The sequence below is a fragment of the Entelurus aequoreus genome, linkage group LG25, assembly GCF_033978785.1.
Source record: "Entelurus aequoreus isolate RoL-2023_Sb linkage group LG25, RoL_Eaeq_v1.1, whole genome shotgun sequence".
Taxonomy (NCBI): Eukaryota; Metazoa; Chordata; class Actinopteri; order Syngnathiformes; family Syngnathidae; genus Entelurus; species Entelurus aequoreus.
Genome location: NC_084755.1, coordinates 15,728,327 through 15,799,076, shown reverse-complemented (window position 1 = coordinate 15,799,076; position 70,750 = coordinate 15,728,327). Strand labels below are relative to the sequence as shown.

The 70,750-nt window shown below is 37.6% G+C and overlaps 6 protein-coding genes across 6 annotated transcripts; all 6 read left to right on the top strand.

The window, feature by feature from the left end:
• Positions 1–8,597: 8,597 nt before the first annotated feature.
• On the top strand, positions 8,598–15,773 carry LOC133642239 (metalloproteinase inhibitor 2-like). The gene is made up of 5 exons (XM_062036330.1): positions 8,598–8,836; positions 11,162–11,241; positions 11,323–11,425; positions 14,593–14,714; positions 14,807–15,773. The coding sequence occupies exons 1-5, from the start codon at positions 8,707–8,709 to the stop codon at positions 14,993–14,995; spliced, it is 624 nt and encodes a 207-aa protein (XP_061892314.1). The 5' UTR covers positions 8,598–8,706; the 3' UTR covers positions 14,996–15,773.
• Positions 15,774–28,872: 13,099 nt separating this feature from the next.
• LOC133642260 (metalloproteinase inhibitor 2-like) lies at positions 28,873–31,763 on the top strand. The gene is made up of 5 exons (XM_062036358.1): positions 28,873–29,083; positions 30,961–31,043; positions 31,105–31,207; positions 31,342–31,454; positions 31,521–31,763. The coding sequence occupies exons 1-5, from the start codon at positions 28,954–28,956 to the stop codon at positions 31,695–31,697; spliced, it is 606 nt and encodes a 201-aa protein (XP_061892342.1). The 5' UTR covers positions 28,873–28,953; the 3' UTR covers positions 31,698–31,763.
• Positions 31,764–33,220: 1,457 nt separating this feature from the next.
• Positions 33,221–34,847, top strand: LOC133642313 (metalloproteinase inhibitor 2-like). Its single transcript, XM_062036433.1, has 5 exons — positions 33,221–33,436; positions 34,029–34,111; positions 34,171–34,273; positions 34,413–34,525; positions 34,605–34,847. Exons 1-5 carry the CDS (start codon positions 33,307–33,309, stop codon positions 34,779–34,781), a joined length of 606 nt encoding a protein of 201 aa, XP_061892417.1. The 5' UTR covers positions 33,221–33,306; the 3' UTR covers positions 34,782–34,847.
• A 5,659-nt stretch (positions 34,848–40,506) lies between these two features.
• LOC133642251 (metalloproteinase inhibitor 2-like) lies at positions 40,507–43,023 on the top strand. The gene is made up of 5 exons (XM_062036343.1): positions 40,507–40,636; positions 42,250–42,332; positions 42,412–42,514; positions 42,611–42,723; positions 42,786–43,023. Exons 1-5 carry the CDS (start codon positions 40,555–40,557, stop codon positions 42,792–42,794), a joined length of 390 nt encoding a protein of 129 aa, XP_061892327.1. The 5' UTR covers positions 40,507–40,554; the 3' UTR covers positions 42,795–43,023.
• Positions 43,024–51,009: 7,986 nt separating this feature from the next.
• Positions 51,010–54,479, top strand: LOC133642400 (metalloproteinase inhibitor 2-like). Its single transcript, XM_062036562.1, has 5 exons — positions 51,010–51,246; positions 53,662–53,744; positions 53,811–53,913; positions 54,005–54,117; positions 54,184–54,479. The coding sequence occupies exons 1-5, from the start codon at positions 51,117–51,119 to the stop codon at positions 54,331–54,333; spliced, it is 579 nt and encodes a 192-aa protein (XP_061892546.1). The 5' UTR covers positions 51,010–51,116; the 3' UTR covers positions 54,334–54,479.
• A 7,636-nt stretch (positions 54,480–62,115) lies between these two features.
• On the top strand, positions 62,116–65,838 carry LOC133642294 (metalloproteinase inhibitor 2-like). Its single transcript, XM_062036412.1, has 5 exons — positions 62,116–62,321; positions 65,108–65,187; positions 65,253–65,355; positions 65,460–65,572; positions 65,630–65,838. Exons 1-5 carry the CDS (start codon positions 62,240–62,242, stop codon positions 65,780–65,782), a joined length of 531 nt encoding a protein of 176 aa, XP_061892396.1. The 5' UTR covers positions 62,116–62,239; the 3' UTR covers positions 65,783–65,838.
• The last annotated feature ends 4,912 nt before the right edge of the window (positions 65,839–70,750 follow it).

Genomic DNA, 70,750 nt, shown 5'->3' with positions numbered 1-70,750 from the left:
ACACCGTATTTGCGTATGATGTCACCTAGCGGCAGCATGTAAATACTAAAGAGTGCAGGGCCAAGAACCGAACCCTGGGGAACTCCGCACGTTACCTTAACATAGTCCGAGGTCACATTGTTATGGGAGACACACTGCATCCTGTCAGTAAGATAAGAGTTAAACCAAGACAAGGCTAAGTCTGTCATCCCAATACGCGTTTTGATACGCTCTAATAAAATATTATGATCAACAGTATCGAAAGCGGCGCTAAGATCAAGAAGCAGCAACATAGATGAAGCATCAGAATCCATCGTTAGCAATAGATCATTAGTCATTTTTGCGAGGGCTGTCTCCGTAGAGTGATTTGCCCTGAAACCGGATTGAAAAGGTTCACAGAGATTGTTAGACGCTAAGTGTTCATTTAGCTGCTGTGCTACAATTTTTTCGAGGATTTTCGAGATAAACGGAAGGTGGGACATGCTACATTCCGGTAGTTTACCAGGAGATCAGGATCGAGGTTAGGTCTTTTGAGTAGAGGATGAATAACCGCTTTTTTGAATGCTAGGGGAACAGTGCCAGAGGAAAGTGATAAGTTTATAATATTTAACACTGATGGACCTAGTAATACAAAAAGCTCCTTGATAAGTTTCCCAGGAATTGGGTCAAGTAAACATGTTGTTTGTTTTGTCCCATTTACACATTTTGACAATTCCTCCAATGTTATTTCATCAAAGAGAGAGAAACTATTTTGGAGGGCGGTATCCGTCGTATATACAGTCGTATCTGTGTTAATAGAACCCAGTTGTAGCTGAGATGCATTGTCTTTAATCTCTTTTCTAATGACTTCAATTTTCTTATTAAAGAAATTCATAAAGTCATCTGCTGAGTGGGTGGAGCTACTGGGAGAAGTCCCTTGTTGGGTTAGCGATGCTACTGTACTAAACAGAAATTTAGGATCATTTTTGTTGAGGTGGATGAGATTTGAGTAATATTTAGCTTTAGCTGAGGTAAGCATGCGTTTATAAGTTATTAAACTATCACACCATGCTTGATGGAAAACCTCAAGTTTAGTCGCACGCCATTTGCGTTCCAGCTTTCTACATGATAATTTCTGGGCTTTAGTTTCTTCTGTAAACCATGGGGTACGCCTTTTAGGGACCCTTTTTTAGCTTTAGCGGTGCTACAGGGCGTCATTAAAGTTGTTAGTGAGGTTATCAATAGAGCCCACATAATTTGGGAATGGTGCCATTACCGAAGGCAGTAGGTCAGTAAGAGTCGTCGTTGTGGCAGCATTAATGTTGCGGCTGCTATAGTAGTTATTATTATTATTATTAGTTTGTTGACAATGAGTCAGAACTTCGAATTTTATAAGGTAATGATTGGACATTACTTTAGTGTACGGGAGTATCGTAACTTTAGAGGTGGTGACACCCCTGACAAGCACTAGATCTAACGTATTACCGTTGCGATGCGTGGGTTCATTTATTATTTGTGTAAGACCACAGCTATCAATTATAGTCTGGAGCGCCACGCATGGAGGGTCCGATGGGGTATTCATATGGATATTAAAGTCCCCCATTATGATTATATTGTCGGCGTGCGTCACTAGACCAGCAACAAACTCTGAGAATTCACTGATGAAGTCTGAATAGGGCCCAGGGGGGCGGTAGATAACAGCCAGGTGGAGAGGCAGCGGTGTGACAAACCTTAAAGTGAGCACCTCAAACGAGTTATGTTTATTATGTAGGTTAGGTGTAAGATTATAGTTTTCATTGTATATTAGTGCGACACCCCCTCCCCTTTTAAGAGGTCGGGCAACATGTGTATTGGTATAGCCAGGAGGAGATGCTTCATTTAGCGCAAAAAAATCGTCTGGTTTGAGCCAGGTCTCGGCGAGACCAACGACGTCAAGTTTGTTGTCTCTAATGACTTCATTAACTAATAGCGTTTTGGAAGATAATGATCTTATGTTTAAAAAGCCCATATTATAGGTAGTGGGCTGTTTTGAGGATTGTTTGTTAAAATTATCCGAAGTAGCAATATTAATAATGTTGCGTTTATTATGCGTATTGCACTTTAAATAGTTTCGACCATATCTAGGAATTGATACGACGGGGATATTCAGATTGTTTGCTTGATGTTGCGATAAACTGAACGTATCATAGTTAGCTACCTCAGTACAATGTATGTCTGCCTCTGACATGGTCACAAAAGAAAAAACATTATGTGAGTTGTGTTTTATTCTAAGAGAATTGCTATGTGTGCAGGGATTATCCAGCCTGACGCCGGCTAGTTCTAGTTTAAATGGCTTCTTACCCGGAGACTCCACGCTTCTTTGGTTAGCTTTTCTCTTTGTTGTTAGCCCAGCTTGGCATCCCCGCTTCTGCTTCCGCTCGCACCGCTTATGTCGTCTCCATTGGCGGTCACCGCTAGCACTTGACTCCGCTGCTACAAAGGCCGCTCGATGTAGCCCACGAAGTATTCCCATGCTAGCGAGGAGGTCCACCGTACATGCATCTTTCAGTCTATAACGACCCGATCCATCCACATCCAGAATTGTCTGTCGGTCGTATGTGATCACAGAGTGTTCACGCTTTGAGCCAGCCATGAAATTGACAGAAATGACGGGTGTTTTTTGCCAAATCGCTCTACACTCCCAAGAGCGTTAGCATAGCCGCTGCATTCCCATGCGCCGCCCTTTTGCCATAAATGGTGTACATGTATCCATGAACATGTGGAGAAGCTGCTGATTGTGTTAGACGGAGAAGCAGCGGTAAGGATATAATTAATATTGTACATTATTATTACATTACTTTATAAAACTATAGTAGTTGTTAGTAGTTCATTATAGTGTATTGTCTATATACAATATTTATTATCTTAACTTAGTTAGTTTTTTCTTTTTAAAAGTCATGTTACATGTTAAAATAGTGCTGTTTTTGTGGCCCAAACACCAATTAAATTTGTTTTTTTAAGGGTGAGGTTGAGTTCAGATACAAGTGTTTTGAGCTAAGAGCTCCGACACAGAACCAAATAAGCTTGTAATTTGAGGTACTACTTGTTTTTTTTGTTGATTTTGTGGAAAATTTCAAGTCAATGTGGTTTAAATGGTCAAACTTTAGAGTTTCATAGGAGTCAGAAAAATAATAGGGGTGGGCTTACACAAACAAATACAACTGCAATATCGGGCCGCAGTGTAAAGTTCAAATTGAGCAGTTTTACTTCCGAATAGCAAGAGAACACAATTTTCATTTGTTTTAGTCAGAAATGCTCTTGTGTGAACTGGCCCTAAAAATCAAAAGACCGATTGGTCTGCGTCAGTATAGGTACCGAATTCGGTACTTTTATAGGTATCGACCGAATTCCTTCGGTACTACTGTGTATCAATTCACGTGAAATCAAACGGTGCCATATTTCAAATACCTTTGTTGCAAATGACGTCACTTCCAGTTGCTAACTCTTCCGGCCAAACTACTTGGCGGGGAAAAAAAATCACTCAAGCAGCACTCAGAGAAAACTATGAGTGCTAGGTAATGTTGCAATTTTCCATGCCAACAGAGCAAACTTGCCTGGTCGAAAGTACAGTAAGGCTCCACTTTTCAAAATGCGCTACCTTGATGCTAATTACGTTTGCATTTCTATAAACATGCTACTAATTAGCATCTGCAATTTTACATGGCAAATTTGCTAATGAAAATTATAACTAAGATGTACAATCAAACATCTGGTGTGTAATACAGTAAGTACAATACTTATTGTATAAACACGTCGTCAGGTTTAAAAAAAGATTCGATTTTACGTCAAAACCTACTTCCTGACTCTGCAACACTGTAGTCTACACACTACTGCCATCTAATGTCTTGGAATTGCAAATGCATGCAAAGTCTACTTTATTATACTTTCAAATGAGACTCGGAAGTGTAAGAAAACAAAAAATAGCAACTGGACACCACATTTATTATCAGTTCACTGATAATTGTTAAATATCCATCCATCCATCCATTTTCTACCGATTATTCCCTTCGGGGTCGCGGGGGGCACTGGAGCCTATCTCAGCTACAATCGGGCGGAAGGCGGGGTACACCCTGGACAAGTCGCCACCTCATCGCAGGGCCAACACAGATAGACAGACAACATTCACACTCACATTCACACACTAGGGCCAATTTAGTGTTGCCAATCAACCTATCCCTAGGTGCATGTAAATAAAAAAATATAATTTATTAGATTAATTAACATTTATTAAAATAAACACACAAAAGTATAAAAAATTGTTTGAGGTGCGGTTCAAAAGTGAAATGTCTAGGCGTCAATCATGGCAGAGGACAAATTATTGCACCATGATCCTCGTCTTACGTAGTATTTTCATGTGTTGATGACTGAGCGTGCTCAGAGTATGATCACATGATTACCTGCAGCGTGTCACCTCCATGTTTATGTAACACATTGCTTCATCTGAGTTTTTACGAACCTTTGTTATGGCATTGATTTATTGCTATTGACGACCGCCTCATTACTACTACATCACTTGTTGTCCTGTTGAAATTGTTTACATTCAAACGCTGACCTGTTAAATCAATAAGGTATATTGATTATTGATTTATTTTAATTGAGAGATTACATTTTTTTTAATTTAGTGAAGTGTCTTTTTTTTTTTTTTTAAACAAGCATTACAACTTTTATTACATTGATGTCATCACAAAGCATGGAACAGTTTATGGATTTTTGTCACTGACGTAATTATGCTTCTTGGCATGATATTACTTAATTCTTGGACATGGTTCTAAACAGCCTACCTAACACCTACCGAAGACCAGAAAATATTATTTTTATTTTAATAATTTTACGGTAATGGTCGGTGGAACACCCCTAACATTTCCGCGGAAAGCCAACATTAGCTGGCCAGCTAACTCTAACCAGTTACTGTAAATATATGTTTTTATTTTCTGTGTGGTTAAGTACACAGTGCAAATCACACATAGGGTCCCACAGTTCGTGCGGGGCCCCGTTTTGCGTGAATAATCACATATAAAATGTTAATTCATGAATGACATAAGAAATTTTACCACAAGGCTGAAATAGCCTCCAATTCAAATGGTGGACAATACTGATAGTCGATACTTTTACTTGAAATGTCATGATCATTAAATCATTTTGTCACTAGTGCAAAATAACGGCAAGGGAACAAAAATATAAATACATGTGTAAATAATCATAGTATCATTTATAGATTGTGAAACCTTTAATTTATTTGAGAATAATGTGGTGTACGTGCCTAAAAAATGGTTAAATGTGTCTTTATTTTTCACTTATAGAAAAAAGGTTTCACAGATCTTATGACACTTCAGGATCTGGACCTGGACTGATGTGGTCTACGTGGTGAAAAGAGGGTTAAATGTGTATTTATTGAATTTTCACAAATTGAATAAAAGTTTCACAAATCACAACTTGTATTTTCATGAATGTTCAGGATCCATAGATTCATCCGGTTCAGATGTAAGAACTCTAGGTGGAGTGTTTTTTTATGTGGACCTGGGCTGTGGTCTACATGGTGAACAAAAAAAAAGGTTGAATGTGCCTTTATTGCATTTTCACAAATGAAATAAAAGCTTCATAAATCACTAACTGTGTTTTTATGAACATTCAGGGTCCAGTTTTGAGAACTTTAAATACAGTGTTTTTAATTTGGACCTTGACTAATGGGGTCTGCATGCTTAAATGTTTTTAAATGTGTCATTATCAAAGCTTCCCAAAAAGAACAAAGGTTTTCCAAACCCTAATGTTTGTCATAATGATTATTTACACAATATTTATTTATATTTTGGTTATATTGTTGTTGTTTTTGTCATCTTTGTGCAGTAGTGACAAAATGATTCAACCACCGTAACATTACAAGTGAAAGGTATCCGCTATCAGTATCGCCCACCTGTTTTGGAAAAGTTTCATTATTATACCAAATAAATTGCGAGAGTCGGTTTAAATCAGGAGTGGATTCTGAATCGAATAGTCACCCCAGAAATCTGAATCGGATCAAATCATTAGGTTCCCACCCCGAATGCTTTCATAGTTCCTGGTGGTGAACAATGTTGGTAGTGGGCTGGTAAACAACTGTACTAGGATAAAGTCCCAGTGTCAGGAAGATATGCAAATGTATGTTTTAATTATATTAAAAGTCTGCTTACAATGGAGCCAATCAGAGGTCCTCTATTCCGCCCTTATTTCCCTCTAAAAAACCACCCTAAAACCGCCAACAATACTCCATTTAGATTTTATGACTTGAATATTACCAAAGTATTTGTGATATTGTTATTATAAGCGCATACGCAGACAAACTATTTATAGCGGCACCGTGATCACAGACTAACTAGCTTGTGTGGCAATGTTGAAATCATCGACTGGTGAGCTGCCTTCTCGCCTAGGGGCTAGTGAAAGTTGATTTTATATCTCAAATAATGCTTCTTACTTTGATAGTAGAAGGATGAGGACATACTCCAATGAGCTGGTCAACTTTGGTGAGAAAGACACGAAAAGTTGCTTGGTCTGCGCTTGGGTGCACACTATTATTTATTTGCAAGGATTATGAGTCAGCAGACATTGTACAGTAAGTGATGTTTTATTATGTTTGATGGAGTAGGAGTCAGTGATATCGAAGGAAGAAGCGAACGGCGTGGTGCGTTTAGAAATTATTGCACCACCGTATGCTTAAAATGAGCAAAATATGTAAATATTACATGTTATTATGAATATGCCTGTTATTACATTACATATATACTTACATCATGTATATAAAACCTTGATGGAGGTGTTTGGATGCTTTTAAGTGCTTTATAGGCAAATAGAGACTCCCTTAGGCCCCATTGCAAGCAGACTTTTGATAGCATTTATTTAATATTTAGAACGCATTAAAAAAAGACAAACATATGTGTTCTTGTCTTACTTTAAAGCTTGTGAATAACAGGCAAAATTCCCAAAAAAGTGCAATTTGAAGTGCTCTCCCTCTGGCCAACATATGTAATAACAAGTGTGTGTAAAAAAATTAATTAAAAAAAAAAAATGTATATAGAGACATACTGTAATAACTTGAAGTAAATAATGAAGATTAAACACCAATTACAAACAAAGAATTAAAATAAAATCATTATTAAAGCAGTCTTTCTCACAATGTGTCGACTTTTTTCTTCTAAAATTGGGAAACATTTCTCAATTTCTCAACAATGCAAAGTTTTCTCGGAAAATTATTACTTTTTTATGTAAAATCATTACTTTTTAAAGCAAAATGGTGACATTTGTCATATAAAATTCTGACTTTTATCACAATATGGCCAATTGTGTTGTTCTTGTAAAATAGTGACTTTACTTTGCAAAATTATGACTTTTGTCATAATTTTTTAAATACAATTCCGATTATTATCAATTCTGATTATAATCTGCGTTCAAAGAACTCCGGCTTATTAGTGATTCCCAGAGCCAAAAAAAAGTCTGCGGGCTATAGAGCGCTTTCTATTCGGGCTCCAGTACTCTGGAATGCCGTCCCGGTAACAGTTAGAGATGCTACCTCAGTAGAAGCATTTAAGTCCCATCTTAAAACTCATTTGTATAATCTAGCCTTTAAATAGACCCCCCTTTTTTAGACCAGTTGATCTGCCGTTTCTTTTCTTCTCTCCTCTTCTCCCCTGTCCCTTGCGAGGGGGAGTTGCATAGGTCCGGTGGCCATGGATGAAGTGCTGGCTGTCCAGAGTCGGGACCCCGGGTGGACCACTAGCCTGTGCATCGGTTGGGGACATCTCTGCGCTGCTGACCCGTCTCTGCTCGGGATGGTTTCCTGTTGGTCCCGCTGTGGACTGGACTCTCGCTGATGTGTTGGATCCACTGTGGACTGGACTTTCACAATGTTATGTCAGACCCACTCGACATCCATTGCTTTCGGTCTCCCCTAGAGAGATAGGTTTCTCATAGTCATTCACCGACGTCCCACTGGGGTGAGTTTTTCCTTGCCCGTATGTGGGCTCTGTACCGAGGATGTCATTGTGGCTTGTACAGCCCTTTGAGACACCTGTGATTTAGGGCTATATAAATAAACATTGATTGATATTATTATAATATTGCAAACATTTTTAAAGTTTTCTTATAAAACTGTGACTTTTGTCGGGTAAAATTACGACTCTTCATAAAATTGCCAAAATGTTAAGCTTTTATTGTATAATTGCGACTGTTATAGAGTAAAATTCCAACTTTTATCATAATATTGCACAAATGTTCAGTTTTTCTTGTAAAAATTTGACTTGCGTTGAGTAAAATTACGACTTTTATTATAATACTGCCAAAATTCAAAGTTTTTCTTGTGAAATTGTGACATTTGTCCTGTGAAATTGCAACTCATTTTTCACAACAAGCTTTTTTATATTTGCATAGTATGTATATATTATTAATGTTGTAAATACAAATCGTTATATACCTAGGAAGGCTGGTCCTAAAGAGGTAGGCATTTTTTGGAGATCTCAAGAAGAATAATGTATGTGTGCGTGTGCGTGTACGTGTACGTGGGCGGTGTGTGTGCAAAGGTGAAAATCGAATCATCCAGACGTGCAAATGACGTAGACTGTGGGAGGAGCCCGCAGCAATATAAAGCCGCTGAAGAAAGTGGAGAGGACAGCGAGCAAACACACATCTTCTTGCTGCATTACTTCCCTCTCAGCTTCTCTCTTCGTGGCTTCATTTCCTTTCATGATGAATTGGATGAAGTGTTGCGTGTTCCCTCTGGTGCTGCTGTGCATGTGGCAGCTGCAAGAAGGAGCACAAGCCTGCTCATGTGCTCCTCTGCATCCACAGATGGCGTTTTGCCAGGCAGATGTCGGTAAGTTTAACTTTAAAAGGTTATGTTGTTCTGCACATTAACTCGTTTTGAATGGCGATATGTGTAGCTGAATATTCAATGTGCCGCCATTAATTATCCTTACAATGTTTTGGAGGTAGACATGTTGACAAGAAGGAACATATTATTAATATTATTATTATTATTATTATTTTTAAAGTGGTGAAAGTGTTGCTAATGAAAATGAAAATGTGCTTACCTTTGACACGTCTTTTTAGAACGATTTCCTGTCACTCCGTACTAAAAAAAAAAAGTTGGGCAAAACCGCTTTTTAAGTATTTTTAGCATTACAGTTATAGCTAGCTAGCAAGACAGTGTTGCTAATTACACTAATAAAGGCGTTTTTCTGTGAGCCATAATGACTGCCGTAGCTCAAAGCAAAACACCAGTTGTAGTTATTCATCTTTTACAACCTGTAATTTAAGAAGTATTTAGCTTTAATGAAAGCACAGTCTCTGGACTGTCTTAATTGTTTTTGTTGCTATGGCATTACGTCATTTCCGGTTGGATGTGCCGTTTCAAGTACTGTGGAGCTATATTTCAAAATAAGAGACACATATTGCTGATAACATTGGCTGTCATTTTCGGACCGGAAGTTGCATAGTTAATTTATTCGGCACAGTGTGCGTTGATTAACAATCTGCCGTACACGCTGTAAAAATATTTGATAATTTGCATTTGTAGTCCCCAGGGCAGAATTTTATTTTTAGACCCCCCCCTTATAAGAAATGTTTTCCCACTTATTCTATTCTATATTCTTGCTCTATTTATCTAACCGATTTTTATATAATTTTAATTAAACTTGAATTTAATTAGTTGCATGTGAATTTATTGGAAATAAATTGTTCAATATATTTTTTTTACGTAAAAATATTAACATAGTAAAAGGAACCACATTTTTGGGGTTGTATTAATAGGTGAGAAAATGAACTGGATACCTCATAAAAAAATATACAACACAAGGTGGCAAGAAATATTTCAGTAATGAATAAAGCTAAATATGTACTGGGAATAAAAATTACGACATGTTTTTACTTCTTGCTAGTGTTAACATATCTGAGTTATTGTGTAGAAATATGGGGAAATAACTATAAAAGTACACTAATTGTGTTACAAAAATGTCAGAATAATACATAACGTCGGATATCGAGAACATACAAACCCTTTATTTATTGAATCCAAAATACTTAAATTAATTATTTGGTGCATTTGCAAACAGCTAAAATAATGTACAAAGCAAACTATAACCTGCTACCCAAAAATGTACAACAATTCTTCTCAACAAAAGAGGAAAATTATAACTTTAGAGAAAAATACAATTTAAAACATTTGTATGCACGTACAAGACTAAAACCTTTAGTATATCAGTATGCGGAAATTAAATTATGTAATGGATTTAGCAAAGAAGTCAAACAAAGTACTGTTAGCTAAAGAAACTGTTTAAACTCAGTGTTTATAAAATACAAAGAAGAAGAAAACATCTTGAACCTTCTTGAAATTAGATATTATAACTGACTTAACTATTTATTAAGAGAACTATCGTATTTTAATTGATGTAAAATGTGATACAAAACGAGAACAGGGGGTGTTCATATGTGTCAGTAATTGCAATTCATTGAAAAAGTGGTGTAGGATTAAATATGTTTTGCTTCTTCCTACTCCTTTTCGGACATGTTGCAAAGAAAAAATGAGAATACGTAAATGGAATGATGTATCACATTGTGACTGCATACATGTTTGAAATAATTCTGGCACGTCTCCGGATGCAGTTTGATCCCATTTCGCCTTTTTACCAGCCCAGCGCTGACACTGTGCGCCACGAGAAATTTGCTGTTATATTACAATTCTTACAATATTCTTATCAATATGAAGGTGGTGAAAATTCATATAAAGCACCCTGTCTGTCATTCGTTGACATTTTGCATGCGCTACTTAGTGTCAAGATATTTGCTCTGACAACTCTTTAATAACATGTTAAATTGAATGCGTTAAACACTATGTTGCTTATCTGCTAAGGAGCTTTTTAGCAATCTTTAAATATCACTCTAGGAAGGCTCTACTTTTATCAAATTGGTATACATAGTTTTTACTTTTATCGTGAAATTGACAATACCGTACATGCCAACCACCCTATATTTGTTCCCTTTTTTGGTACTGATGCCACACAACTCTGCTTCAATTCTGCATGTTATTAAATTTGACCAAACCGAGAGAAGCTGGCAGAGACACCTTTTGTGGGTTTTGGGGGATTGTTAAATTTTTCTCTTCAAAGATTGTTAACCGCTGCTTTTCTTTTTGTTTTTCTAGTCATCAAGGCGAAGGTGGTTGCAGGGAAGGTTGTCGGTGAATTTAACAACTCCATCAAGTATGACATCAAACAGACAAAGGTTGGTATAAGGGATTTATACTATTCAGTTATGAATGTGTGTATGTATGCATATTTTATTTTGGTTATTTGATTTCCCCAGATGTTCAAGGGCCCTGACGGACACTTTGATACCATATACACTGCATCCAACCCTTCAACATGTGGAGTGACTCTGACAAAAGGTGTAGAATATTACATCACAGGTAAACATCTTTTTTTAAATGTATTTATGACTCCTGATTTGGACAGTGGTTGATGCAAATGATCAGTTTTGGGGTCACATGTTCACATGAATACAGATATTCTAGAAATGCCTTTTCTTTGGCATTATCACATATATGTAGGTTTTTCTCCTTAAAAACTGATTAAAATATATTTACAGCAGGGAATTGCTTAACAAATACATGATATGATATATGTATGATATATACATTCATTTAATTTTTTAATTTCATGCAGCCAAAAATGACAAAAAAGGACTTGTGAAGGTCGATGATTGATTTTAGAGAATGCACACGTAATACATTACTACTGTACTAATTGACAACGCGACCAAATTAGTTACAGCCTGTGAATATTTAAGCCAACTTTTTTTAAACTGCACTGAATTATTTTTTAAACCATAATGGGCAAATTGTGCCTTTTGAAAATGTCAGTGTTAGTTTGGACATGGCCTTAAAACAAATCCTTATGCAACGGTTCAGTGTCTTTTGAGTTCAATTTTTTTTTTTTGGTAAAATTTTAGCCTTGATGCTGATTTTTAGCCTTGAAGCTTATTACAAGACCTAGTCTTTTAGTAAGCGTACTGGTAAAACCTGTTGTCTGTAGCTTTACTGCTTATAAAGTCTACTCACAATATTCTAATTTATTGAAATGCACCTGTACTTGAGCTACAGTGCTAACATTAGTTACATATTTAGCAGCATGCTATGTTAACTTAGTCGCTGCAAAACAAATTTAGCTGTAGTTTTTTTTGTGTGTGTTGCTAAGCCTGCTGATTCACAAAGCTGTCATTTGAAGTGGTTAGAAAAGGTGGTATGTCCAAGAGGAAGAAGGTATTGGACTTTGATGAGGGATATACCGATTTCATGATTATGTTCGCCATTACCGATTAATGCTTATTTTAAGCTGATCACAAACACAGATTCCCTCTGGCTGACACTATTTTTTTTTTAGTTGCCCGGCTGACAAGTGGCTAGCAGTGAATTGTCTCCATACACAGTGTGGTGCTAATTTAATAGTAATCACCTCCATTACGTCAAATAAACTGCATTTCTTGGTATATCAAGTATCATCAACACTAAGGCTAAATATATTACTCATGGAGAGCAAGCCAGGACAGGCATGCTAATAGCTAAGCTAACCACTAAGCTAGCTTTAAACAACACAAGAAATAAGTGCTTAGCAAACTTCAAGAAGTGTAGATAATATCTGGAAATTCACAAGTAAGTTAATGAGAGTCTCGAGAGAGTCACGTAAGAGAGGGTGGATCGATCCATAAATTGGTGGTGTCGCTGCCAAGGGGTAGTAATGGATTTTGAAAATGAAGGCATTAAAATACGATGTACAGAGGCATTTACAAAAACATATTTGGCAACAAAAAAAGCACCAAAACTAACCACCCAACCCAGTTTTTACAATTGGGGAAAAACTGCACTTCAAGATGTTCAATATTTATTGAAGTGCAATTTTTGCTAACATTAAGAGTCTGTTTTATTTTGTTTGTTTACCTATTTAGGATAATTAACTTATTCACCTTCCAATTACAATTGTAAAAACATACCACAGTCATGAAAAATGATTATTGCATTTGAAAGAATAAATTGTTTTGTAAAAATTATATATATTATGATTACATTGGTGCTTAATTTGGCCACAGTTAATGTAAACTTTTCAACTATTCGACATTATTTTCTCTTTATAGCTGATTGTATGCTTTTGACTATTCATAATAACAATTTGCAGTAGTACATGGGCATTCAATTTGTTTCAGGTTGCATTTAAAAAGCATTAGAATAGAGCTGCTGATATAATGCGATAACCCTGATTTAAATGAGTAGTAAATAGAAGTTGATTTTTAGTTATTGTGTATCGTATTTTTCAGACCGTAAGGCAGGCGCACTGCCGATGAGCGGGTCTATTCAGGTCTATTGTCATCCAAAAGGCACATTAAAGAGGTCATATTATGTTGTTTTGTTTGTTTATACATTCAAAACACTTTCTTGGGGTTTACATAACATGTAATGGTGGTTCTTCGGTCAAAATGTTGCATAGATTATGTTTTACAGACCGTCTTCAAGCCGCTTTCTGATCATTCTTCAGGATGCGCCGTTTTGTGGGCAGTTCTGTTTACGTGGTTGTGCTTCGACAGCATCTTCTCCCCGTCATCTTAGTTGTACCGGTAGTTTTTAGCGCTTCCGTAGCGAGTCTACTGACAGATACGTTAGAACTGTACGCTACTTCCATCCATCCATTTTCTACCGCTTATTCCCTTCGGGGTCGCGGGGGGTGCTGGAGCCTATCTCAGCTACAATCGGGCGGAAGGCGGGGTACACCCTGGACAAGTCGCCACCTCATCGCAGGGTCAACACAGATAGACAAACAACATTCACACTCGCATTCACACACTAGGGACAATTTAGTGTTGCCAATCAACCTATCCCCAGGTGCATGTTTTTGGAGGTGGGAGGAAGCTGGAGTACTTTTATATTAGAAATGGCAACAGCGGCAGATGAAAGCCCCACAACAAGAGGATAGAGAAAAAAGGAGCTTATAGACTACGGCACAGACTGCAATAGCGGATGCGCGGAAATTTTCGGGACTTATGCAAATCCCAAATACACATCAGCAGGTACCAATAGGTAAGAAAAAGTTAATTTTGCATAATATTGCGAAACAAAACGTCAGATAATGTCTCTTAATTGGTGCTCTTTTGGGGTCCTTATACACATACCATAATACCCGTATGTTGAAGCACAGCACGTCTGACTACGGCCTCGTAGCTTACCAGACTCGTACTAAAACATTTTGACAGATTATTGAGCGCTCTGTGGAATGTTCTATATTCTCAATAAAACCTCAAAGTTTTGGTGTTGCTTGCCTCCAGGTACTTGCCATCGTCATTTATTGAACAGGCTTCAACCTGCAGTACACACGTATCCTATGTGTTACTGCCATATACTGGTCACACTTATCATTACACCTTGTACTAAATAACATTTATTTGACGCCGGTAAGCACAACCAGAAATAAAACATACATTAGGCTCACCGGGTTATCTTTTATCAAAGTCCATCTTGTGTAACATTTTCCATTTTTCCTATCTTTAGTTTTCTGGTCTTATTGCATTCCCCGTTTTTCTCAATTGCAGGCCGACTGAACTCTGACGGGACGCTGCACGTCTCACTGTGCAACTACGTCGAACCCTGGGAAAGCATGAGTGTCATCCAAAAGAAACTCGTACAGCGCTATACGAAGGGCTGCGGTTGCCAGGTAAGCACTAACTAACGCACAGACAAGACATGTAGAAATAACCTGATCTACATTTTTTTTCATGAAATCTTGATCTTTGCTTTATCCCACAGATCGCTCGTTGCACATCTGTCCCGTGCGGGATCAACAGCCCAGCTGAGTGCTTGTGGACAGACTGGCTGACAGAGAATTCGGTCTACGGCGAGCAGGCCAAACATTTTGCCTGTATCAAGAGAAGTGACGGCTCGTGTGCCTGGTACTGGGGGGCTGCCTCGTTCAAAAATGGTTTATCAGTTTATTAAGATCCCCAACTGAACGCAGTTCAAAACATTCATATTGTCTCATTATTCAACATACACCAGTCTGTCCTTAATATGCATATACTTGCAAAACCTATACATAGTTCACACTGTTGTTTCCCCAGATTTGTCATTTTGATACACTTTTTTTAACAATATTTTAAATATGTCAGTTTCCCACAGCTGTATGTCTGCTAATGTATTTATGATTTCCGGTACTAAAAGGTTCAATAGATGATTTTGAGAAATATTTCCAGTGAAAAAGATAAGTGCGTACAAATGGTATGTCCTATAGTGCGATATGAGCAGCTCTATGATGCATAAGTTGTAGTTTTATTTTAACATTTCTCGAGTGGCAGTTGACCAAACTACCGGACAATAGTTAATATATGTTATTTCTAGTGCTTGCATTGCATTGTTCAAAATGTTTGGATGCAGAAAGGGAGCTCATCTTTCCATGATACATATGCCTGTGCCCATTTGTGCAACAATATCACTTATGTTTTAAAAAAATATATAATCTAGCGTTATGCCTAGAAGTTTAAACTCATGTATTTTGATTCAGTGATGTCATTTATCTAGAATTTGTATTGTTCTGTTTTTAAATGGACATTAAAGACCCTTCAAACTCCACTGTGCAGAGAAATTCCAACCTATTTAAAGCAATAGTGTTTTTTTTTTCCTTGATGATGCCTTAAAGTACAGTTCAGAACTTTTTTACTAAAAGCACATCTGTACAAACTGCTGTTCAACAGAAATAAATGGAATAATTAAGACTGTATTAAGCTTCATTTTCTTTTATTGCTGTCTACTACAGACCTAGTGTTCCATTGTGGTTTTGACGCCGTTATATTTTGACACTTTAAAGTTTAACTTTTGCTACGGAAACAAAGAGGTCATCATTTTCTCAACCGATTGGTCAAATGTATTTTGAAAGCATCAAACTGTTACTGTCATGTTCACAAAGCAACCGGAACATTAGTATAAATGGGCTCTAAAGAACAAAAGTGTGATTTGTATGCCTGAGTCAAGGCGGAGGACATAAAGAATTTGACCATAACAGAATGTTTTCCACAGACAAGTCTGCGGGATGATGTCACCACGCTTACTTAGTATTTTCATCTGTTGATGGCTGGTATTTAAATGACTGAGCGTGCAGGAGCCCTCAAGAGTATGATCACATGATTTCATGCAGCGTGTCATGTTCATGTAACACATTGCTTCATCTGAGTTTCTTACATTTATTGTTGCTATTGGCGACTATTGGCATTGTAGTTTGTACTGTTGGAATTGTTTACATTCAAGTTTCAAGCTGTTAAAGGCCTACTGAAACCCACTACTACCGACCACGCAGTCTGATAGTTTATACATCAATGATGAAATCTTAACATTGCAACACATGCCAATACGGCCGGGTTAATTTATAAAGTGCAATTTTAAATTTCCCGGGAAACTTCCGGTTGAAAACGTCTAGGTATGATGACGTTTGCGCGTGACGTCAATGGTTGAAGCGGAAGTATTGGGACACATTGTATCCCAATACAAACAGCTCTGTTTTCATCGCAAAATTCCACAGTATTCTGGACATCTGTGTTGGTGAATCTTTTGCAATTTGTTTAATGAACAATGGAGACTGCAAAGAAGAAAGCTGTAGGTGGGATTGGTGTATTAGCAGCTGGCTGCAGCAACACAACCAGGAGGACTTTGAGTTGGATAGCAGACGCGCTATCTGACGCTAGCCGCCGACCGCATCGATGATCGCGGTGAAGTCCTTCGTCGCGCCGTCGATCGCTGGAACGCAGGTGAGCACGGGTCGTGATGAGCAGTTGAGGGCTGGCGTAGGTGGATAGCTAATGTTTTTAGCATAGCTCTGTCGAGGTCCCGTAGCTAAGTTAGCTTCAATGGCGTCGTTAGCAACAGCATTGCTAGGCTTTGCCAGGCGGTACAGCATTAACCGTGTGGTTACAGGTCCAGAGTTTGGTAGTATTGTTGATCTTCTGTCTATCCTTCCAGTCAGGGGCTTATTTATTTTGTTTCAATCTGCAGTTCAGCCCGATGCTATCACGTTAGCTCCGTAGCTAAAGTGCTTCGCCGATGTATTGTCGTGGAGATAAAAGTCATTGTGAATGTCCATTTTGCGTTCTCGACTCTAATTTTCAAGAGGATATAGTATCCGAGGTGGTTTAAAATACAAATCTGTGATCCACAATAGAAAAAAGAGAAAGTGTGGAATCCAATGAGCCCTTGTACCTAAGTTACGGTCAGAGCGAAAAAAGATACGTCCTGCACTGCACTCTAGTCCTTCACTCTCACGTTCCTCATACACGAATCTTTCATCCTGGCTCAAATTAATGGGGTAATCGTCGCTTTCTCGGTCCGAATCGCTGTCGCTGCTGGTGTAAACAATGGGGAAATATGAGGAGCCCTTCAACCTGCGACGTCACGCTACTTCCGGTACTGGCAAGGCTTTTTTATCAGCGACCAAAAGTTGCGAACTTTATCGTCGATGTTCTCTACTAAATCCTTTCAGCAAAAATATGGCAATATAGCAAAATGATCAAGTATGACACATAGAATGGATCTGCTATCCCCGTTTAAATAAGAACATTTCATTTCAGTAGGCGTTTAAGTCAATCATGTAAATTGAAGCTGTTTTTGGGGGGTTACAACCTTTTGAAATGTTTTTTTTTTTAAAAACCGTGCATGACAACTTTTGTTGCATTGATGTCATAACCAATCGTGTAAAGTTTTGGACTTAATTTTCAGGTGTGATTTAAAGGAGGCCCGTTATGCAAAACCAGTGGTGGGCCAGCAAGGCCTTCTCTGCTGGCCTAACATAACCAGAAATCCTGATCATAATTAAAGATAAAAGTATTTTTTAATTTACTTTACCTAAATATCTAAAATTATTCATATTCCTTCATGTCAAATTATGCTCGTTCCAGTGCTGTTGTTTTTAGGTTAGAGTGTGTATCCAATCACAATTCAGCTAGCTTAGGTTGCCATGCTGTACCAAATCTGCCAGGGGCCTTCAGAATCAACACTGTAAGTGAACGGGGACATAGATTGGACAGACAGTTGCGGTAGCCAATCAGATCACGAGTTGTTGTCAGTCAGGCCTTCTAGATGGCCTCAGGTTGAACGTGACATTTACGCGTCCTGTGATTGGTAGGTAGGTCTTTATTGTCATTGCACAAGTACTTTGTTTTCAGCCCGTTCAAGATTAGACAAACAGTGTACAGGGTTACAGAACAGGAACGCTGATGGGTCGCCACAACGTGCCCTGTAAAAGATGGGAAAAAGGTAAACGCTGGGGAAGGATGAGTAAAAAAATACAATCTAGACGGGGCCCAGTCTGGAGTGGGAAAAACCTAAGCACATATACATATTACAACATACATCTCGAGATGTCTAGCAACAGAGGGGAGGGAGTTGGGACTACGGTGGCAGGCTGCAGCTCTTCAGGCGCTGCCCAGCCGTCCATAACCCCTAAGGGATTCGCGTTAAGGGCGTTGGATGGGGGGTGGGGTATGTGTGTGTGGCGTATATTTTTTTTGTGGATGCATGTATGTGTGTGTAAGCCTGCCGTGTGTCTCTGTTCCCCGGCCTTGGTGTCATGCAGTCGCTAGTCAGTCCAAAGTCAACAACAACACGTGTGTGTCCATGAGAGACAAGAAGGGAGTTTGTTGTGTCTTCGCCGCACTGTCCTTCAGGAGAGTCTTGAAGCCAGGGAAACAATCCAAGTTAGAATGTTTTGCATGCGAGTGAAAATTAATTTGTTTTTCACTCTAAATTGTCTATGACTGGTCCTCAAATTCATCCTGCGGGGCAGACAGTCTGATGTTATCCAAATCACAAGAGTATCCACAGTTCTGCCCGCATCCTCCAATCATTTGTGGCAGCTTTGGGGTACTTAGAAGACTGCCAGCAACTTCCAATTTGTCGACAAACCAGAGCAACGCTTACTCCAATCAGCAGATGTCCTGTTGTCATAATTCCGAATAGGTGGATATCTTCACATCCTCGACTAAAAGGGTCGCCAGGCACACGGCACTCCTTCTTTACCCAAGAGTCCGTCTTGTGTCCTGCAACAACCGCTGCGTCACAACAAGCAGGTTCCCCAAACCCAAGATCTTGTCAATTTCGTTGAGGTCAGTTAAATAGTTCCAATGTTTAGATTTGGAGAGCAGTGCAAAAAGAGGCAACAAGAAAGTTAAGACAAGACAAGACAAAGAAGCAAGCGGGAGAGGAAAAGGGAGCGTCCGCCCTCGAGGAGTGCCAGAGAGAAAGATTGGATACTCACCAGGACCGTTAGCAGAGGAATTTGAGAACACATAGAGTTTAGAGACAGTTGCAATAGCCAATCAGATCACAAGTTGTTGACAGTAGCCTATCTAAGTAGCCTGATGTTAACGAGACTGTGATTGGATACTCACTTGTCATTCCAAAGTGAGTATCCATTCACAAGTTTCAATTCAGCATGAAGCGGGAAGTGTTGTGCCGTAGCCAGACCGGGATAGCAGAGAAGGGGAACAAAACGTTGATTAGGTGGTAGATATATATTTGCAAGGCCGTTTTCAAGAAGGATATTTAAAGAGAAACTACATCTTGTGAGACGATGTCGGCCAACCCCGGAAGCTAGCTCAGCTGTTCTGGCGATGAAATGGGGAAATGCTCGCCATTTCCACTCGAATCAGCCTAATACGAGGGGTCCCACTGGCTTACACGGCGTCGAATGGGTGCTACAAATTGTGAGTTCAAATATTGTATTTTTTTCACGTTTAATATGTTTTTTGCAATTGGAATTTTGACAGTACCACATAAAATATGTTTTAATTGCTGATGCGGGTTAATTGATTTTTAAATGCGCCAGAAAATAACCCGTTTTGTACACTGTTGATGTTATTCAATGACCGGTAAATGTGTTTCTGTATAGTATTTCTCCAGCAATGGTCATGTGATGACATCAATTATGGTATTTTGAGAGGTAATCATTGAAGTCGGACATCACTGAAGGCCTAGGTGGGAAACCAACATTTCTTACCTATGGGGGATCCCAAAATATACAAAAACAGGTACTACGTTCTGAAAATTTGAAATCCAACCATGGAGGCATGGCGAGATATTTATAAAACAATCTTACTTTTTTTCCAGTGATGTGTGGTGTGATACTAAAATATCGATACCCCCAATACCGCCTCTTTATGTTCTAATAGCAATTATGAAATAAAAATATTGATACTTTCTTTATTTGAGATAATGTATACCAATAAAAAGGACCGCGAAGTAAATAAATCACAGATATTTTCTAAATCAGTGTTTCTTAACCATTGTTTGGCCGTGAGCGCCTCCTAGAGGTCAAGCAAAAAATATTTGTTTCTCAGATGTGGTCTGTAGGGGGCGCTGCGGTACTAAGCTGTAATACACCTTTCCACCACTTGTGGCAGTAATGACGATATTAAAAAAAACAGAAGAAGTCTGGAGCTGAAGTCATAGAAACGTTTGTTGACTGCAAAAAATATGAATTCAGTGTTAATATTTGAGTGGGCCCTTCTCTAATGGAATAGTTGGGCCCCGAGGCCAAAAATGTTAAGACCTCTGGCCTAAATGAAATGGTTTGATGGCAACTAATTTTTATTTTGCCTACGTAAGTACATAATGCGCAAGCAAGAAAATAACTGGCCCCAAAAAATTTGTCAGTGTTATAAAACAGCATATTATTTTATTGTAGGTACACTAAATACAAAGTACAACATAAATACGATAACCCAGTGATTCTCAAATGTTGGTATTTTTACCACTCGGGGTACGCATATTCCATCGTGTGGTACGCCAAATAATCATTTGATTAAAGTACAGTGTTTTATTTCCCTATTCTCAAACACAGCGTTACAGTTCAAAATGTGTGTAATGTTGCAGTGGCCAAAAATATCAAATATACTTGTTAAATAAAACCTCTGCCTCGTTTTTAATAAATACTTAGGTCTACTGCGCTACTGTATTTTAATGTTTGTCATTATGGTGGTACTTGGTGAAAAAACTTTGAGATTTATTGATTGATTGATTGGTTGATTGATTGATTGATTGATTGAGAAGTTTATTGACATCTTAAATAATTGAATCCATGTAATGCTTTAAAAAGGCAAATTGATGGCACAAAAAGCCTAAAGGCTTGTTTCCATTGTGGCCCATTAAATATTCATCATTTAAAAAATTACGTAATTTTTTAAAAATAAATTATGTACATTTACACAGTATACATGTCAGGTCATTTGAAAAACAATATATACAACAAGTTTATATATATATATATATATATATATATATATATATATATATATATATATATATATATATATATATATATATATATATATATATATATATATATATATATATATATATATATATATATATATATATATATATATATATATCAGTGACGTGCGGTGAGGTCCATGGCTGGTGAGGCACTGACCATATTTACCAGATTTACAAACATATGAACCCTAAAGAGAAGGGGTGTCCAAACTTTTTCCACTGAGGGCCGCACACGGAAAAATTAAAGCATGTGGGGGCCATTTTGATATTTTTCATTTTCAAACCATAACAAAATATATGCATTTTTTATTTATTTTACCTTTAAGGGTCCCGGGGACCATAAAGGGTCTCAGTCATTAAAATGTTAAAAATAAGTCAGATTATTATTTTTTTTCAATTATTTAACGCTTACAGTAAATCTCTATATCAACTTCAAGTTGATATAAAGTAATACAAATTAAAAAAAATGTTTTATGGCTTTTCTGTCAAAAACAACATGTTTTTTTTTTTTTATAGTAAAACGGAAATATGCAGTATTTAGTAATTAGAGCCCTAAAAGATCAATAATGCAGGACACCATTGATTTTAATTATTTCATATTTTTGAGTAATCACAGTGAAAAGATAAATAAAAAATCACTAAATATATTTGGGATCCAAAAGGTGCCCCACTCATAAAGTGATACGTTTTTATTAGGTTTTTATTTTACTTTCAACACTTAAGTTACGAGATCAACTTCAGATATGTCTGTCGATTTTATGCTGGAACTATTATTTTGTTTGTTTTATGCGCTTTTGTCAAAGAAAACTTTGATGTTTTTATATGGCAACCAAACAATATATGCAATATTTACCACATAAAACATTTTTAAGTGAAATATTTGAAGTAATTGGAGCCCTGAAAATAATTAATTATAACATGGATTTTTTGTCATTATATATTTTTTTTGAGCAATGGCAAAAAAAAGAAAAATGAAGAAAGACAAAAGAAAAAAAACATCCTGCATGGCAGCTTTTGTGTCAACATAGCAACTTTTTCTCGTTAGATTTCACCTCATTCCACTTTTTTTAACGTTCTTTTTTATTTTTACAATAGTATTTCCAGAATGTGTGGCGGGCCAGTAAACAATTAGCTGCGGGCCGCAAATGACCCCCGGGCCGCACTTTGGACACACCTGCTAAAGAGTATCGTATTCACCATGTGATTGGCAGCAGTTAACGGGTTATGTTTAAAAGCTCATACCAGCATTCTTTACACATACAAACTGTAGCACACAAAAAATCACATTTTATAAAAAAAAACATTATTATGTTCTTACCTTTCTTGCTGGACATCCACACAGCCAGCCTTTGCGTGTGTACCACGCCGTTTGAAAAGAACGGGTCTTCTGTCCCGAAGTCAAAAGCAAACCTTTTAGCTCCTGCGTTGGTCTAACTTTAATTATTACCTCCTGCTTCTATTGAAAGTCCAGTTTAGAAAACTGTTTTATTTTACATATGTAATCCTCCATGTTTTTAATAAAAGTTCAGGCGAGAGGAAATAAACAATCGCTGCACTTATTGCTAACTTTTTTCTTCTTTTTTTTTCTTCTGCGGCCGAGGAATGATCTCTGGGATCACTACCGCCCTCTACTACCAGGAGGCCGGATTACTGCGAGCCTCAGACAGTACGTCTTTTGCAGCCGTTTTATGAATGCTCAGCACAAGAAATACGTTACACACATACAGTTGTTGACAAAATACACTGTACATTATATACCTCAGCTAACTAAACTATGCCATAGTTTAGTTAGCTGATATAATTCATATAGCAATACGGTCTCACTGCATAGCAGGCCAGCAGTTAGCCGAGTCACAATCCATGTTGAGGCACAAATCAGTGACATGCCTCAACTGGCTGCTGATCACCGCACCGTCTCTTCTCAGTATTTGAACGGCAAATGTGAAAATAAAAATAAAAATAATCTAAAACTGGTGAAGTTAAATGGAAAATAACTTTAGTATAATCACTAGATACATATAACTATAACTATTTTTTCTTTTTACATTTTTTTTCTTTCCATAATGGCAGGTGAGGCCCCGCCTCCCCTGCCTCTACTGACTGCACGTCACTGATATATATATATCAGCAACATGAGTTGCTGGGGATCAATTTTGGTTCAGATCAGGTAGAGGTTGAGCTGAGCCATGATTTTATGGCAGTTTTAAAATTTAGTAAGGAAGTTCGAATTTTAAGGTCTGTTGGTAGTGCATTCCACCGTGGTGGCAAAATAGTAGAATGCATTTTTTCCCATGAGAGTCTTGAATTTGGGGGGGGACGAGGTCCTGTGAGATAACGCATTCAGTGCAGAATACTCCATTTGTTTTGCCCCTTGATTTGATATTGTTTAAAGATGATTCACTAAGAGCAGCAACACATACACTACTTTTTTTAAATTTTACCGGACACTTTTGGTATATTTGCACAAAGTATCGGGTCGGTAACGCCGATACCAGCCTAAATTTTACTCTGTATCGGATCGGAATAAAATCAGTGATATCAAACATCACTACTTCCTTCAGACTTTCTCCAAACGAGCTGTTTGGAATTTGCCCTTTTAGTGAAGTTTTTCACCTGAGTGTGACGTCAGAGAATATCTCCATATATGGCAGAAAGTTCTTTGCGCGAGTCCGCCATTGTAGTCAATAAGCTCCTTCTTTTTCTCTATTCTCTTGTTGTGGGCAGACTGTCTCATACATGCACATGCATCCTCCGATATTGCCATTTCTAATACAAAGTAGCGTATAGTTCTAACGTATATCTGTCAGTAGACTCCATATGGAAGCGCTAAAAACTACAACATGGCAGACGGGGAGAAGACATAGTAGAAGTGGAGACACGTAAGTAAGACCGCCCACAAAACGGCGCATTCCTGAAGAGACAGTTAGAAAGAAGTTTGAAGACGGTCTGTAAAACATAATCTATGCAAATGAGCAAAGTTTTACATTTATGTAGAAACATATGACCCCTACCTACCGCCTTTCTTGCCAGTGTAGGCATCCTTTAAAAAGTGTTTTTCTGATACTTTTAGGGTAATGCTGGGCGTCAACACCTGTTGTAAATTTTGGCAGTGACCAAGAAAGAACAGCTCGGCCTAACCAGAGAGAAACCCAAACCTTAACAATGTAAAATTACATAGTAATAGACTATAACATAAATCCAGATTAAAGTAAGAGAACTTTAAGTTGAAGACGATAGTTTATTATTATTATTTTTTTAGGAAAGGATAGAGTTGTTTGTTGAAAAACTTCAAAGAGTAGTACACACGTGGGTGAAAATCATCTAAAATGTTGCTGGTCTCAAAACTTAAGTTCCCAAAAAGGCTGAGAAAATCATATCTGACAATGAAGGCCAGTTAGGGAGAATCTGATAAAGGAATGGGCGATATGACATAAAGTTGATATCCCATAAAGATAAATATCACAATATGTTATTTGGTATACCATATACAAATGATAATAGAATAATTTCAATTCCAGGGGGCATAGAAGCCCCCGGACAACATAGCTCCTAGGATCATTGGGACACCCAAACTCCTCCACCACGATAAGGTGGCAGCTCAGGCTATGTCTACACTAAACCGGATAACCCCTTAAACAAATAATTATTTAGCCTAAGCCCCGTTCAAGGTGCCCCTCCTTGGATAATTTTTTACACGGGTAAGTGCGCCATGTATTTCTTGAATCTCCGGCTCTTACCTTTCTCCTTCCGTCTGTTCAGACGCTTGTGGAAATCACACACGAATACTTTAAGAGAAAGCGATTGCAGCTATTTCAGATACAACACTTCTCAGACGGCAAGAGAACTTTCGAATGTCCAGGTCAGCTGTGATTCTTCTTAGCGAAAAACTTTGTCCATTTGTCGAAGGAGAGTCAACGAGAATGCAGGCTCCCGTGGATGTGATTACAAAAAAGTAGCGTGTGCTTTGTATTACCTGGCCGTCGAGGGAAGACTACGGAAAACGCCGAATGCTTTTGGACTGGCAAAGCAGACTGTATCAGTTATTCTCCGCCATGTATGTCGCAGACTCAACGTCTAGGTCCAGAGTATATAAAGTCACCAAAAACGAATGGACAATGAAGGTGAAGGCAAAATTGTGAGGAGTGTCCTGACCAGATATCTAGATCCCTAGATTGATTGATGTAAAATGCTCTTTATCACACTGTTTACGTGTGTAATAAAGATTTGATTAATTTATGATGGCTCAAGTGTGATTCACTACAATAGGGCCCCACAGCACACTGGTTTCCAGTTAATTGAAATACCACAACACTGGATATTGTTCAGATAAGTTACATTTAAGAACTTGCACACAAAGCAACACTGGAGGTGACTATGACGTGCGTATTTTCTGCGCATGCGTACTAGGTGGCGTTGCGGCGGCGGACGGAGGGGTTCAAGGTTCAAACACTGATGACATCTATTAAACAGACAAGAAGCAAGGAATCATGCAGAGACAGAGTTCAATTTGGCTCAATGAGGAGAGACGTTTTGGGCTGTAATCTAGTTACAGATCCAAACTACGCTCTAAAATCCCACCCATGTGCTCCTCTATTTATTTGGGAGGTCCCTGGTTACATCACTGAGGCTGCTACTGAAGGAAGGGGGGTAATCTCAGCAGCCCCAGTTAGACACAATATATGACTATTAATGAAATGCAAATGTACTGACATCCTGATATTGCCCTGTCTCTGCTCTGTCTGCGTCACGGCACTCGATGTTCGCCCTTGGCAGTCAGCAGGCCGATTCTGGACACCAACACTGATACGAGGCGACTCGCTTTGCACAGATAGAAAAGTACAACTTCAGCACAATTGATAATAACTATAGCAACGGCCTTTAAGCATAAGAGTTGTGTGATAACTTACACATTATTATTCTAACAGGGGAGGGGGTCTTAAACGGTGGCATTGTTGTGTGTGGACACGAATAAAGTTAGGTGGGATTTAAACTTAGTGTAAACGGGGCCTCAGAGAGGAGATACATAAAATAAACATTACATAATAATGTCCATTGTGTGCATAACTAATGTCATTTTTGCATACAATAGAAGGTTTAGTGTTAATACGTTCACACAAATAAATAAAAAAACCACAAATGTGGCTCAGTACAAATAAAGCTAAGGTGTAGCGTTATTGCCCTCTACTGGTAAAATTTAGCGCTACATGTATAAAAGGAGTTTTGCTCGCCAGATGAAAAATAAATAAAATGACACCACCACAAATGCTAAAGACATCACAAAGTCAGCAATTTCAATACAAAAAAACCCTAAATATATTCATGCACAATATCTACTAACAAAGATTTGACCAAGTTTCGTGATAACGCTTACACTTGTGGATCTTTACCGTTGTTGCTGGTCTGGAACAGTGTGTAGGCCACTTTAAACGTCAGACAGAAATCAGTGACTCGAGCTGCAGACCAGGGCCGAACATTCATGCTTTGTTGTCCAATTTCTGTAAAAGTCAGATTTTCACAATTTATTACATTTTTTCAGGGTCGATAGTGACATTTTTTGAGTAGCCTTCTTCTAATCACCCCACTGTTGCTTCATGCTGACACATTTGCCCCACTGTTGCCCCCTGCGGGGTGGCGGGAGTGTTGCAACTCGTACATGAGCCACACTAGTTTGAACGGTTCCATCAAGCCTATTTGGGTGATGTTCGGTGGGCCAAATGAAAAGATATGGCGGGCCGGATGTGGCCCGCGGGCTGCCAGTTAAATATCCTTGGTGAAAGACCATGGTCCTTTACATTCAATGGAAACCTGAAGTCCAGTTATTTTGAAGCAGACAATAACACAGAAAATATAAAACCTCTCCATATTTAAAACAAAGTAAGTGTGAAGTGGAGAGTTTTATAATCACATAAACCTTGCTGGACTGAAATGAGAATCAGCTGCACTTATTTGGGAAAAAAAATAAAAAATAAAAAGGAACAACGCTACTTGAAAAATTTAATGTAATGCAACATCACAAATATGTCTTGTGAAAAAGTAACTTTATTTTAAATTTCAATTAAAAAAAATGTTTTTTTGTATTAAAAAAAAATCTTTAACATCCTTTTTTATTGCACTGCCTGTAATTTCTCTGCTGATCCCCTCAATGCCAAGAAAACAGCACCAGTCTGTCTTATAAATTCTGCCTAGCAACAAGTAACTCCACAAACACATGACCAGAAACATAATGTTTTGTCTTGCTGGCTGTATATATATATATATATATATATAACAGGAAAACCTGTGAAACAGGCTTGTAGGGATAATATATAGCCTCCAAAAGTTTGGGCACGCCTTCTCCTCATTTAATGCGTTTTCTTTATTTTCATGACTATTTACATTGTAGATTGCCACTGAAGGCATCAAAACTATGAATGGACACATGTGGAGTTATGTAATTAACAAAGAAAAGTGAAATAACTGAAAAAATGAGAGGTAGTCACCTGAAATGGTTTCCACTTCACCGGTGTCATAGTTTTGATGCCTTCAGTGACAATCTACAATGTAAATAGTCATGAATATAAAGAATATAACTTTATTGTGTTGTATTTATTGTGTGTGTGATTTAGAGTAGTTATTTACTATTAGTAGAGAATTGGACATTTTATTAACGCACATTAGCCGCCTCTCCCTGTCCGTTTGCTGCTGTATTGGGGAGTAGAGAGGAAAGAGTAAAGAGGGTATAGCACCAAACAAATTGGATTATGAATGTTGCCTTTGCCTTTTTTTGTTATTAATATTTATTTATTTATTCATTTGACAGGGAAATCATAATACAGGTACTGAGAAAACAGACACTTTTTTTTGTTCCCCCCCTCCCCAAAAAAAAACCAATATAAAAAATTACAAAAAATAATAAAAGTAAAATAATAACACCCCCTGTCCTACATTTCAGTCACAGTGGGTAGCAATGTACTGTCTTCCTCTTCACCACAAGCAGATGGAGAATAACACGAACTGACTAAAAGGAAAAAAAATTAACAACAAAAGTAGAAATCACAAACATACAGAGAAGTGTCACTGAATAAAAACAACAACAACAAAAAAGGAGTTGAGGTAAGTGGAAAGGTTCATTGTCAACAGTGAGTCACATTTATCCTATAGTGTCTTTAATTTAGCTATGTAACTAATTATGCAGCCCCAGGTCAAGTCAAATTGTTTAGGTGTACCCCTCAGATTATATTTAATTTTCTCTAAATCTAAGAAAAACCAGAGGTGCTTAAAGTGATTTCCACTCCAATAAAATCCTTCTACGAGCTATTACTGATGCAAAGGTGATACTATCCCTAAAAGTCTGCTTCATTTTTTTGATAGTTGTATCATTCAGTAGATAGTAGATATAGATCAGAAAGAACAAAACAAGTGTTGGTATTTATTTATTTATCAAGTGGTTTCTGGGCACTCAACAGTTTTTTCATTCAAAACTCCACAGACAGGTGTGTGCAAAGGTGAAATCAATCACCCAATTGTGAGAGTGATGGAGAGCATGGGAGGAGTCTGCAGCAATAAAAGGCTGCTCATCCACCCTCAAGAAAGGACACCAGAATATTTTCCTGCTGAACTTCTTTTCCCCAACTCTTCTCTTCTTAGCTACATTTTCTTCCATGATGAGTTGGATGAAGTGTTGTGTGTTCCCCCTGGTGCTGCTGTGCATGTGGCAGCTGCAAGAAGGAGCACACGCCTGCACATGTATTTATGACCATCCACAGATGCAGTTTTGCCAATCAGATGTTGGTAAGTTCAGCATTAAAATGTTAATGTTTGGTTGTACATATTTAATGTTTGCATCCATGAATTATCCTTGCATGTTAAAAGGGAATGCTGTGGAAAGTGTTGCTAATATGAATCGATGTGTAAATTTGCTGTCTTTTTTTATTTTATCTTTTTTCCCCCTCAATGATTTCCTGTCAATTTGTGCCGAAGTGTGGCAATGCCGGCTTTTAAAAGTCTTCATGTAAATTACAGCTCTTATTTTCTCAGCTAGCAAAGTGGTGTTGCTAATGACAGTAATGAAGACTTTAGACTAACTATAAAAATATATATTTTTTTATATATTACTCATTAGCCAAAAGGTATTCAAGTTTTTTTGTTTTTTTTTCTTTTAAGCGAAATGTAGATGCCTGGCTATGGGTGAGGACCGACATCCGGGCAACTGAGCTACATACGGGTTCTTCGAGCCATAGCAACCAGACTGGCGTTGAAAACAAAATGTTGCCATTACTCTTTAACCTGTCGACCTACGCTGGTTAAACCCGTCATTCTGCCTCCAAAATGCCGAAAAACTGTTTTTGGTTGTGCTAACCACAACTGGAAACAGGGAAAACAAAGGTTGTATTTTGTTCTGCCAAAGCGTGATAAAAGCCCACAGACAAATGGCTTGCAGCTTTACACTGGGAAAACGAGGACGGTTCTCACTGGAGTCCCCCAAAGTCCCGGGTCGTGTGTTCGGATCACTTCGTTTCTGGTAAATATAAGGAACAAAAATCCACCTTCTTAACCACAACTTGGCTATACGTCCGTACTAATGTTGTACTTGTTGAATTTGTACCTTATAACGTTCGACAGCTGAAGTTGTTGTTGTACAAAAATAACATGCGGTATATACTATATAGTCTATAGCCTAGCTAGCTATTTTCGAAAACCGGACAACGAGAGGATACCAAAGGCAGCGTTAAGATGGACACCACCGGGAAAACGTAAGCCAGGGCGGCCAAAGAACACCTGGCGAAGAACAGTTGAAGGGGAGCTGAAAGAATTAAGATTACATGGGGCGAGGCACAGCAGCGAGATGAATGGCGTCGAGTCGTCGAAGCCTTATTTCCCATCTGGGAAGAAGAGGATTAAGTTAAGTAATATACTATATAGTCTATAGCCTAGCTAGCTATTTTCGAAAACCGGTTTCGTTTAAATTTGCACTTAACAGTTGGGTTTTTAAAAACCAATAAACCCTATAATTTTCATGTTGCCATTCAATACATGTAGCCCTCAAATCTCTCTATTTTATACACTAACACTTGATCTTGTTGATAACTTCCGCGTCTCTTTCTTAGTAGCGTGCAGGCTAAGCTAACTAGCAAGCTAAACTAAGCTTGAGAAGCTTTAAAGTTCACTGAGACGAGTCTGACGGAAATAATACATTTTAGTTTTTTCACACGATATGCGAATAAGTAAAAATAAGTAAATGAAGGATTTAACGCCGACTTCCAAGCCACAACGCTCGTTAAATGCTTTTTCTGTCAATGCTGTGTTCGCTGTGAGCTGGTTTGTTTTCAACGAATTCCCGGTTGCTACGTCTGCACTTCCTGGTTCAGTTAGTGTAAAATGCTGCTTAAAACATCACCTAAAAGCACTGTTTGACATCTCTTTATACAATTAAATTATAAAATGTTCAAAGTATTAAAGTTTACTTCTGAGATGATGCATTTGGGTGCCCTGAGAGCCTAGATAAAATACTTGTTAGAGATTGAATCGGTTAGTACTAGCTCTGTCACGTTATAAGTGGCTTTTTGTATTTAATAATCAACTTACTGTTGAGCTGATGCCTTTTGTTGGTTTTAGGGAGATTGTTTTTAATTCCCATCAAAGAATAACTGGCTTTTTTTTTCTTCTAGCCATCAAGGCAAAGGTGGTTGCAAAGAAGGCTGTTGGTGGTAAATTTGACAATGAGATCCAGTATGACATCAAACTGATAAAGGTTAGTAATGTTAATAATTTTGTCTATGGATGCATGCATTTACATTTTTTTAATTTTCCAGATTTTGAAAGGCCCTAACAGACCCTTTGATACCATCTGCACTGCATCCTCTTCTGCAGCATGTGGTGTGACTCTGAACAAAGGTGTAGAGTATTTTATCACAGGTAAAAAAAAATCCATACATTTGAGATTTCAAAATTCTATTTTCCTACAGGAAGCTGACTAGCAAAGATCCGCTTGTGTGACTTGACATTTTTGGAATCTTTGGATTTTCGATCACCTGTCTTTTCCATTGCAGGCAAACTGAAGCCAGACGGGTCTCTGTACGTGTCATCCTGTAACTACCCTTTACCCTGGAAAAGCAGCCACAAGATCCTGGTAGAACGTTATAGAATGGGCTGTGATTGCAAGGTAAGCAAACCTAATTGATAGTCAATTACATTTGAATTAAATCCTAATCTTTGTTTTATCCTCCAGATCAATCGCTGCACCGCTGTCCTGTGTGACATCACTGGTCCAACTGAGTGTTTGTGGACTGACTGGCTGACGGGGAATTGGGTCAATAACGAGCACGACAAACAATGTGCTTGCGTCAAGAGAAGGGATGGTTCTTGTTCCTGGTACCAGGAGGCCGCTTCACCCAAAAAGGGTTAATGAACATTAAGACCTTCAAACCGTCATGCAAAACATGTCAATTAAGAATAAATCTATTTAAAGCAATGCAGTGTTTTTTACTGAGATTGCATGTTCTTAAAATGACAATCATGAGATCAGCACTTCTGCACAAAGTACTGCTTCAGCAAGAAAACCATGCATTACTTCAACTTTTATTGCATTTGTCTTAATCAGCACCTGTAATTTGTGGATTTTAATCACACATTGGCTTTTTTTGGCATGATTCTGTACTGATTCCAAACCCCTCCTATTTAGATGTGCTGTAATTTAACTGTATGTGTATTACATCAGTGGTCCCCAACCATGTAACTGCGGACCGGTCAACGCTAGAAAATTTGTCCTGGGGGAGGGGGGTGTTTGTTTTTTTGTCCTAAAAAAATACAATCATGTGTGCTTACGGACTGTATCCCTGCAGACTGTATTGATATCTAATGTAGGAACCAGAAATAACAAACAACCCTTTTGTGCGAATGACTGGGGGGGGGGGTTTTTTGGGTTGGTGCACTAATTGTAAGTGTACCTTGTTTTTTATGTTGAAATAAAAAAAAAAAAATTTTAATTTTTTTTTCTAAATGTCTTGTGCGGCCCAGTGGTTGAAGACCACTGTATTACATTGTATGTAGGCATGTTTGAAATAAACTTTCCTTCCTTGCAAGTGAAAACATCTAAAATGTTTCAATCATGATTGAGCTGAAATGCTAATTGTAAGAGGAAATGTGTTTGTAAATTGGATACAGTTTTAGCATTGTTTTATCTACCTGTGAGCCTTAACGCTGACTTGTATTGCATAAATAAAATAAGTACATTTAGTTTTTTGTATCAGTAAACCTATTTTCCTAAGCTGAATCTGTCTTTTCTATGCACTGTGGGACTCAAGTTGCTGTGGAAACCCTCTAATGAGCAAGTATTTCTGCCAAAGCAACACAAAACTGGACAAACGTATCCTGTTAACAAAAACTCGCTTTTCAAACTTACATGTATAGTTTGGTTTAGTACATACAAATCAAAGAACATGCAGTTTGCACACTTTTTTTTTAGTTAACAGGTGTGTGCAAAGGTGAAATCATTCAATTATCCAAATCTGATGTTTTTCTTGTTGGTTAGCACAAACTGTATTGCCTTATTCAAATTACACTTGTTTAGTAAAATACTATTAGAAAGAAATTGGACATTTTTTGAACCCGCTTTAGCCGCCTCTCCCTGTCCTTTCTCTGCTGTATAGTGCAGTGAATCCCTCCGCCATCATGTGCTGGAGGAAAAAGCACCAAACAAATTTGATTATGAACGTTGCCTTTGCCTTCTTTGTGTGGGTCAGTACATATAGATCAGACAGGAAGGGAAAGAGTTTTTTTCATCAGTTCTGAAGTGATATCGAGGTGCATATATTTTTTTTCATTAAAAACATCACAGACAGGTGTGTGCAAAGGTGAAATCAATCATGCACTTGTGAGAGTGATGGAGAGTGTGGGAGGAGCCTGCAGCAATAAAAGGCGTCTCATCCACCCTCCTCAAGAAAGTAGAAGTAGACCCCAGACTCACCTCTGTATTACTTCTCTCAAATATTCTCTTCTTTGTTACATTTTCTTCCATGATGAGTTGGATGAAGTGTTGTATGTTCCCCCTGATGCTGCTGTGCATGTGGCAGCTGCAAGAAGGAGCACAGGCCTGCACATGTATTTATGACCATCCACAGACACAGTTTTGCCAATCAGATGTTGGTAAGTTCAGCATTAGAATGTTTGCTTTGTGCTAAAAAGTCTGGCAAAACCAACTTTTTAAAGGTCCTTCTGCATAACTAACAGCCCTCTTGACATTTTCTCAGAAGATGACTTAGTGTTGCTTGTGATGGTAGTTTTTTATTTTTTATTCCAAAATGGCTATTGATAAGCATAGCAATGAGTAACACTCCAGCTACTTTTTATTTTATGCTTCAGCCAAAAGGTATTTATAAGCTTTTTATCAAGTTGTGATGCCAGGCTATACCTACTTTTTTTAAAACATCTTCCTGGTTCAGTTCCTGTCTTATTAGTGTAAAAACATTAACTAAAACTGCACTGTTGGCATCTATTCATACAATTAAATATGTAACTTTCAAAGTATTGCTAATGAAAGTTTACTTCTGAGATGATTCATTTAGGTGCCCTGAGAGCTTAGATAAAATACTTGTTAGAGATCGATAGCTCTGTCACGTTAAAAGTGGCTTCTTGTATTCAATAACGATCACCTTAGTGTTGAGCTGATGCCTTTGGTTGGTTTTAGGGAGATTGTTTTTAATTCCAATCAAAATTAACTGGCTTTTTTTGTTTCTAGCCATCAAGGCAAAGGTGGTTGCAAAGAAGGCTGTTGGTGGTAAATTTGACAATGAGATCCAGTATGACATCAAACTGATCAAGGTTTGTAATGTTAATTTTGTCTATGTATGCATGCATTTGAATGTTTTTTAATTTTCCAGATTTTGAAAGGCCCTAACAGACCCTTTGATACCATCTGCACTGCATCCTCCTCTGCCGCATGTGGTGTGAATCTGAACAAAGGTGTAGAATATTTTATCACAGGTAAAAAAAAAAAAATCCTTACGTTTGAGATTTCAATATTATATTTTCCTACAGGAAGATGACTAGAAATGAGCTTGTCTGCCTTTTTTTTCCTTTTCGGATACTTTAATTTTTTGATCACCTGTCTTTTCCATTGCAGGCAAACTGAAGCCAGACGGGTCTCTGTACGTGTCATCCTGTAACTACCCTTTACCCTGGAAAAGCAGCCACAAGATCCTGGTAGAACGTTATAGGATGGGCTGTGATTGCAAGGTAAGCAAACCTAATTGATGGTCAATTACATTTGAATTAAATCCTATCTTCTTCTTTATTATTTTTTTTAATCCTCCAGATCAATCGCTGCACCGCTGTCCTGTGTGACATCACTGGTCCAACGGAGTGCTTGTGGACGAACTGGCTGACGGGGAATTGGGTCAATAACGAGCACGACAAACAATGTGCTTGCGTCAAGAGAAGGGATGGTTCTTGTTCCTGGTACCAGGAGGCCGCCTCCCCTATAAAGGGTTAATGAACATTACAGACCTTCAAACCTCATACAAAACATGTCAATTACAAATAAACCTATTTAAAGCAATGCAGTGTTTTTTACTATGAGATTGCATGTTCTTAAAATGACAATCATGAGATCTGCACAAAGTACTGCTTCAGCAAGAAAACCAGGCATTACTTCAACTTTATTGCATTGTCACGTTCTGGATTTTAATCACTTGTAAATTGGCTTCTTGGCATAAACAACCAAAACATCACTTACTGTACAATGTCTGGTGTCATTAGGATGCCAACTGTTAGGATGTTCTATCCCTATTTAGATGAATGACTCATAATTCTCGCAAAGAAAACAAGTGTCTTGTCATTCTTGCCGTTATCTGGTCTAAAATGTACCAACTTGTTGGGATACATCCTCAACCTTCTATCCAGGTAAGAAGCATGATTTATCATCTAGAAAAAACTTTTGAGAAGGGAAGCGAGAAAGCACCAGACCACTCGATGTAAACATAGCATGAACTGGTGATCACGTTGTCACTATAGTTTGTCTACGTTAGCGCTGATATCACTATTTGGTTAATCAAGTCAGGACATGTAAATTGAGTATTGTTGGTGCCTTTGAATGATTATTTATTGGGTGTTATGGACAGAATAGAGGACCTCCCATTGGCTCCGCTGTAAGCAAACTTTTATTTATGTTTATTTACATGCTAAGATGCATTAAAAAAAATCCGTCCATGGTCATGTCTAGGCAACATTCCAAAAAATTCCAGTTCTCCATTGTCTCTTTTGTGAAACAAATATGTTGTTCCTTTGGCCAGGTTATTGTCATTTTGCCACTGTGCTTTCTGTTAAAACAGTAATTTATCCTGTGCTGAAAAGTCTCCATTAGAGTATATATTATGGTGTTTATCAATATTATTGTTTCACTGCCTTTTATTTTGTTTCCTGTGTTTTTCCCCCTCATTTTGTACAGGGTACGCAATTAAAAAGAAATGTTAAAAGGCCAGACCCAGGGCATGTCTAGCTCGTGTTTATTTTAATAAACAATCAAAATGAGCATTTTTTCTCTTGCTTGGTGGAAAGTTGTTAAATTATATATTTTTACATAATGTAGCTTTAATGTAGCAAGCTACAGAAGTGTATTAATTAACTCATATTATGTTCTACATATGGTGAATGTTCATATTCATCTTGGAGAAAGCAAACCTTCAAGTTTAAGTAAACAGTGGTATTTCAGTGTGAGCACATGATGAGATAAGGCCTCTTAGTTTGATATTCGCAGGTGATTTGGATCGCTTCTCGTAGGAAGGAGACCCTAATTTGGACTTGGGAATGCAATAATGATAGCCATATCCTTGAGAAGAGACTACCTGTCTAGTTCAAACGTCAACCTTTAAGTAATGACTTAACACTTGTGTTATGTTCATATTGTTGTTACTCAGCCAGCGTTTGTGGGTCTGATGGACCCGTTGCATTTTGTGGCTTTTAATGCCTCACAATCAAACACTTTTATGTTAAAATACTGAACAGATGGTTACCTTATCCCAATAAACATCTGGAAAATTTTTCTGCCAGTTTCTGCATCCCACAGGGATTCTTCTTTTGTGTTTTTGCACCTGCGGTTCCCACACAAGGTTGCACCATTGTTTGTCAATGCTGTCTGCTCTCATTTTCTCGCACATTTGACCCTGTCCTCCTCCTGTCTAGGCCTGCTGTGTGTGTGTGTGTGTGTGTGTGGTGGTGCTGTTTAGACTTAGCGCTAGTGATGGGGCGTCATGAAGCGTTTCGACACATTGCAAAACTGTATTGATACTGTGTCGATACTGTGTCACTAAATACTGACATCTGCTGGACATTAAAAATCCCTACAGGCAATCTATGGACCGACTCAACTGACACTGATTTTATGACCTAGTATATACAATAATATAAACCAGGTCATTGTATTTCATTTAGGATTATTTCATATCTTCATTTAAATAAAAATATTTTTTTATCTTTTTTAGATACAGTCAATAAATAATGTGAACATGTATCATAAGATGGAAATCTAAGAGAACGTGTTGTGAATGAGGATGCTTGTGGACTGGGAATTTTTATTTTAATTTTTTTTACACATTTTTATTTAAAAAAAACAGTTTTTCCATTGTATTACATTTTAGACGATTTCTCTTCTTAGTTATTATTTCTCCGGCTGTAGAAAAGACCCGCTCACAGGGCACAGAGGAGGCGTCAGTGCGACACAGTTCGCGTATCGGTCACGTGACCGAAACAGCTCATGATCGGTCAAGTGACTTTCTAAAAGCGGTACGCGCACCGACACAGGGTTTTGCTCTATGAGTTCGACGCATGCGCCGATGCATCGGTGTTGCCGGACCCATCACTACTTAGCGCACACCCAGACAGACAAAGAAGGAACTGATGGTTTGGCTTTTCCAAGGCACGAATCCTCCATTTTTTGACTAAGATTCCTCCGGGTACTGCAGACCTGTTTAAATGACGCTCGCTTGTAATAAAGCAACTTTTGGTTCAGCAAAGCGTCTCTGACGTCTCTTTTGATCCAACTACAAAGCCGCATCGTCCCAAGACCAGGAATACACTTCACTACTTTTGCCGTTTAGCTTGTGGTGTAGCTTGCTACAATTCCCTGGGGACAGCTTCACCTGTAGCTTAACTACATTTAATCAAAAGTAACTAGTAGCTTAGCTTACTACATTTTCCAAAGTAGCTTGCCCATCACTCTATATAAGCTGTACATCGCTATCATTAGCGCTAAGTCTGTTTCATCCTTCATCCACCGTGTTTGAGGGTTGCAGGAAGAGTGCATATTTTCCCATAAGTTGTTTTTATTCAGACAAGGCAAGCGCAAAAAAGAACTTTCTTGAATTCCGACGCCGCCACCGGAACACTTAAAACTCGGCTGCGACGTCATTCCCAGCTCCGACTTTCAACTTCCGAAGTAAACGGAACGCAGCACGAGTGTCCCTGACCTTTCTCTGCTCTGTGGTGCGGTGGAGCCTCCTCCCTTAAAGGCCTACTGAAATGCGATTTTCTTATTTAAACGGGGATAGCAGGTCCATTCTATGTGTCATACTTGATCATTTTGCGACATTGCCATATTTTTGCTGAAAGGATTTAGTAGAGAACATCGACGATAAAGTTTGCAACTTTTGGTCGCTGATAAAAAAGCCTTGCCTGTACCGGAAGTAGCGTGACGTCACAGGTTGTGGAGCTCCTCACATCTGCACATTGTTTACAATCATGGCCACCAGCAGCGAGAGCAATTCGGACCAAGAAAGCGACGATTTCCCCATTAATTTGAGTGAGGATGAAAGATTTGTGGATGAGGAAAGTGAGAGCGAAGGACTGGAGGGCAGTGGAAGCGATTCAGATAGGGAAGATGCTGTGAGAGGCGGGTGGGACCTGATATATTCAGCTGGGAATGACTAAAACAGTAAATAAACACAAGACATATATATACTCTATTAGCCACAACACAGCCAGGCTTATATTTAATATGCCACAAATTAATCCCGCATAACAAACACCTCCCCCCTCCCGTCCATATAACCCGCCAATACAAATCAAACACCCACACAACACACTCAACCCCACAGCCCAGAGTACCGTTCACCTCTGCAAAGTTCATACAGCAAATATATTTCCCCAAAGTCCCCAAAGTTACGTACGTGACATGCACATAGCGGCATGCACGTACGGGCAAGCGATCAAATGTTTGGAAGCCGCAGCTGCGTACTCACGGTACCGCGTATCCAACTCAAAGTCCTCCTGGTAAGAGTCTCTGATGTCCCAGTTCTCCACAGGCTAATGGTAAAGCTTGACTGTCATCTTTCGGGAATGTAAACAATGAAACACCGGCTACGTGTTTGTGTTGCTGCAGCCGGCCGCTAATACACCGCTTCCCACCTACAGCTTTCTTCTTTGCTGTCTCCATTGTTCATTAAACAAATTGCAAAAGATTCACCAACACAGATGTCCAGAATACTGTGGAATTTTGCGATGAAAACAGACGACTTAATAGCTGGCTACAATGGTGTTCCAAAATGTCCGCTACAATCCGTGACGTCACGCGCAAACGTCATCATACCGAGACGTTTTCAGCAGGATATTTCGCGGGAAATTTAAAATTGCACTTTACTAATCTAACCCGGCCGTATTGGCATGTGTTGCAATGTTAAGATTTCATCATTGATATATAAACTATCAGACTGCGTGGTCGGTAGTAATGGGTTTCAGTAGGCCTTTAAGTGGTTTCTGTTATTTTAGGAGAGTTCATTGACAGTCATGATTTAGTCAATTTAATTATAGTACTCGGTAAAAGGTTTATTTTTAAGGCCAAAAACAGATATTCACTTAGTATTACTTTCTTTAAAACATGTATTCAGTATTTTTTAACTTCAGGAAGTTACATGGTTGAAAATGATAATGATGCCAAAAAACATAAAAAAAGATGGGAAGTTCTCAAAGGCTTATTTTGAAAATGTAATTATGTTTATAGATTATATGCTATCTGTTGTTGTGTTCCCTAATTTGAGTGACCTGGACATAATCTGGACTGGACATAAATGCTTATTTTGAAAATGTAATTTTGTTTATAAATTATATGCAATCTGTTGTGTTCCCTAATTTTTTTCAGTGTACATGGATGAAGGTGTGTGTTGCTGAGCCCGACTTGGACATTATCTAGACTGGACCTGGTTTTAAAAACCCTTTAACCAAATCTAATTTCATTGACAACCTGGTCTAGTGAAGATAAGGTCGTTTTTTTAAAAATAAAATAAAATAAGATAAATAAATAAAAAACATTTTCTTGGATAAAAAAGAAAGTAAAACAATATAAAAACCATTACATAAAAAAATAGTAATTAATGAAAATGTTAGTGGACCAGCAGCACATACAATCATGTGTGCTTCAGGGACCCTTGCAGACGTGTTGTCTATGTTGTGGGAACCAGAATATTGGTAGCAGAAAGAAACAACCCCTTTTGTGTGAGTGGGTGTGGATGAGTGTGAATGGGGGAGGGAGGTTTTTTGGGTAGATGCACTAATTGAAAGTGTATCTTGTGTTTTTATGTTGATTTAATTTTAAAAAAAAAAAGTTGCCATGGAAACAGTATAATAGTGAATATTGACCTTGTCTGCCTAGGCCAGGAAACTGGACCAGAAAATAGAATCCGATACATTTTTACTGTTAGTTAACAAAAACTCTGTATTGTGTGATTTAGCACAGTGGTCCCCAACCACTGTTTTGGTACCGGGCCGCACAAGAAATAAAAAAATAAAAAAATTGAAATTTTTATTTTTAATTTTTATTAAATCAACATAAAAAACACAATGTATACATTATATATCAATATAAATCAATACAGTCTGCAGGGATACAGTCCGTAAGCACACATGACTATTTCTTTATGAGAAAAAAAAAAAAAAAATCACCCACCCCCACACCCCACAGGTCCGTGGGACAAATTTTCAAGCGTTGACCGGTCCGCAGCTACAAAAAGGTTGGGGACCACTGGTTTAGCACATACATAAAGAAAACAATTGCTGTAGTTTTCCTAATTTACAGTTACAGTACAAAATGCACATTTGTTTTCATTAAAAACGTCACAGACAGGTGTGTGCAAAGGTGAAATCAATCATCCAATTGTGCCAGTGATGGAGAGTGTGGGAGGAGTCTGCTGCAATAAAAGGCTGCTTATCCACCCAAACCGTCTCTTCTTAGCTGCATTTTCTTCCATGATGAGTTGGATGAAGTGTTGTGTGTATGCATGCGGCAGCTGCAAGAAGGAGCACACGCCTGCACATGTGTTTATGACCATCCACAGATGACGTTTTGCCAGTTAGATGTCAGTAAGTTCAACATTAAAATGCTAATAGTTTACTTTGTGCAAAAGCAACTTTTAGAGGTCATTTTGCACAACTACAGTTCTTAACTAAACATGTTCTTGCAAGATGTCTTAGTGTTGCTGGTGAACATATTGAAGAGTTTAAAAAAAATGTTTTTAAAGCCAAAATGGTTCATTATAAGCTTGGCAAGTAACACTGGTGTCAAAGTCATTTTACATTGGGGGCCACATGGAGAAAAATCTACTGGACTGGTAAAATCACAGCATGATAACTTAAAAATGAAGACAACTTCAGGTTGTTTTTTGTTTGAAAATAGAACAAGCACATTCTGAAAATGTACAAATCATGTTTTTTTTGTTTGTTTTTTACATGTTGCGGTTAATGGTATTCTACCTATTTTTTTTAATTGTTTATACTTTTTGAATAAATGTGATAATGTTCATCAGTCAACTCATTGGTGTTCATTTTCAGTCTATCAAGATAAAATATAAAAATCAAATTACAGGATGTTATTTATGTAGTTTGCTCATTTTCCTCGACTGGTGCACTATCATGTAGTTTATTTTATTTTTTAAATATGTAGAATCATCTACAAAGAATTGCTATTGCTACATCTCGTGGACACATTTAGAACAGCAGTTTTTTTCATTGAAAATTTTCGGCTCCGTTTTATACTAAGCAAACTCATCCTGCGGGCCGAATAAAACCTGTTTGCGGGCCTGATCCAGCCTGCGGGCCGTACGTTTGACACCCCTGATCTAGCTCAACGGTTTATCTCGTCAGCCAAGAGATATTTGTAAGGTGTTATGAAGTTTTTTTTGTTTTTTTTTAGGGAAATGTAGATGCCAAGCAATACTTACCTGTGGACGTCTACATTTCTGGTTCAGTGCAAAAATCACTCCTGTAAGACCGTAGCTAAATTAACAGCAATGTTTTCGACATATGTATATATCGACATACCTATCAAAGTATTGCTGGGTTAACATTTTTAAACCTTTTGATGCACTAAATTTTAAGTTGACGCCTTGTGCAGAATTGGCTATTTTTTTGGAATCCCACCAAACTATCAACAAATGAAGCAGACTTTTAGGGATAGCCTTTGCATCATTAATAGCTCGTAGAAGGATTTTATTGGAGTGGAAATCACAACATGCCCAAGGCCTCTCTATGGTTTAAGCACCTCATGTTTTTCTTAGATTTAGACAAATACATATAATCTGAGGGGTACACCAAAACAATTCCACTTGACCTGGGGCTGCAGAATTAGCTACATAGCTAAATTAAAGACACTATAGGACAAATGTGACTCACTGTTGACAATGAACCTTTTTTGAGGGAAGAGGGGAAAAAAGTGTCTTCTCAGTACCTGTATTATAATTTCCCAATAAAATGAATTAAAAGTATTGCTAATGAAAGTTTACTTCGGAGTTGATGCTTTTGACTACCCTGCGAGATCGGCTAAAAATACATGGAGATTGAATCTGCAAGAGTCTGTCACATTTATGTCAAGTGGCTTTTTGTATTTAACAATCACCCTACTGTTTATCTGATGCCTTTGTTGGTTTTTGGTAAATTGTTTTAATTCTGATCAAAGATTGACTTTTCTTTGTTTCTAGCCATCAAGGCAAAGGTGGTTGCGCAGACGACAGTTGGTGGTAAATTTAACAATGAGATCAAGTATGACATCAAACTGACCAAGGTTGTGTATTATATATTTATTTATTTAGTCCATTATGTTCATGCATGCATGCACATTTTTATAAAATGTTTTCCCCCAGATATTGAAAGGCCCCAACAGACCCTTTGATACCATCTACACTGCATCCTCCTTTGCATCATGTGGTGTGATTCTGAACAAAGGTGTAGAATATTTTATCACAGGTAAAAAAGTCCTTGGATCCAAAATTGTAGAACTTTGATTGTATAACTTTAATTATATTTTCATATTTCTTAAGTTTTATCACCTTTCCATTGCAGGCAAACTGACGCCTGACGGGTCTCTGTACGTGTCATCCTGTAACTATGTTGTTCCCTGGAAAAGCAGCCACAAGATCCTGGTAGAACGTTATAAGATGGGCTGTGATTGCAAGGTAAGCAAACCTAATTGATACATTTTTTTAAATTAAATCCTAATCTTTTTTTTATCCTCCAGATCAATTGATGTCACTCTGTTCCTTGCGGAATCAGTGGTCCAGCTGAGTGCTTGTGGACTGACTGGCTGACTGGGACAGTGGAGCAGGACAAACAATGTGCTTGCATCAAGAGAAGTGATGGTTCTTGTGTCTGGTACAAGGAGGCCGCTTCACCCAAAAAGGGTTAATGAACATAATAGACCCTAAAAACTCCACCATGCAAAACATGCCAATTCTGAATAAATCAATTAAATGCAATGCAATGCAGTTTGTTTTTGTTGAGGTTGCATGTTTTTAAAAAGGACAATCAGGAGTTGGTGCTCTAACCAACAAAATGGAATCCTCGCAAGAAAACCATGCATGACTTCAACTTTTATTGCATTGCTGTCAAAAGCAAAACAAGTAATTCTGTGGATTTTGATTTCTAGTAAATGGGCTTTTTGGTGTGATTTAGTATGACTCCAAACCGCTTTAAATTTTGTTGCCAGTGAGGACATCTTCTAAAAATGTTCGTTGGAAAACTCAAAAGCCAACATGAGCTGACCAACTCCCTTTACTTACTGTAAAGATGCCAAACAATGGAGCATGTTAAATGTTTGTACACATACAACACTTTTTTTAATGTTGGTGCACTGACATGTATAAACAGATGGAAAGCACACTTGTGATACATTCACAATTTGTTCTGCAAAATTTATTGTAAAATGTTTCATTTTAATCTACGTTGCATTAAAGGCCTACTTAAATCCACTACTGCTGACCACACAGTCTGATAGTTTATATATCAATGATGAAATCTTAACATTGCAACACATGCCAATACGGTTAACTTATAAGGTGCAATTTTAAATTTCCCGGGAAACTTCTGGCTGAAAGCGTTTCGGTATGACGTTTGCGCGTGACGTCAAGGGTTGAAGCGGAAGTATTGGGACACATTGTATCCAAATACAAACAGCTCTGTTTTCATCGCAAAAATCCACAGTATTCTGGACATCTGTGTTGGTGAATCTTATGCAATTTGTTCAATTAACAATGGAGACTGCAAAGAAGAAAGCTGTAGTTGGGATCGGTGTATTAGCGGCTGGCTACAGCAACACAACCAGGAGGACTTTGAGTTGGATAGCAGACGCGCTATCCGACGCTACAACGCCGCGCCGCTGTCCTCACCTTGACTTCCTCCGTCTCCAGGCCGCCGACCGCATCGATGATCGGGTGAAGTCCTTCGTCGCGCCGTCGATCGCTGGAACGCAGGTGAGCACGGGTCGTGATGAGGGCTGGCTGGCGTAGGTGGAGAGCTAATGTTTTTAGGTCCCGTAGCTAAGTTAGCTTCAATGGCGTCGTTAGCAGCAGCATTGCTAGGCTTCGCCAGGCTGGAAAGCATTAACCGTGTGGTTACGGGTTCAGGGTTTGGTAGTATTGTTGATCTTCTGTCTATCCTTCCAGTCAGGGGCTTATTTTCTTTTGTTTCTATCTGCAGTTAAGCACGATGCTATCACGTTAGCTCTGTAGCTAAAGTGCTTCGCCGCTGTATTGTCGTGGAGATAAAAGTCACTGTGAATGTCCATTTTGCATTCTCGACTCTCATTTTCAAGAGGATATAGTATCCGAGGTGGTTTAAAATACAAATCCATGATCCACAATAGAAAAAGGAGAAAGTGTGGAATCCAATGAGCCCTTGTACCTAAGTTACGGTCAGAGCGAAAAAAGATACGTCCTGCACTGCACTCTAATCCTTCACTCTCACGTCCCTCATCCACGAATCTTTCATCCTGGCTCAAATTAATGGGGTAATCGTCGCTTTCTCGGTCCGAATCACTCTCTCTGCTGGTGTAAACAATGTGCAAATGTGAGGAGCCCTTCAACCTGCGACGTCACGCTACTTCCGGTACAGGCAAGGCTTTTTTATCAGCGACCAAAACTTTATCGTCGATGTTCTCTACTAAATACTTTCAGCAAAAATATGGCAATATCGCGAAATGATCAAGTATGACACGTAGAATGGATCTGCTATCCCCGTTTAAATAAGAAAATTTCATTTCAGTAGGCCTTTAACTCTCTAAATTATGTCAGCTTCATACCGAGCCTGTTTAAAACCTTTTTAATTGACCCCTCAAGCCTCTTTGATCTAAACTGACCATGATCAAAACTGATCTTGCACATTTTTTTTTTATTTAACAAATTGGCATGGAAGTTAATTTACATGGACTGAAGTGAAACTCTACTTAAGTGTTAATGGTTTTTTTTCAGTAACGAGTAATCTACTGTTTCCATTGCCATTACTGAGAATGTGAAGTGATAGTACTTTGATTCCTTCAGGAGGGTTCCATCAGGAACATTTCAATTCCTGCAGCAGTGTACGGAATTGAGATCGAATTTGAAAAGAAAATGGGGGTATACATGGAAAAAAATAAAATAAATATTACAATAAGAATAAAAACAGTTTGGTTGTTTATTCCGTCCTTGTTGAAATGGTCATGCAGCTGTGTGGTGACTCTGAAATAAGAATGTAACAATCAGATCACATGAAAACAGCTAAGACAATATAAGTCATACAGGGAAATGCATTTTTAGACAATATGATTTGCCTGAGCGGCTAGGAGACACCAAAAAATGGATTTGAAAAGTCAGATTTAAAATATATAATTTTTTTTCCCCCACGGGCCGGATTTGGACGCTGGTGGGTCGTAGTTTGGGGACCCGTTATCTAGTCCAGTGGTTCTCAAATGGGGGTACGCGTACCCCTGGGGGTATTTGAAGGTATGCCAAGGGGTACGTGAGATTTTTAAAAAATATTCTAAAAAAAGCAACAATTCAAAAATCCTTTATAAATATATTTATTGAATAATACTTCAACAAAATAAATGTTTAGAATTAAGTTCATGAATCCAGATGGATCTCTATTACAATCCCCAAAGAGGGCACTTTAAGGTGATGATTTGAGTAGAAATCTTTATTTATAATTGAATCACTTGTTTATTTCAACAAGTTTTCAGTTATTTGTATATCTTTTTTTCCAAATAGTTCAAGAAAGACCACTACAAATGAGCAATATTTTGCACTGTTATACAATTTAATAAATCAGAAACTGATGACATAGTGCTGTATTTTACTTATTTATCTCTTTTTTTCAACCAAAAATGCTTTGCTCTGATTAGGGGGTATTTGAATTTAAAAAATGTACATCACTGAAAAAAGGTTGAGAACCACTGATCTAGTCGATAGAAAACGGCTAAATAAATGTAATCCATTCTTATTAGTATATGATTAGCTACTGACGTACCACGACGTGACTCACATTTCGACATGTTACCATAGCAACAACGCTGCAAACATTACGAGCTGATTTGACTGTGTACTTTTGTCCGCTTCCTCCGAGACAAACGGCAAGTTTGCAATAGATGTCAGACTCTTAGGAGCCGTGGAAACACTAGTTGCTAACTTGTTTGTAGTGGAGGCAGACTAAGACTAAATGTTTAGCTCACTACGATGCCATGTTATCTTACATTTCGTGTGATTCAACAATCATTTAGAAATAAATAATGTGTAGTTACCTTTTACTCCTCTTGCTTCGATGTCCATGAACTGGAACGTTGCACTTGATAATGCTGCGGTGTAAACTCGCAATGGAACCAGTGCTTCAGGCTGCTTGGCTGTCGGGAGGAGAAAGGCACCGCAGTGTGGGCGCTCAGATGCCGCGTCCTGCAGGTGCAACCCACGGCGGCAGCCCGACCCTTGTTGCATTGAAAGTGTTCTTATATTCTCCGCTGAAGCCCTCAAATTATGAAGTGGAGCTCCCGCCTCGGTTAAGCTACTTGTCGGCAGTTAGGCAGACATTTTGTTCACAACTTGGGTTTTTAAAAAAAAAGAAAAAACTTCTCTGAAAAGGAGCGGGGATTATTGGTGACCGGAACCGGAATGCAACATCGCTCACACACACTGGTAAGATGCTCGCACACGCACTGGTAAGATGCTCGCACACGCACTGGTAAGATGCGCTCATACACATAACTGAAATCTTTGCACACATACTACTGAAATTGTTGTCTCTCACACGGACGTGTAAAAAGCACACACACACACACACACACACACACACACACACACACACACACACACACACACACACACACACACACACACACACACACACACACACACACACACACACACACACACACACACACACACACACACACACACACACACACACACACACACACACACACACACACACACACAGGTGAAATCCGTTTATACACAATAGTGAACAATAATTCCAGGAGTGTGTATGTGTGCTTAAAAGAAACACATATTTTAGTAGTGTTTATGAGAGTGTTTCAGTAGGGTGTGTAAGAGAAAAAGATTTTAGTTGTTTATGTGAGAGCATTTCAGTAGTGTATGTAAGAATGTTTCAGTAGTGTTTATAAGAGTGTTTCAGTAGTGTTTATAAGAGTGTTTCAGTAGTGTTTATAAGAGTGTTTCAGTAGTGTATGTAAGAGTGTTTCAGTAGTGTTTGTAAGAGTGTTTCAGTAGTGTTTATACGAGTGTTTCAGTAGTGTTTATAAGAGTGTTTCAGTAGTGTATGTAAGAGTGTTTCAGTAGTGTTTGTAAGAGTGTTTCAGTAGTGTTTATAAGAGTGTTTCAGTAGTGTATGTAAGAGTGTTTCAGTAGTGTATGCAAATGTTTCAGTAGTGTTTATAAGAGTGTTTCAGTAGTGTATGTAAGAGTGTTTCAGTAGTGTATGTAAGTGTTTCAGTAGTATTTATAAGAGTGTTTCAGTAGTGTATGTAAGAGTGTTTCAGTAGTGTTTATAAGAGTGTTTCAGTAGTGTTTATAAGAGTGTTTCCGTAGTGTATGTAAGAGTGTTTCAGTAGTGTTTATAAGAGTGTTTCAGTAGTGTATGTAAGAGTGTTTCAGTAGTGTATGTAAGTTACATACACATGTGTGGCCACGCCCTCGCTAGCACCAAACCCCCCCACACATCACCCCCACCCCCCACCCCCCCACCCACCCTCCGTGCGTCGGTTGAGGTTAGAGAGTTAGGGCTGCATGGGATTCTGGGTATTTGTTGTGTTGTGTTTATGTTGTGTTACGGTGCGGAGGTTCTCCAGAAATGTATTTGTCATTCTTTTTTGGTGTGGGTTCACAGTGTGGCGCATATTTGTAACGTAGCAGTGTTAAAGTTGTTTTATACGGGCACCGTCAGTGTAAGCTGTGTGGCTGCTGACCAAGTATGCCTTGCTGTCTCCCACGGGTGCAAGTTAAAGCTTCATACATCATGAGGCCGGGCTGGCATGCTGTTTGTGCAAGTTATAGAGGATAATATATGCAGTGCCATCACCGTACGCCCTTAATTTAGTTGTTAGGGGTTGCCGATCCCTGCCCAAGACGTTCATTGAAAATACATGCAACCCTAACTCAAAATGCCGGACATTTGAGGCATTTTAGAAACCCCGCCCGGACGCCCCGGACACACCCGCAAAAGAGGACATGTCCGGGGAAAAGTGGACGTATGGTCAGCCTAATGTAAGTGTTTCAGTACTGTTTATAAGAGTGTTTCAGTAGTGTTTATAAGAGTGTTTCAGTAGTGTATGTATGTGTGTTTCAGTAGTGTTTATAAGAGTGTTTCAGTAGTGTATGTAAGAGTGTTTGAGTAGTGTTTATAAGAGTGTTTCAGTAGTGTATGTAAGAGCATTTCAGTAGTGTTTATAAGAGCATTTCAGTAGTGTTTATAAGAATGTTTCAGTAGTGTATGTAAGAGCATTTCAGTAGTGTATGTAAGAGCATTTCAGTAGTGTGTATAAGAGTGTTTTAGTAGGGTGTGTGAGAGAAAAACATTTCAGTTGTTTATGTGAGAGCATTTCAGTAGTGTATGTAAGAGCATTTCAGTAAAGTGTATAAGAGTGTTTCAGTAGGGAGTGTGAGAGAAGAAGATTTCAGTTGTTTATGTGAGAGCATTTCAGTAGTGTATGTAAGAGTGTTTCAGTAGTGTTTATAAGAGTGTTTCAGTAGTGTTTATAAGAGTGTTTCAGTAGTGTATGTAAGAGTTTTTCAGTAGTGTATGTAAGAGTGTTTCAGTAGTGTATGTAAGTGTCTCAGTAGTGTAAGTGTTTCAGTAGTGTTTATAAGAGTGTTTCAGTAGTGTATGTAAGAGTGTTTCAGTAGTGTTTATAAGAGTGTTTCAGTAGTGTATGTAAGAGTGTTTCAGTAGTGTTTATAAGAGTGTTTCAGTAGTGTATGTAAGAGCACTTCAGTAGTGTTTATAAAAGTGTTTCAGTAGTGTATGTAAGAGCATTTCAGTAGTGTGTATAAGAGTGTTTCAGTAGTGTATGTAAGAGTGTTTCAGTAGTGTTTATAAGAGTGTTTCAGTAGTGTATGTAAGAGCATTTCAGCAGTGTTTATAAGAGTGTTTCAGTAGTGTTTGTAAGAGTGTTTCAGTAGTGTTTATAAGAGTGTTTCAGTAGTGTATGTAAGAGCATTTCAGTAGTGTATGTAAGAGCATTTCAGTAGTGTGTATAAGAGTGTTTTAGTAGGGTGTGTGAGAGAAAAACATTTCATTGTTTATGTGAGAGCATTTCAGTAGTGTATGTAAGAGCATTTCAGTAAAGTGTATAAGAGTGTTTCAGTAGGGTGTGTGAGAGAAAAAGATTTCAGTTGTTTATGTGAGAGCATTTCAGTAGTGTATTTAAGAGTGTTTCAGTAGTGTTTATAAGAGTGTTTCAGTAGTGTTTATAAGAGTGTTTCAGTAGTGTATGTAACAGTGTTTCAGTAGTGTATGTAAGTGTCTCAGTAGTGTAAGTGTCTCAGTAGTGTTTATAAGAGTGTTTCAGTAGTGTATGTAAGAGCATTTCAGTAGTGTGTATAAGAGTGTTTCAGTAGTGTATGTAAGAGTGTTTCAGTAGTGTTTATAAGAGTGTTTCAATAGTGTATGTAAGAGCATTTCAGTAGTGTTTATAAGAGTGTTTCAGTAGTGTATGTAAGAGTGTTTCAGTAGTGTTTATAAGAGTGTTTCAGTAGTGTATGTAAGAGCATATCAGTAGTGTTTATAAGAGCATTTCAGTAGTGTTTATAAGAGTGTTTCAGTAGTGTATGTAAGAGCATTTCAGTAGTGTATGTAAGAGCATTTCAGTAGTGTGTATAAGAGTGTTTTAGTAGGGTGTGTGAGAGAAAAACATTTCAGTTGTTTATGTGAGAGCATTTCAGTAGTGTATGTAAGAGCATTTCAGTAAAGTGTATAAGAGTGTTTCTGTAGGGTGTGTGAGAGAAAAAGATTTCAGTTGTTTATGTGAGAGCATTTCAGTAGTGTATGTAAGAGTGTTTCAGTAGTGTTTATAAGAGTGTTTCAGTAGTGTTTATGAGAGTGTTTCAGCAGTGTATGTAAGAGTTTTTCAGTAGTGTATGTAAGAGTGTTTTGAGTAGTGTATGTAAGTGTCTCTGTAGTGTAAGTGTTTCAGTAGTGTTTATACGAGTGTTTCAGTAGTGTATGTAAGAGTGTTTCAGTAGTGTTTATAAGAGTGTTTCAATAGTGTATGTAAGAGTGTTTCAGTAGTGTTTATAAGAGTGTTTCAGTAATGTATGTAAGAGCATTTCAGTAGTGTGTATAAGAGTGTTTCAGTAGTGTATGTAAAAGTGTTTCAGTAGTGTTTATAAGAGTGTTTCAGTAGTGTATGTAAGAGCATTTCAGTAGTGTATGTAAGAGCATTTCAGTAGTGTGTATAAGAGTGTTTCAGTAGTGTATGTAAGAGTGTTTCAGTAGTGTTTATAAGAGTGTTTCAGTAGTGTATGTAGAGCATTCCAGTAGTGTTTATAAGAGTGTTTCAGTAGTGTATGTAAGAGCATTTCAGTAAAGTGTATGAGAGTGTTTCAGTAGGGTGTGTGAGAGAAAAAGATTTCAGTTGTTTATGTGAGAGCATTTCAGTAGTGTATGTAAGAGGTAATTCTGAATAATGTCCCTAACGGCCCCTCATACTTTCGCCCCAAGTTGCTATGGAAACAGCATATTGAGCGATAATTCAATTTGTCTGCCTTGCAACAAGAACCGGAAAAAACTATTTTTCCTGTTAGCTAGCAAAAAATCTGCTTGCTTTTTAACATAACGAGACTGTGTTGGATTTTTTTCTTCTAATTTATAGTTACAGTAAGTAGTTGCTGGGTGCACAAGCATTTTTTTTAAAATAGGAAAAACGTCACAGACGGATGTGTGCAAGGGTGAAATCAATCATCAACATGTGATGGAGAGTGTGGGAGGAGTCTGCAGCAATAAAAGGCTGCTCATCCGCCCTCCTTAAGAAATTATTTCCTGTTGAACTTCTTGTCACCGGATCTTCTCTTTGTTAGCTACATTTCCTTCCATGATGAGTTGGATGAAGTGTTGTGTGTTCCCCCTGGTGCTGCTGTGCATGTGGCAGCTGCAAGAAGGAGCACACGCTTGCTCATGTGGTTATGACCATCCGCAGATGGCGTTTTGCCAATCCGATGTCGGTAAGTTGAACCTTCAAATGTTAATTGTTAATCGGTTGTCTGTTGTACATAATTGTTTGCCCCCATTAATTATTTGTGTATGTTTACAAGAAGGAATGTTGAACGTGGTCTAAAGTGTGGCTAGCTATATTCCTTAAATAATGCGCCAATTTTCGTATATTTTTCTAACCAATCATGTGTGATTTGTGCCAAAAAAAAGACTGGTGAAACCAACTTTTAAAGGAATTTTTGCATTACTTACAACTCATAACTAAACATGTTCAGTTAGCAAAGGGACATGGTACGGAGCCCCTAAAGGGACATGGGGGAATTTTTTAATTTTTAATTTTTTTTAGATATGTATCTCGTATCTCAAAAGTTTCTTGTGCGCACAAGATACATACTGTATCTAAAAAAAATAATAATAATAATTCCCCCATGTCCCATGGCTTCGTGACTTGGTGTCAGTAATAGACATTTTTTTTCTTCAGCAAAAATGGCTTCCAAGGTTCGGAAAGTAACACATTGGCTTTTCTTTTCTTTTTTTGTTACACGTCGTTCAAGTTTTTTTTAAATTTTTTAGGGAATGTGTTGCCTACCTTTATTGACTACTTTCGGTTGAGTTTCTGTTTAATTCGGGGGTCAGCAACCCGCGGCTCTTTAGGGCCGCCCTAGTGGCTCCCTGGAGCATTTTTAAAAAAGGATTGAAAATGGAAAAAGATGGGGGGACATTTTTTTTTGTTTGCGGACAAACCTTCCCAATTGTTAGAAAGCCCACTGTTTAATATGTTTGTGTGTATGCTTCACTGATGAGAGGATTTGGTGAACATCGTTTTGTCCTACTAATTTTGGCGGTTCTTGAACTCATCATAGTGTGGACTATGATGCAACAGTTTGTTTACATGTAAAATCTTCCACTCCTTCTTTGTCTCATTTTGTCCACCAAAAGTTTTATGCTGTGCGTGGATGCACAAAGGTGCACTTTGTTGATGTTATTGATTTGTCGGGGTGCTAATCAGACATATTTGGATGACTGCAAGCCAATCAATGCTATTTAGGCTAGCTTTATGTACATATTACATCATTATGCCTCATTTGTAACTATATTTGAGCTAATTTAATATCCTTTACTTGTATCCTCTTTGTATATAATTTAGTTTTGCATGTCTCATGACACATTGTCTGTATGTAATATTGGCTGCATTTCAGATAGTTGTTTGTGTGCCATGTTGTTCCAGACCACAGCAAACATAACCTAGCTTGCCAAAGATTGTAATGAATTTATTAAAAAAAGACAGCCTGCCATTTCTCTAAAGGCCTTAGTGGCCACATGTGTGGACAGCACCTTTTTAACTCTAATTTCCAAAATTGTGTACACTACTGAATTGGGGTCTTATGGCTGCTTATGTGGACACTTCTACTGCCATCTGGTGGTGTCAGAAGAGTATAACATACAATGGAATTTGGAAAAAAAAAGAATTAGCATGTCACTAAACATGAAGTACATGTGTGTGTACTTATGGACTAAGTACATCATATCAAAAGATGATTCTTAGTTTTTATTCTAATTAGGGTCCAATAAGCCCAAATAGCAAAGAGAAATAAAAAAAAGCATGAAAAAAAACAGCTTGGGCCTTAAGAGGTTAACTTGGACACTAAAAGCCAGTCATGTCCAGGAGTTATCTCATCTTCTGAGTAGCCTTTAATTTACTAATGGTTTCTAATGTTGTAAAAATGTGTACAATAAATATTACATTTCAACATTTCTGTCAACGAAGATTTGCTTCAGCCTGCGACACAGTCATTTTGATAGTGGGTTAATATAGCTAATATAGACACTTATATCATGTGTTGCCTTCATTATAAGACTTATATACAGCTTTTCATTTTTTGCGGCTCCAGACACATTTGTTTTCTTGTATTTTTGGTCCAATATGGCTCTTTAAATATTTTGGTTTAATTAAATGCAACAATTGCTGTTCGATGTAATAACCCAACAACACTGTTTTTTAAATGTTTTATTTTTTTTTACTTCCATATATTCATAGGCTTTTAAAGGAAAAGTAATGTTAATGAAAGATTACCTATGAGTTGTCATTTCCTCTTGGCTTTGTGTTAAAATGGTTGCCATGAGTGCTTTGCTAAAATAATGCATGCTCTGAACGCCCATTTAAGTAGCTTAACATTCATTCAATGTAATTGAGCAATATTCTGGAAAGATCTAATCAAACTAGTGGACATGGTTTTCCTATGATACATTGAGGACTATGCATGATCTACGTTTAAGCATTTATTTTGGCACTAATGCCAGTCAACTCCGCTTCAATTTATGAGTCCCCTACATGACTTTATGATCAGCAGATGCCTTTTGTTGGTTTTAGGGAATTTGTTTTTAATTTTAGTCAAAGATTAACTAGCTTATCTTTTTGGTTCCAGCCATCAAGGCAAAGGTGGTTGCAAGGAAGGCTGTTGGTGGTAAATTTAGCGACAACATCAAGTATGACATCAAACAGACCAAGGTTGTTAATTATAGTCAATTTGTATGTCAATGTTTGCATGCATTTTTATTTTGTATTTTTTTCTAGATATTTAAAGGCCCCAACATACACTTTACTACCTTCTACACTGGATCCTCCTCTGCAGCATGTGGTGTGAATCTGAACAAAGGTGTACAATATTTCATCACAGGTAAAAAAAAAAGAAAAACAATTGGATTTACGATTTAAAAACTATTCAGTTTCTAAAAAATGTGTTTTATTTTATTTTTTTTACATTTCAGGCCATCTTGAGCCTGACGGGACACTGCGCGTCTCATACTGTAACTTTGTTGCTCCCTGGAAACGCGGCCACAATATCCTGGTAGAACGTTATAAGAAGGGCTGTGATTGCAAGGTAAACAAACCTGATTGGCTGTCAATGACATTTTATTCAAATCCTAATCTTTGCTTCATCCCTCAGATCACTCGCTGCTATGGTGACCCGTGTGGGGACCGCCGCCCAGATGAGTGCTTGTGGAATAACCAGCAGGACAAACAGTCTGCTTGTGGAAAAAGAAGTGATGGTTCTTGTGTCTGGTACAAGGAGGCCACCTCACCCACAAAGGGTTAATGGATTGAAGACTCCAAAACGCCACCTTGCAGGAAATAAACAAAATCACAAATCTATTTAAAGCAATGCAGTGTCTTTTACTATGTTGAGTTTGCATGTTTTTAAAATGACAATCATGAGTTCAGCAAAAGTACTATCTCAATAAAGTCGCCACAAAAAACTGTTTTGACTGTTTTTACATGGATGTCACAAGCAAAACATGTAATTATGAAACTTGGTTACGCTTAAATTAGCTTCTTGGCATGTGGTTAATTCCCAAATATGAAATGAAACAGGCTATTATCTTCTTTGCCAGTAAAGTCATCTTCTAAAATGTTTTTCAAATGTCATACACCATGAGCTGACCATTTAATTTGAGTAACAGTGAAACTGTCAAACTAGGACATGTTTGACGTGGGTGACTTAATAGCTCGTAGAAGGATTTTATTGGAGTGGAAATCACAGCATGCCCCCAAGGCCTCCCTGTGGCTTAAGAACCTCATGACAAACACATTTCGGGAGAACATCCGCACCGTAACACAACATAAACACAACAGAACAAATACCCAGAATCCTTTGCAGCACTACCTCTTCCGGGATGCTACAATGTGTGTGTGTGTGTGTGTGTGTGTGTGTCTGCGGGGCGGGGGGAAGGGGGGTGGTGGTGGTAGCAAGGGGTGTATTTTGTAGCGTCCCGGAAGAGTTAGTGCTGCAAAGGGTTCTGGGTATTTGTTCTGTTGTGTTTATGTTGTGTTACGGTGCGGATGTTCTCCCGAAATGTGTTTGCCATTCTTGTTTGGTGTGGATTCACAGTGTGGCGTATATTGCTAACAGTGTTAAAGTTGTTTATACGGTCACCCTCAGTGAAACCTGTATTGCTGTTGATCAAGTATGCATGCATTCATGTGTGTTTGCGTACAGAAGCCGCACACATCTTGTGACTGGGCCGGCACGTTGTTAGAATGGATGAATGTGACGACAGCTCGTAGAGGACCTTAAAGGCTGTGCCTTTAAAGCACGCCCCCAAGACTGTGGTCCGGGTGGACTACGAGATATAATGACTGATGAACACCTTCGTTCAATAATGAAGGTTGCCTCAGCTCAAAGCCTGAGCCCCGACATTAATGAACTAGCATCCAAGAAAAGATGCCAGGTATCTGGCTTGGGCACATCAGATTAGATCAGTGTGTTGCAAACTGAGCAGTAAAAAGGCCTGAATGGTTGATTTATTCATTATTTTATTTTCAAATGTATTAGCCTGTGGAAAAAGTTAATGTTGATATTTAACTCAGAAGGCTGCAAATAGAAAAGAGGCATTCAATTTTTAGTTAAATTGTATTTGATATGCCATTCATATTTTTTAATTATAATAATAATTATTATTATTTGAAACTCGATTTCGCATGTCACTATAAAGTTATATAAGCCTTGCTTGTTCAATATTATGTAGTAGTGCAAAACTTGTTTGGGTCCCTATTAAAAGGTTAATTTGTTCAACCTTGGCCCGCGGCTTTGTTCAGTTTGAAATTTTGGCCCATTCTGTATTTGAGTTTGACACCCCTGATTTAGAGAAAATTAAATATAATCTGAGGGGTACACCTAAACAATTTGACTTTACCTGGGGCTGCATAATTAGTTACATAGCTAAATTAAAGACACTATAGGATAAATGTGACTCACTGTTGACAATGAACCTTTCCACTTAATTCAACTCTTTTTTTTTGTTTGTTTTGTTTTTATTCAGTGACACTTCTCTGTATGTTTTTTATTCTTTATTTTTTAAATTATCTTTTTGGTCAGTGTGATTCTCTGCTTGTGGTGAAGAGGAAGGCAGTACATTGCTACCCACAGTGACTGAAATGTAGGGGGTGTTATTCTACTTTTATTTTATTTATTTTTTTGATTTTATTTTATTTCTGGGAAGGAGCAAAAAAAAAAAGTCAGTTTTCGCAGTACCTATATTATGATTTCCCAATCAAATGAATAAATAAATATCATTAAACAAAAAAAACAAAAAAAGGGTAACTTGTGAGCCACAACACTGTCACCTTGTTCTGCAGGAAAGAGCCGAAGATAATTTAATTTTTGTCATTTGAGTTTTTATGGCATTAACTCATGTTCTCAAGGCACTTTTCATATGATGTAGAAGCATGTTCCTCCAAGGTTTCTCATTGTCATCCCATTGGGCTGAGTTTTTTCTTGCCCTGATGTGGGATCTGAGCTGAGGATGTCGTTGTGGCTTGTGCAACCCTTTGAGACACTTGTAATTTAGGGCTATATAAGTAAACTTTGATTGATTGATAAATATATTCAATATGCCCTTCAAGCCTCACATTATTTTGATGCAAACTGACTGGCAAAATATTGTACTTTGTGTATTCAAAACAAGTGTCGAGTTTTGACATGACAATCTTAATCTAGCTGGCCTGACGTGCACAGGCTAATACTAGCTTCCGTTTTTGATAAAACACAACTTAAAGAGTTTGTGGTAATAATCAGACCTTGTTTTTCTTTTTTCTTTTTTTTTTTATTACATTTGGTGTCATGCATGCTTTTGCCTTTCAAAATATGGAAAAATTCCTTGGAAAATGGGAAGAAATTAGGGATTTTCCTTTTCATCACAGGTTGCTGTATATATAAAAAATCCCTAGATGGGATTTATTGCCAGATCTTGAGAAACCATTCCTTTTGTTTAAGAGCCATTCAAAAGACTATTGTTTTTTTGTCTTAGTTAAAGCAGTTACAGGAAACGGATTAGAATAATTCAGATGTATACCAATTTATACTCTATTTGAGGGATATTGATTCTCATTTTTTTGCTTGGAAGCATTCTATAAGGCAAGGGTGGGCAACCTACGCCCCGCGGGCCACATCCAGCCCGGTGGTCCCTTTAATCCAGCCCGCCAAATGTTAAAACAGAATTGAGAAAATATTTGTTTTTCCCCAACAAAACTAATACTAGACTTAGGGCAGGGGTCGGCAACCCAAAATGTTGAAAGAGCCATATTGGACCAAACATACAAAAACAAATCTGTCTGGAGCCTCAAAAAATTAAAAGCCATATTACTAAAAGCATGTTAGCATCGATTAGCTTGCAGTGACCAAATATGCCTGATTAGCACTCCACACAAGTCAATAACATCAACAAAACTCACCTTTGTGCATTCATGCACAACGTTAAAAGTTTGGTGGACAAAATGAGACAGAAAAAGAAGTGGCATAAAACATGTCTTAGAAAGTCGGAGAAAGTTATACATGTAAACCAGGGGTCACCAACGCGGTGCACGCGGGCACAAGGTAGCCCGTAAGGACCAGATGAGAAGCCCGCTTGCCTATTCTAAAAATAACTCAAATAGCAGCACTTACCAGTGAGCTGACTCTATTTTTAAGTTGTATTTATATACTAGCAAGCTGGTCTCGCTTTGCTCGACATTTTTAATTCTAAGAGAGACAAAACTCAAATATAATTTGAAAATCCAAGAAAATATTTTAAAGACTTGGTCTTCACTAACTGACAAAGAAACAGATAACAGATTTGGTGTCCAGTTCAAAGTGTGACATGATTTATTTAAAAATTTGAGAGTTGACTTTTGTATTTTACATGAGTTATTATTTGTACAAACATGGTGCAAAGTAATTCATGATTTGTTAAAAAATGTTAGTGGCTAGCTAGTTAAAATGGGATATTGTGATTTCACAAGACTGTCTTAGAAGTGATCATTTGAAAATGTTCAATTTGAAAAATGTGCACTTAGAGAAAATATGAAAATAAAGTGTTGCATATTGATATTGATCTGTTTCTATATATATTTATTGTGAAAAATCATTAAGATGATCAGTGTTTCCACAAAGATAACTATCATTAATTATTAATAATAACATAGAGTTAAAGGTAATTTGAGCAAATTGGTTAGTTCTGGCAATTTATTTAAGTGTGTATCAAACTGGTAGCCCTTCGCAATAATCAGTACCCAAGAAGTAGCTTGGTGACCCCTGATGTAAACAAACTAGGGTGAGTTCAAGGACCGCCAAAATTAGTAGGACAAAACGGCGCTCGCCAAATACTTGAATCAGTGAAGCATGTTTAATATAAACAATGTGATTTATAACAATTAGGGAGGGTTGTGTCATGTTTGTCCTCCTACAGAGACCATATTAAAACAAAAAAAATTTTTTTTTTCCCCTCATCTTTTTCCATTTTTCATACATTTTTGAAAAAGCTCCAGAGAGCCACTAGGGCGGCACTAAAGAGCCGCATGCGGCTCTAGAGCCGCGGGTTGCCGACCCCCGATTTAGGGGGATCAACAACACGGCTCCCGCTGAAAGAGAATGTAAGTGTTAACCATGCAAATGGTATTAAATGGTTATTTGATGTTCTGATATATTATTGAAAATAGATGTATTATGATTAAAATAGACCATGTTTCAGAAGTCTACTCTTAGCTCCAACAGATAGGATATGCTTTTAAATGAATCATGTGCTTGCCCGGCCCAAAAGCCAATGTGGCCCCTGAGCCAAAAAGTTTGCCCACCCCTGCCATAAGGTGTTACCTGCTTTTTCAGTAAAATTACAATAAAAATGTTTTTCCTTACCGAAAAAATTTATACAAATACACAATCTACAGATGATTTCAGTGCAACACAATCTTACTGTAAAAGGTTCTACACAAGAGCATTTTAACAATACAGAAAATGAACAGCCGACAAATAAAAATTAGGACACTATACTTGCATTACCACTATTTTAAGTGTTGTAATATTTCTTTTTACTTTTTATTTAGTTTTTTTTTTTTTTACCCTTTTTTTTTGTTGTGGCTCTAGTCCAGTTAGGGGGATGGATATGAAGGCAGAGTGGGTAAATTACTTATAAAAATGGCTCACAACATCATATCAGTTCTGGTCCACTTAAAAGAACCATTAAAAAAACGTGACTCGTTCAAACGTTACATACCTATAAGGTCAAGTAAAGTCAACTTTATTTATATAGCACGATTACAACAACTTTTAAATTGAACCAAAGTGCTTTACAGGTTAAAAAAAGCAAGCATGTCATTCTTTCCTGAGATATCCACTCTGACCCACACATAATGCATAAACTCTGCTAAAGGTACATGTATTGTGTGGTTTAGAATATATAAATCAAACACAAACCTGCATAAAACTTCTGAGTGAGGACCCTCGTAATATTAAATACATGAAAATAAAAATGGGCTGTGACGACAAGAAGGGAAAGAAGGACACAACATGGAAAAGGTTGATGGGGATTGGCGCTGCATTGGAAAAAAATGCGTAATTTTTTTTTAATACCAATGAAAAAATACCAGCGATGCTTTTGCTTTGGTAAACTAATAACAGTCTGTTGTTTTTTGTGCTCCTATACCGAGTGTCCGTGTCCTTGCTCTGCACTGTGGGGCAGTGGAGCCTTCTAGAATTGAATGTCTGCCTAGCAACAAGAAACTGGACAAACACATGACCAAAAAAAAAAAAGTTTTCTTGTTAGTTAACACAAACTCTGCTTGCTTTTTTAAACGTACATGCATTGTGCGATTTAGAACATACACTGTACATCAGGGGTCACCAACGCGGTGCCCGCGGGCACCAGGTAGCCCGTAAGGACCAGATGAGTAGCCCGCCGGCCTGTTCTAAAAATAGCTCAAATAGCAGCACTTACCAGTGAGCTGCCTCTATTTTTTAAATTTTATTTATTTACTAGCAAGCTGGTCTCGCTTTGCCCGACATTTTTAATTCTAAGAGAGACAAAACTCAAATAGAATTAGAAAATCTAAGAAAATATTTTAAAGACTTGGTCTTCACTTGTTTAAATAAATTCATTAATTTTTTTTACTTTGCTTTTTATAACTTTCAGAAAGACAATTTTAGAGAAAAAATACAACCTTAAAAATGATTTTAGGATTTTTAAACACATATACCTTTTGACCTTTTAAATTTCTTCCTCTTCTTTCCTGACAATTTAAATAAATGTTCAAGTAAATTTATTGTTTTTATTGTAAAGAATAATAAATATATTTTAATTGAATTCTTCATTTTAGCTTCTGTTTTTTTGACGAAGAATATTTGTGAAATATTTCTTCAAACTTATTATGATTAAAATTTAAAAAATTTATTCTGGCAAATCTAAAAAAATCTGTAGAATCAAATTTAAATCTTATTTCAAGGTCTTTTGAATTTTAAAACATTTTTTTGTTCTGGAAGAAATAATGATTTGTCTTTGTTATAAATATAGCTTGGTCCAATTTGTTATATATTCTAACAAAGTGCAGATTGGATTTTAACCTATTTAAAACATGTCATCAAAATTCTAAAATTAATCTTAATCAGGAAAAATTACTAATAATGTATCTAGCTGTGTGTTTGTGTAATGTGTTTTTTTAATTTTTTCAAAAAGATTCGAATTAGCTAGTTTTTCTCTTCTTTTTTTCGGTTGAATTTTGAATTTTAAAGAGTTGAAATTGAAGATAAACTATGTTTCAAAATGTAATTGTCATTTTTTTCGTATTTTCTCCTCTTTTAAACCGTTCAATTAAGTGTAAATATCATTAATTACTAATAATAACATAGAGTTAAAGGTAAATTGAGCAAATTGGCTATTTCTGGCAATTTATTTAAGTGTGTATCAAACTGGTACCCCTTCGCATTAATCAGTACCCAAGAAGTAGCTCTTGGTTTCAAAAAGGTTGGTGACCCCTGCTGTACATCAAACACAAAAAATGTATACTGTAATTTTTCTATTTTTTTAAATAGTTTATAAAACTGTAGAATTGAAGACATTGTCTCTAAATAAACAATCCGCCTGTTATTTTAAGTAATATGCCAGTAATGACAAACTATGTATATTTCTATTTTTTTACAGAAAAATACCAAATTAATTATACAGAGCATTTTCTGTTTTCTTAAATTACTTTCAAATTCATGTAAAATTACAGTAATTATCTTTCATTAAATATGTAGCTTGTTATATAAAAGTCTATGTCCATACTAACAATCTAACTGGAATAAAGGTATTATTCTGCAGAACTGTTTGCATCGTCACTTTATTAAAGGTGGTTGATCTTAACAATTCAGAAAAAATCTGTAAAATAATGGTATTTTTCTGTGGAACTGCAAGCATTGTCACTTCATGAAAGGTGTTTGATTGTAATAATTTGGAAAAACTCCGTAGAATAAAGGTATTTTTCTGCAGAACTGTTTGCATCGTCACTTTATTAAAGGTGGTTGATCTTAATAATTTAGTAAAAATCTGTAAAATTACGATATTTTTCCGTAAAACGTTTCATGAAAATTTTTGTAAATATAATGTTTTTGATTATTATTTGGTTTACAATGTTTTACTTTAATTTTACGGTTTTCCTTTGGCAGCCGTAGCTAGAATTTTTTTTTGCAGTGTAGTTGCTGGGTGCACACACATTTTTTTAAAAACATTTTTTAACTACAAAACGTCACAGACAGGTGGTGAAGTGAAGTGAATTACATTTATATAGCGCTTTTTCTCAAGTGACTCAAAGCGCTTTACATTGTGAAACCCAATATCTAAGTTACATTTAAACCAGTGTGGGTGGCACTGGGAGCAGGTGGGTAAAGTGTCTTGCCCAAGGACACAACGGCAGTGACTAGGATGGCGGAAGCGGGGATCGAACCTGCAACCCTCAAGTTGCTGGCACGGCCGCTCTACCAACCGAGCTATACCGTCCCGGTGTGTGCAAAGGTGAAATCAATCATCCAACTGTGTGAGTGATGGAGAGTGTGGGAGGAGCCTGCAGCAATAAAAGGCTGCTCATCCACCCTCCTCAAGAAAATAGACCCCAGACTCACCTCTGCGTTACTTCTCTCAAATCGTCTCTTCTCAGGTACATTTTCTTCCATGATGAGTTGGATGAAGTGTTGTGTGTTCCCCCTGGTGCTGCTGTGAATGTGGCAGCTGCAAGAAGGAGCACAGGCCTGCAGATGTCCTTATGACCATCCACAGACGCAGTTTTGCCAGTCAGATGTTGGTAAGTTCAACGTTAAAATGTTTTGGTTGTACATAATGTTTTCCTCCGTGTATGTTGACAAGGAACGCTGCTAAATGTGGTCGAAATGCGACAAAAAACGGAATCGTCCCGTATTGAGCTGCCAAGGTTTATTTAGTTTTCATGTTCTGGATTTGGTGTGCCCTGTAGAGGAAAAAAGGTAAAGCGTGACATCACACGCAAGTTTTGACAGAGCAGTTTTGCAACAATAATCAACATCATTTACTTTTATTGTTGTTACTTATGGAGTATATTGTGAATAAATTGAGAACGGCAAGTGAACAAAAGTTTTAGCAACTTGCTATGTAAAGGAACAGGGGTAGGATTTAATAAACTCTGTCTTCCTACTCCTTTTTGAACATGTTGAATAAACTGAAAACTGATGTATCATGTTGCATGCATGCTTGTTCCGAATAAACTTAAACATGCACTGAGCAGGTGTGTTGTCAGTGCAGCAGATAATTAAAGTGTGTAAAAGTTAAACTACAAGTTGTGGTCTATGGTTGCAAAAGGCATAATTATGGGAGTGTTTTGTTTAGTCACTGCAGGTCCTGCAGGTCGAGTATGTGCCGTCTTTCACGGATCCACTTTGCACCCTTTTGATGAGCATATAAACATTTGTATGCTCGTACAACACTTCAAAATATTTGGAATATCTATATGTGGAGTTAAATTATGGAATATCAAAGCACCAATATGATTCAGTTTAAGAGACTGTTCAGACTACAAGTGTTCACAAAGTACACAGAACAAGAATTATGATTAACATTTTGAACTTTTTTGTATTGAGACAAAGATTATTTATTTGTTTAGTTACAATGGTATATTTATTATTCACTGTTATGTTACAGAGAACAAGAACATTGGATAAAATTGCTATGGTATTAAAAGGGGTAGGATTAAATAAGCTCTGCTTCTTCCTACTCCTTTTTGGACGTGTTGTAATGAAACAACTGGAGTAGTGTGATGCATTACATTGTATCGTATGTTCGAAATTAACTGGAACTGAAAAAGATCTGTGGCTTCAACTATTAGTGGTGTGCGATGGCTTTATTTAATGACAAATTACCACGATATAGCATAAAGACAATAGCCACAGAGTGGAGAGTTCCTTCAGCACCTATTAACCTTCTGTTTAGTCATTTAGCACAAATATATTATTGAGTTTGCCATGTATTTATATGAATCCCAAACCTGTGCATCTAATTAAATTATGGTTGGAGTGGAATGTTTAAAAAAATAAGTTACTTGAGTAATCCACAAAGGTTGAATGGAAGCAATTGTGAAACCTCTTAAGAGTTCAGTTGCCTCCATTCAACCTTTGTGGATAGTAGAAGACTCCTTTCACACAGGCTAAAACAATTTAGGTCGACCAGCCCTGCAAGGTGTCCCTTCTTTTTTGTAGTCTTACACTTCCTTTATTGTCATTTAAATTTGAACTTTACAGTACATATAAGAATGAAATTTCATTGCATTTGCTCGTTGTTTTGCAGGATAAAAGGGCAACAAAGGTGCAGATATAGATTTACTGTACAGATAAATACATTGCACTTTTGCACATGCATCCACGTTTAAATGTAGACTTTCTTTTGTCATTCAAATTCAGTTTACGGATGTATGTTATTGTTATAGTCTAGCGAGTTAATCCAACCGTAACTATATAAATTAAATGATGACATTTATTTTTCCAACAATGTCATACTGTATCTACTTTGTGCCAAAAAGTCTGGCAAAACCATCTTTTAAAGATATTTTTTTTTTCATAAGTTACAGCTCCTAACCATATTTTCACAGCTAGCTAAGTAACTTGGTGTTTTTAATGACTATAATGAAGATTTTTGTTTTTAGAGAGAAAATGGATAAGGGTTCGACAAGTAATACATACACTCAAATTTTAGTTTTACATACCAGCCAAGATATTTTTGACTGCTTTACCGTAGGTGTTTTTATCAAGTTTGGTAGAGGAATGTAGCCTGACTACATTTTGACATTTCTGTAGGTGTTTATCAAGTTTGGTAGAGGAATGTAGCCTGACTACATTTTGACATTTCTGGTTGACTTCCTGTCTAACCGGGGACATTTCTTCAATAAGACTTAATCAAAATAACGGCACTGTTTTGACCTTAGACTTAGACTTCCTTTTATTGTCATTAAAATTTGAACTTCGGAGTACGGATAAGAACAAAATTGTGTTGCATTAGCTCGTTGTAGTGCAGGATAAAAGAGCAAAAAGGTGCAGATATAAATTACTGCACAGATAAATATCTTGCACTTTTGCATATGCATCCAGGTTTATGGATGTATGTTATATTGTCTTTATATTCCAGCGAGTTAATCCGTTTTTTGGGGGAAATTGAGGGAATTATTATGATGCGTTCAAGAGTCTTATGGCCTGAGGGAAGAAGCTGTTACAGAACCTGGAGGTTGTGTTACGGAGGCGGCGGAACCTCTTTTTAGAGTCCAGCAGTGAAAACAGTCCTTGGTGGGGGTGGGAGGAGTCTCTACAGATTTCCTGAGCTCTGGTCAGGCAGCGGCTTTTTGCAATTTCCTGGATAGGAGGAAGGGGAGTCCTGATCTTTTCTGTCTTCCTCACCACTCTCTGCAGAGACTTCCAGTCTGACTTATAATATAGCTTTCTATTTCTTCATCTCTTTAGAGAAATTAAACTATACCAGTCAATTGGAGTTCTCACATGACTGTTTAGCAGATGCCTTTTATTGGTGTTTGCTTCAATTCTAGTCAAAGATTGACTGACATTTTCTTTCTAGCCATCAAGGCAAAGGTGGTTTCAAAGGCAACGGCCAGTGAATTGAAGTACGACATCACTTATGACATCAAACTGACCAAGGTTATTTAATTATAGTCAATTATGTCAGATTGCATGCAAATTCTAATTTATATACATTTTTTCAGATATTGAAAGGTCCTATCAGGCACTATGATACCATCTGCACTGCACCCTCCTCTGCAGCATGTGGTGTGACTCTGAACAAAGGTGTAGAATATTTCATCACAGGTAAAACAAAAAACATCCTTGGGTTTTATGATTTGAAATATTTCTTACTGCTAGAGTATAAATTGATCAGTTCAGCTTGTTTGACTAAAGTTTCTCAATTGCAGGCCACTTGAAGCCTGACGGGTCGCTGCGTGTTTCATCCTGTAATTACGTTGTACCCTGGAAGAGCAGCCACGATATCCTGGTAGAACACTTTATGATGGGCTGTGATTGCAAGGTAAGCAGAACTAATTTATGGTAAATGTTTAAATCCTAACCTTTGTTTATTATCCAGGTCACTCGCTGCTCCTCTGTGCCGTGCGGGATCGGCAGCCCAACTGAGTGCTTGTGGTCAAATACAGTTGATGAGCAGGACAAACAATCTGCTTGCATCAAGAAAAGTGATGGTTCTTGTTCCTGGTACGGGGAGGAACCTAATGGCCATTAAAGACCCTAAACTCTCAAGCAGAAAATGTCAGATACAAATAAATTCATTTAAAGAAATGAAGTGTATTTTACTGTTGAGGGTTTTTAAAATGGCAATTGGTTAAGCCATTGGTGGTGTCAGGTCTATTCTACAGAGGCTTAAGCCTCAAACTTTACAGTTTTACTAAATGCAGGAATATGAATTAGAATATAACCTGTTGTTTTTCACTATTATTCATTTGAAGACAGTACTTATTATCCGTTCCATCAGTAACACCCGCATTACTGTATGGGAAAACCCAGTCCACCTTTTCACTGTTACCTTAGCAAGGTCGAGCAGGATATCGTTAAGGCTAGTTCAGTGCGTTGAACACTGCTAGGTAGGTTATCCAATTCAGCTTTTTTTTGTTTTTGTCAAATCTGATTTTGTATAGGCCACATTATAAAAAATTATGTCCAGACTCCAATGTGAATGCAAACTGACCCAAACACAGACATGGCGGCATGACATCACACATCCTGCAGTGTTTACTGAAGTAAACCTGCTTCAATTCTACTCTCAGTACTGGCACATTAGTGGCTATTTTAAGGATTCTGTGGAATCAATGGTCTTGTTTACATTGCAAAACAAATCTGATTATTTTGCCCTCAAGTGATATTTTTTTTGCTAGTCTAAACTCTTCAAAGTGATCAAATCTGATCTTTTTGCATCAGTCAGGCCACATCAGGAGGTAGTCCTGAATCTGATTATCTGGGGCCGTACTTATCAAGCTTCTTAGAGTGCCATTTTACACTTAAGTCCTGAGAATTTGCGAAATTTAGTCCTACTCTCAAACTTAAGAATAAAAGCTTTTTATCAATGTTCTTAAGTCTAAGAATCACTCCTACTCCATATTTAAGAGACCTTCAGAGGTGTCTTAAGTGGTTAGGAGTTGCCAGCAGGGGATGGCACTGAGGCGAGAGAGACGTGCGCGAACGTTCAGGGAACGGAACAATGTTTTTTTTTTTGATGACGAGCAGCTGATCAAACGGTATCGTTTAGACAGAGCGGATATTATTTTTGTCACAGATTTAATACTTTTCGATTCCTTGTTGATTTCTGCATGTGTCTGCAGTGGGCTAGTATATATAGAGCCACCCACACCAGTTTCAAATTAGTTGCCTAATTAATGAATTGGAAAGAAAATGTTATGACAGTAGCGTATGTGTGTGGCCGTGAGGTGAGTGATGTCAGTGAGTGTGTGGGCGATAGAAAAGAGGGAGCGGTAGCGTGAGTGCCGGCGGGGACTAGTTTGTTTTGTATTATTTTGTAGTTTATTGTCAAAATATACACTCCCATTGTCCACTTAAATATTTCCAAGATATTTCTTTATTCTTAGACAACGGATTCCCTTCCGTGATTGGTCATTTCTATGGACACAGAAATTACGTCACCTAAAATTCCGTTTACGGCACATAGTAATGTCGTAATTCAGCTCTGAGTGTGACACTTAAGATTCAGTCCTACACTTCGCTGAAAGTGTGATTAAGACGCTTGATAACTAACTTTTAAGTGCAGCTTTCAGCGAATAATTTATTTACTCTTAAGTCAACTCTTAGCAGACTTCTTAGGAGTAATTCTAAGAAGCTTGATAAGTACGGCCCCTGATCTTTTCAAATGTGACTTCAATCAAAACGCAATGTGACCTGAATGTGACTTTTTTTCCATCAGCTTAAGGCGAGCTAGGTCATTCGTGCGCTGGAAAGCCAGAGAAAATTGATATTTCATCACGTGGTTTCGATATATAAGACGACCAAGTTTTCGATCCATCACTTGTCAATAGTGCGCAAATAGGCTATAAGTAATATTTAATTTCCAAAGAAATAGAGATTGTTGAAGGACCGGAAATGACACTGTGGCGCATTTGCCTACATGTGAGTTGAAAAATAAAGTTCACATAGATCCACTCTGTCTCTCGAACAACCATAAAAAGATTACAACCCCCCCCCCCCCAAATATATTACAGTGTATATACAGCCATTCATACATTATATTTAATTTATTTTCACATAAAACAAAACATTTTAAGGTGTTGCTGCTTTTATTTTACTTTGTAGTAGTAGCTACTTCCTGTCAACTTTGTTTTCACTATTGAAGTGCGCATGTAAAGTGACATCGAGGCCACATTAGGGCTGTGCACGTTTACACTGGAGTCAGGTAAAAATCATATTTTACTTGCAGTGTAAACAGTCAGCTGGAAAAAAATCCGATTCGGGCCATTTTGGTCTGCAGTGTAAATGTCAAAGTCAACATTTTCTGAGACTATAAAAATGGAACCCATTACCTCCCTGCTTGGCACTCTGCATCGAGGGTTGGAATTGGGGGTTAAATCACCAAAAATGATTCCTGGGCGCGGCCACCGCTGCTGCTCAATGCTCCCCTCACCTCCCAGGAGTTGATCAAGGGTGACGGGTCAAATGCAGAGAATAATTTCGCCACACCTAGTGTGTGTGTGACAATCATGGGTACTTTAACTTATTTTTAACTACGGAGAAGATTATGAAAGACGTCTCTCTCAGTTGTGGGGACATTGGCCTCAATGTCTGCTCTGAAAAGTGTGTTATAGAACATTGACGTGAGTTCCTATAACATTATTTTCGCCTGTTTCTGCTCATTCGTCAACTATTTTGTATCGGTCTATTTTGGTGAGCTTATGATGAGCGTCATTATGCGACCGGAGTGCACCATAACTCTGATTTGTAATATAAAACTCATGTCTTTCATATTGCTGACAGAAAAATAACTTCCATACCGTATGATAAGCAAATCCCACTACTACAGCTTTGCAGTATAGGTGTGCTACTTAAACTTAATTGATGTAGTTTGGTAGTGGTGTGCCGTCAGGGCCAGCAAGGCCTTCTCTGCTGGCCTAACATAAATCATGATCATTTATAAAAGTGCTTTTTATTTTGAATTGACTTTCCATAAATATATAAAAGTATTCATCATATTCTCTTCATGTCATATTAGGCTCCAGTGTTGCTCTTTTAAGTAAGAGCTTTTATCCAATCAGAGTACTACCAGAGGCTGTGCAGTTTAACCAATGGAGGACACTCAGTTAACAGACAGTTGCGATAGCCGATCAGATCACAAGTTGTTGACAGTAGCCTTACGTTAAATATGACTGTGATTGGATACTCACTTGTCACTCCCAGGTATCCAATCACAAGTTGTGATTTACGAAAGCAGAAAGTGGCACCGGAGCGACACCCGGCCAGCGGAGAAATCAGCGGTACTCACTTTTTTAACCAACAAAATAGCAGAGCAAAACGTTGATTAGGTGTCAGATATAATGGTTTGCCTGCCACTTCCACTCTAATCCACCAACTACGAGCGGTATTGTGAGTTCAAATATATTTTTCACATTCAAGTTTTTTTTACAATTATGTTTGTTTTGAGAGGTTTATTGATTTTTAAATGCGCCAAAAAATTGCCCTTTTTGTACAAATGCAATGCACAGTAGTGTGCAAGTTTGTTTCTGTATTTTATTTTTCAAGCCGTGGTCATGTGGCGACATAAATTATGGTATTTTGAGAGGTAATTATTGAAGTTGGACTAAGTACACTGCAAAACCTGAAATCTAAGTAAGATTAAATATCTCAAATAAGGGTGATATATGCTTATTTTCTGTCTGATAAGATCATTCTTCTCACTAAGCAGATTTTATGTTAGAGTGTTTTACTTGTTTTAAGTGTTTTGGACCTAAATTATCTCAGTAAGATATTACAGCTTGTTGCTGAGATTTCTTGACCTATATTGAGTAAAACATGCTTGAAACTAAAATATCAACTGTTGCAAAGCTGTGTCATCAACACTCACAAGTATAAAACTACTTTTTTAAAGTAATAATTTCTTATTTCAAGCATGAAAAAAAAAATCATGACTTTGACACATTTGTGTCTCATAATTAAAACAGATTTATTATTTTCAATGAAACAATAGAAAACACGTTCTCCTATAGTAGTACAGTTGGCACAGTACAGTAAACTGACAGTTAATATTTAAACATTTAACATGTGACATCTCTGACAATTTTGAACAGAAATAGTTCATGCACATTCAAATAAAATCTTCAAAATTACAATTAAAACATTTTTGGCCGGGGGCCGGGCTGTATATATGCACACTAATTGACTGAAAGAGCACGCACTTGGCGCGATGATGTCATGTTGTCGATGGAAAATGCATTTTTAGACCATATGATTTGCCTGAGCGGCTAGGAGACCCCGAGAGTAACAAGCGGTTGACTTGTTGCCTTTCCATTAAGAACAATAAATTAGTTTTTAGTATAAGTTTGCTGGTTTCAAGAAATGTAATGTCGAGCGTATATCATTATGTCAAGATAATGGCACTAGCATTTACTTAATTTAAGAATATTTTTCAACCTATTGAGCGAAAATGTCTCTCTTTTTTTTTTCTACCAAGAAAAGTGCACTTGATATTAGTGAGAATATACTTATTTTAAGGTATTTTTGGGTTCATTGATGTTAGCTAATTTTACTTGTTTTGGAAAATCTTGACAAGCCACATTTTTTTGTTCTATTGGCAGATCATTTTGCTTAGTTCAAATAAAATACCCCTAATTTTTGTATTTTTTTTTCCTTGTTTTTGAACACTGACTTTTTGCAGTGTAGGACATCGCTGAAGGCCTGTGTGGGAAACGCACGGCCCACCACTGTAGTTTAATAGCCATAGTGTTATGTTAGAGTAGTGTTTTGGGGGTTCCGAAGACTGGATGCACTGACATACTCATAGGTGGAGTTTTATAGGTGTTTTTTTTATATTCACTTGGCAGGTTATTGTGATAGTCCATATCACCTATCCCTACTTGCCAGGTGTGGCCTGTGGGCCTTAAATTATTACTATTACAGTAATGACAGGAAACAAACAATATTGCTTTTCAACCATTTTGATGTCTTCAGTATTTGCTGTGTAAGTCTAATATAGTAA

Coding starts and splice junctions, on each gene's coding strand:
- LOC133642251 (XM_062036343.1), top strand. CDS start 40,555: ATGCGGCAGCTGCAAGAAGGAGCACACGCCTGCACATGTGTTTATGAC. Junction 40,637..42,249: donor GTTTTGCCAGTTAGATGTCA/GTAAGTTCAACA, acceptor CTTTGTTTCTAG/CCATCAAGGCAAAGGTGGTT. Junction 42,515..42,610: donor TGTAGAATATTTTATCACAG/GTAAAAAAGTCC, acceptor TTTCCATTGCAG/GCAAACTGACGCCTGACGGG.
- LOC133642260 (XM_062036358.1), top strand. CDS start 28,954: ATGATGAGTTGGATGAAGTGTTGTGTGTTCCCCCTGGTGCTGCTGTGC. Junction 31,044..31,104: donor ATGACATCAAACTGATAAAG/GTTAGTAATGTT, acceptor TTAATTTTCCAG/ATTTTGAAAGGCCCTAACAG. Junction 31,455..31,520: donor GAATGGGCTGTGATTGCAAG/GTAAGCAAACCT, acceptor TTTATCCTCCAG/ATCAATCGCTGCACCGCTGT.
- LOC133642294 (XM_062036412.1), top strand. CDS start 62,240: ATGTGGCAGCTGCAAGAAGGAGCACAGGCCTGCAGATGTCCTTATGAC. Junction 65,188..65,252: donor ATGACATCAAACTGACCAAG/GTTATTTAATTA, acceptor ACATTTTTTCAG/ATATTGAAAGGTCCTATCAG. Junction 65,573..65,629: donor TGATGGGCTGTGATTGCAAG/GTAAGCAGAACT, acceptor TTTATTATCCAG/GTCACTCGCTGCTCCTCTGT.
- LOC133642313 (XM_062036433.1), top strand. CDS start 33,307: ATGATGAGTTGGATGAAGTGTTGTATGTTCCCCCTGATGCTGCTGTGC. Junction 34,112..34,170: donor ATGACATCAAACTGATCAAG/GTTTGTAATGTT, acceptor TTAATTTTCCAG/ATTTTGAAAGGCCCTAACAG. Junction 34,526..34,604: donor GGATGGGCTGTGATTGCAAG/GTAAGCAAACCT, acceptor TTAATCCTCCAG/ATCAATCGCTGCACCGCTGT.
- LOC133642239 (XM_062036330.1), top strand. CDS start 8,707: ATGATGAATTGGATGAAGTGTTGCGTGTTCCCTCTGGTGCTGCTGTGC. Junction 8,837..11,161: donor GTTTTGCCAGGCAGATGTCG/GTAAGTTTAACT, acceptor TTGTTTTTCTAG/TCATCAAGGCGAAGGTGGTT. Junction 14,715..14,806: donor CGAAGGGCTGCGGTTGCCAG/GTAAGCACTAAC, acceptor TTTATCCCACAG/ATCGCTCGTTGCACATCTGT.
- LOC133642400 (XM_062036562.1), top strand. CDS start 51,117: ATGATGAGTTGGATGAAGTGTTGTGTGTTCCCCCTGGTGCTGCTGTGC. Junction 51,247..53,661: donor GTTTTGCCAATCCGATGTCG/GTAAGTTGAACC, acceptor TTTTGGTTCCAG/CCATCAAGGCAAAGGTGGTT. Junction 54,118..54,183: donor AGAAGGGCTGTGATTGCAAG/GTAAACAAACCT, acceptor TTCATCCCTCAG/ATCACTCGCTGCTATGGTGA.